Source organism: Pagrus major, chromosome 15 (assembly GCF_040436345.1).
Source record: "Pagrus major chromosome 15, Pma_NU_1.0".
NCBI lineage: Eukaryota > Metazoa > Chordata > Actinopteri > Spariformes > Sparidae > Pagrus > Pagrus major.
In genome coordinates, this window is record NC_133229.1 from 13,854,585 (window position 1) to 13,918,336 (window position 63,752).

Sequence of the window (63,752 nt, forward strand, 5' to 3'; positions counted from 1 at the left end):
TCAAAATCAAGATGTCTCCTCCCACACAACTAACTTGACGTTTCCTAAAAGCCAGCCGCACAAAGCAAAATGTAACGAGTGCAATGCAATGAGATCTGTGTGCAAATTTACATAATTTGCAAAACTGCATGTGATGGATGGTGACATCTTTGGGTGAGTACAGATGAGCTTTGAGAGCACTTAAAGACAAACTGAGGAAAGACGAGATAAACAAATAAAGTAAGAAGCATCTGCTTAGTCAGTCCTTACCTGGACTGTTTTAAATGCATTTATCTTAATATGACATTAGTTAAAAAGGCAACCTGAAAGCAAATAAATAAGAGGACTTGGCATATAAAATATGAGTGCAGTATCGTTAATACTGCAGGTCAATATGTATGTAACTACAGGTAAATATAGGGGTTGAAGGTGGTGGGCGTTTTTCTCTCTACAGCCTCTTGTCTTCAAACAGACAACACGTGAGGAGTCAAGATAAAAATGTTTCAAAAGGAAACAATCTTCTGTAACTGAAAGGTGTGATACCACACTAAGGCAATGACGTTTACAAATGGGCGACAATGGGACAGGAAATAAATACACAAACATCTTTTCTCCTTGATAGGATAATTACAGGGCTATCATCTTTTGGCTGGTGAGGAAGAAGACGGTGGGAAGGGGGGGTGAAAAGAGTCCAGTGACCATCTCTCTGCACCTCAACCTCTATCCTTCCCTCCTCTCATTCCTCTGCTGGCTGGGCAGTGTCTGTGCTCTGACCTGCTCAAGAACAAGACCAAAGACTTTTTTTTTTAAATGGTGGAGCCCGAGAGGCGATGAAACCCGTCCGTGTTGGGCTTTAACAGTCTTGCAGGGATGAGCAGCTAGTGGTAAAGTTTTGCCGACCCTGTGCCACCGGTACCGCCACACCCCAAAAGGCCCTGTTTAATCTTGACCTGTCTGCGTGGCAGATGGTTGAACAGCAGGAAGATTACGGCGAGGAGGAGGAAGCTGCGTGGTATTTGACGAAGGCGATGGCTGCCAGCTCTTTGCAGAACTCCTCCAGCACGATTACGCCCTCCAGTAGAGTCATGTGGTCGATCCTACAGAAAGAAACCAACAGGGAGGTGAGAAGTACGTTCCGTAAATCAACTTAAAAGATTAGAGCACAGAAATCTGTGGAAGTACGTACGTGATGCCCTCCGGCTCCAGACCCAATAACCTCTTCCTCACGAGCAGCAGTTTGGGTGTGAAATCTGGGATGCGCTGGATCCTCAACATGAGATCTCCCACCACCTATCACACACACAAGAACACAGTACAATTACCAAAACACAGCAGCACTGCTTCCATCCCTGGGCAAAGGTGCAACACTAGTTAATCATTACTGTAATTATCATAAACAAACAAGACCATCAACAAGAAAATAAGCTGCTTCCTCCAGCCTCTAAACTGCCTATTACACTGTGTGCTACTGGGACAGATTTCAAAGAAAAGAAGTAGGACTGAATCACAGAACATAATAGATGCAGACGCCCAGTTCTTCTAGAAAGAAATGGGTCGAGTAGGAGCATGCTCTAAAGATTCCAAAGCAAGCGAGATTCTCGGAAACACTTGCACAATCAATACCCACTGGCACGAGATAAAGGCCAACAATTGTCTCAAAAATTATTATTTGTTGCACCGAACATTTGGAAACACAATCTCAAACACTGTCTGTCGAGACACGCAAGACATCTTGCGTGTCTCGCACAAAGTGCCCAGATAACAGTGACTGTAGGGTTTGGGCATAGCAGTGAACGCTATAGGTTTTCTCATACAGATATTTATTAATAATTATAATATCAACAGTGGTCTCCAAATATTGATTTTTCTATTTTGGGATCTGCACTTTCTCTCTCTCTCGTATTCATGACACTGTGTTTCCCACTTGACTTTACTTGGGCATACTTCCCAGGTGTATTAACAGTGGTCAAAGTACATTTGGCAACACATTTTAGCATTTTTCTGTTAGAGAACAACGCCAGCCTTGATCAATTAACTAGCTGTGGACAATCTCCCCTCACTGTATGCTTCTATACTTGTCCCTGCGCTGCAGAGAAGCACACAGACAAAAAGAGAGACGATCATCAGTAGCAGCCCTGATATTAAACCCCTCCTGTTAATGCACACTGATTATGATGCAACCTCTCCTGTTGAATGTTAGCCTACTTGTGTCATTGTTTTGTATCGTTTCGATAGGCTGCGTCATTAACAACAATCCTCCCCCGCACACGGCTCACCTGCTGTTGTGAATGTGTATTTTTTGTACGACACTGCTGACAAACAAAGTCCACAAAGAAGACACATACTTGGAAACAGAAATATAAAGACTCATAGTGGGAGGATAGGCCGGTGTGTATGCAATATAGAGACCAGAGGTCGAGAGATATGTGACGGGAAAAGCAAAACAGCAGATTAAAGTAGTTTGTGAGTAAACACTTTCAATTTGTGGGAAACACTGATGCTATCTGTATGAACGTGAGCCTTACCCTGACAATGACAGAGAACAGAGACCTGCAGCCAGGGGCCAGGTTGATATAAGGGTCCAGCAGGTACTCGTGCAGGTGGGGGTGTGGTAACAAAGACAGCTTGGACAGCACAGCGGTCACCTGCAGGTTGACATCGTACGGCTGGAGGACAAAGAGGGCATCAGATATGAAACTAGCCAGGAAATTAAATGGAGATTAGAGTGAACCAAGTGTGTGTGTGTGTGTGTGTATGTGGAATAAGTAAAACAGAGGGTCACAATAGTCAGAAGCTTTTAATGACAGGCTCATTAATACATAGAGTGCTCTCCTTTTGGATTTGATTTCTAAATGCTACAACAGACCTGTGAGCTGCCAAAAGAGTGCATTTTGCTTCTGATCTCTATTAGTCATCATTTGTTAAGTGAGTTTACGTCCAGAGCTCATTATTTTTGTTCTTTATTTTCAAAGGCGTCTGCATAATCAGCAGCTTATTTGCATTTTCTCCCCATTTTTCGTTCCACTTTCCATTAGCGGACCTAGTTTATGCTAAACTGTAGTAAACAATGTTCTCTTCAACTTCGAACAATCTGATCCTTTAAAATAATCAATAAAAGCACAGAAATGATGGCTAATTTAATTTGACTTTAAATTAAAGTCTGTGCTGCTTTGCATGCAGAAAACCTGATTTATTTACTAAATTTTTGGCCTTTTAATGGCTTTAATTGAGGGACGGGCAAAGAATGGCAGGAAATGGGAAGAGAGACAGGGGATGACATGCAGCAGGGGGCCACAGGCTGGAACTGAACCCAGGCTGAGGCGACAGGCTCTGTATATGCTCTAACAAGTGAGCTACTGGAGCACCCCTTGAATCTAATTTTGAGATTATTTTGTCATTCATTAGCTGCTCTATTTGCTCCATGGATTTGATTACAACCAAAACTGAATTTATGATTTCCAAAGGGCATTTTATTGTCATGCTATTCAGACTTGTGGGCTAGTGGAGCTGTAACAATGCAACAGATGCCCGTATTTCTACAGATATTTACTGTATGGAGAATCAAACTGACCTGATCTAGGATGCGACCCATCCTATCGAAGAGAACCTTGAGGAAGTGGCCCTCGAAGAATGGGATGTCCAAGTTACACTTCTCAAAAGGCTTTGGATTTCCCCTCCAGTCCCACCGCTGGCAGACCCCGCAGTAGTCCCTGAACTGAGGAGAACAATTCACCGACTCTTAGTATCTGTTCTACTAGTGACACGTAACAAAACTGATGACCAACAGCCAGTTAACCAACAGCTCTCTGTCCAGTGTATCTCAAGCCTTAAACAAACTGTAGAACGAGCCTCACCTGTCTGTGTGCGTCTCTGAGGTAGGTGTCGTAGCCCGTGCCTTCAACTTGATATGATGACTTAGCCTCATCGGGCACCAAACACAGGAAACTGAAACAGAATTGAACTGTTAAACATTGTTTTAAAGAAGACTGAGGAACTCATTATACTGGATGTTGTATCCTGAGCAGACTGTGTACCTGTTGACAATCTTGTGGACCTCCGTCTTCCCGTCAGACTTTGAGTGGTCGGGACTCTGTGGTGGAGATGAGCTGAGCCAATCAGAACCAGACAGCCTAGTGTCTGGAGAGACGTCATCGCCAAACAGTGGATCCTCCTCAAGATCTCTGTAGAAAGAACAAATGTTCATCAAAAAAGTATATTGTGGGAACAAAAGATGTTCACTTTGCATTTAGTTGTTGCCTGAGGATTTATGCATCCTTCAAAAGAAAAAAGGAAACACACCAATTGGTATAGGCTATTTTGATTTCTATCGTCCAGTCTGATATTAAAATGACAAATCCACATGGTCAGTATTCCTGTATGTAGTTAAAGGGGGAAATATGTTGTTCTTCATAGGTTATTTGGGCTTGCATTGTACTTTAGAGTTTTGTTGTATGATGTGGGAAGTGAATGAATGTCTTTATAGGAATAACAGATTGTTTATCTTGGACCCTTCTATGTTGAAATATAAGAGTTTACTGTATCTGGAGGTTTGTTTAGTGTGTGTCTATGGAAACACAAATGTCACTGACATTAAGCAATATGATGATGTAATATCACGTATCCCCAGTGTTACAGTGCTGCCTTTAGGTAACTTAATTAATTTGCATGAAAACTAATGAGTCATGTAAAACAATAACACTTGGAAACAAGCAAGCTATTACACACAATCAGAAACATTTTAGCTGAATTTGTGGCACATCTGCACAAACACAGCTTGCATGCATTCACTTTATTTCCAGTGGTGTTTGTTTGTGCAGGTGATTTTCCAGGCAGGATTTAAAAGGCAGCTTGTTGAAGTCAAAAGCTAGAGGCAGGTCCTTACACGGCATCATGTGGCTGCCCATTCTCCAGGGGTTCCCGTTCCTCCTGCGGTTTGTTCTCCAGGTAGTTCCTCTCTTCCAGGCTGCGCAGCACCAAGCTGTGGAGGATGTGCTGGTTGGGCTTCTGGATCAACTGCTCAAACAGCCGCAGCGTCATGATGCTGATCTGGGGACACAGAACGAGGAGTGAGGCTGAGCTCCCTCTATAAACCCTGAACAACAAAGCCAAGTATCCGCTCACTGACGAAGAAAGTAGGCAGTGGCTGCTCTGAACATCAAAGAGATGATTCATTTCTCTTTGTGTGATGAAAATGTGTGCAATAGCTCTGTCAGATACTAATTAAAATTCATGTGCTTTTGGTTAATCATATGATTCACTAGAACTCAGAGTCCTTAGAGGGCAGATGGCCATTTGTACTTTTGAATATTGAACAAGGAGGAGAAGAAATTATGGATGATTTTCATTATTAAAGATGCATTAATATGATCACGAAATGATGCAACACAAAGGCCAGGTGAATCTGATCAACCAGACATAAATGATGTTAAAAGGTACATCGTGACATTGCGGTTCAACAGGCCCTGTAGCAGAGAGGACGAAAACTGGGCAGGTTTATTAAGGAAACAATTAACGGGACATCGAGACATAACATGAGGGCATTGAGCAGCAAAAAAAGTTTCATTTTCTCGCCACCATTCACCAATGACAAAAGCTCCTGCCTTACGACAACTCTGAGGGGACACATAACTTTTACGTGCTCCCTGATAGGCATCTTTTGAAATCACAATGTCACGGTTGTTCAGGGCTCAGTAGTCGATGACCATCCCTATCCTTAATATTAACAATTATGTGATAAGAACCTCGTCTGACAGGTGGTCGCAGTGCTCGATGAGCCTGTGTCTGAGTGGATTCTGAGCGATAGTAGCTGAAGTCTCAGGCTCTTTCTCCTCTCCCAGCAGGAAGTAAACCATCTCCTGCAGCAGAGCCTCTGAGGTCACCTGCCTGATGATCCTGTTCAGCAGGGCTGTGGAGGTCAGAATGCCCACCTCGGACCTGTGTGCGCCCACAAACACACAACATGTGTTAATGAGCAGTCACGACAAATAGCACACCAAGACAAGACAAACAATTTCAATCAAAGCATGATTGATTGATGATTCAACGCAAATCTTACGTCTGCATCAGCTGCGGCTCCATAACGGAAACAAAGAACCTTTCTCTCACTGCTTTTGCCATCACAGCAGCCGCTGACTGGAAGACAGTGAAGAAAAACAAAAATCTAGTTCAGCCTTCTGAAGCTTTTAAACACAAAAATGACTTCTTTTATTGTGAGGATTATGACTGCAACGTGACGCATCAAAACACAGTGAGTCAGCATGAAGTTATGGACCTTTTGAGCCTCTTTGATGAGCTGGTCACAGTAATCTAGCCAGGACAGGAACGAGATGAGAGCCCTCTTCCCTGTGAAGACAGCAGCATCCTCCTTCAGGTTATATACATCCAGGCTGAAAGAGAGAGAGAGGGGGGAAAAAGGGAAAAGGGAAAAGGATTGATGCAACTCTTCAAAAATAACATTTTACAGAGAATGCTATTTAAAGTTCCTGCTGGGTCCAATTAAATCAAAACCTCAGATGATGACACTATTCAAGTGTATTAAAGTGGTGTTTCAAGTCGTTACACTTCTGACTTCATTAAATATGTAGTTATTGAAAGAATTTTACCCCCAGTTGACTGACTCGACAGTTTCAATGTCCAAGGGGTCCATGGACTGTGGCAGGGCTTTATAGAAGGCGACCAGCCTGTCAGTCAGAAGCTCACAGAGCTCAGTGTTCTCAGTTAAACACTTGGCAGCTGCAGGCTCTGGTAAACTGACCAGCAGCATCAGGCCCTCACATGCCTTCACCACTATCCTGCCATCCTGACAAGAGGACAAATGGATACAACTCATGAATATTAACTTTTAATGAAGGAAAAAAGATTACAGGTTGCAGTACTTTCCCTAAAATTCATTCCACAGGGATTACTTACAGGGCTCTTTGTGAGGTTGAGCAGGGAGGTAACGAGATTGTAGTTGTTGCTGTTGTTGCTGTTGGTGGCCGGACTTGAGTTGGAGGCAGCCGCTGCAGCTTGGGGCTCCACTGGGCGGTCAGCCTGTCCCTCTGTTGGAGACTGACCAGTGTCTGGAGCAAACACATTCTCCTTCACCACCTCTGTCCCCGCAAAACTCTTTGTCTCAGGTTTCTTTGACTTGTTCTGCAAATAGCATCACAAACAGGAGATATTCTCAGAGCCGTGTGCTGTTTAAAAATCCGGTAAGGCGCTTATTTTTGCTAGTAATATATACAGATGAATATTTATGAATGAACTTCTTTTCCTCCCTAGCATTGCAGCAACTCACCTCGAGGAAGAAGTTGACAAGGTATGGGTCCTGCTTCAGTTTGGCACAGACGATACACAGGAACTGAATCTCTTCATTTTCTGTAGGAGCAGCCAGCACATCCCCGCACAGACGGACTAGTTTCTAACAGAGGAATGTCACAGCCACAGAAAAAAGGAGGTTAGAATAAGTTACATAACCTGTCATATAGGGAGCCATTTAGAGGAAAAGGACTATTGAAATCCCAACTGCATCACTGCTCACCTGTACAGGTCTGTGGACATTGATGTGTGGCAGGAGAGGCTGACGAATGTGTGCTAGCAGCTTTGTGTAGAACGTAAGCACCTGCTGCTTCATCCCTGGAGGACACTGAGGGGAAATAATAAACAAAATATGTGAGAATTGTTTTGGGGGGTCCGCAAAAATAGACATGTCACCAAAATGCAGCTAACAGTGCAGATCAATGTAGTCACCAAACTATGACTGTCTTACATCTGCTTTGCCTAAGGTGTAGAGAGTCTCCAGGATCTTATGGTGTAGGAGATACTCCATGCAGGGTCCTGTCTCTCCAGACTCCCTCTCCGCCTCCTCCTGGGTCAGGATGTCCAGCATCTGTTCCAGGTGGGATGGGATGTTGGTGTCTGTAACTGGAGCTTTGTCATCTAACAGGGGAAAATACAAGAACATGTAAGAACCTCTGTATGTCCACAACATCCGATCAGAAAGGAAAAGGTCTTGCTCATCATTTACGCATGCTGGAAGTTTGAGGTTTACTTAAAGTGTAAAAAGCTTCACAAGTGTTAAAGCTACATAGCGTTTGTGTAGTGTTTGTTCAAATACAGTTGCAAAAATATGTAATGTTTGAAAGGTGCAACACTGTCCACGTAGTTTTCTGCTCCACTAACCTTATAATATATTGCAAAAGAGTCATTATAATAATCTTTATCAATGAAAAACCTTGGTAGCGCTTACTAATCTTGCTGGCATACACACCTTCTGAGGTGGCTTCACAGTGAAATTAAATATTTCAACAAATCTCTTTTCCAATCAAATTATTATTCAAAGCAATTTCAAAACTAAAGCCCACATCAAAGAGTGAAATAATATAGTGTTAAACCAATTATGCACTAGCTAACAGGAGTGGGTCAATTAATTCAATAACAAGGAAGGATACACATGTATGTCATGCTGAGTTTAACAAAGCAAACAATGCCAAAAAATGGTCAGTAAGGACAGTCTGCGGAGTGAAGTTTCATTTGTAAGAAATGACAACAACCAATGTCATCAGCATGACCAAATAATTCCTTAAACTTGTAATCAGTGATTAATTGTCCCCGAAAACATGCTCAGCTACATAATACTCGCAGTACAGGTTATCTCCCATCAGCTGTTCAGAGTGAATTTTCTAAAACTGGCCTAACTGGGAGAACTGCTGCAAAGAATGCGAAGAATAAGAGACAGACACGCTCCTGGCCCAGAATATACACACCAGACAACAGTAGTTTGAGCAGAGGTTGTCAAAATATTACATGACTGGGTTACACCACCAGGTACATCTTAGATGAAACCTGATGCAGACGCAGAGCGTATTAGTTCCATTTGCACTGATCCTGCAGGCAAACACGAAGGAAGCACTCTCAACTCTGCTAATCTGGAGCTGCTTTTGTCCGAACAGACTTGCAGAAGTCTAATGCAAACTCTACCAGCATGACATTCCCAGCATACTTCACACTTTGGATTCTCCTCATGACCACCCCCTTTGCAATGCCTTTCAGTATAAAAAAAACTAAAATGTTTGCAGATTAGAGCTTCACAATGTTGTAATTTGCTGGGTTTTAAATATTGCAATTTTTTGTTGTGTGTGCACACTTCTATTTAAAAATACTGAATATTGATACTGAACATATAAACATGCCTAGTTTCCTGCCATTCTACGCAAACTTCCATCAACAACTTTGGCCAGTGACCTACACAACATTCAGTCCATCTCTGTGGATATTGTGACCAGTGCTGTTCACTTATTCTTTCAGACTTTTCTTACCAGAAGTCTCGATGTAATAATGTGTAATGGCCTTCCAGTGATAGACAAAGTCCTCCTGCAAGGGCAGCGATGGGGCAAGCTGAAAAAAGAGAAATTGTCAACATAAATACATTGTATGTTTACATTGGCCTAACAGAGAGACACCAGTAATTATGAAGGCTACATGTTTCGGTCACTTTCAAACAGAGATTGATGAGATTGGTTTGTTCTAGTCTTCTTATCAACACTATCTTTTCAGTGTTAAATATCTCACTACAAGATGATCAATGTGTTGTTGCGATCAAAGACGATCTCAGCTGCTTTCTAAATGTTTAGTAATAGGGTGAAACTTTCACTTTCGAGTGGCATGAAAGGTTTCCACTAATCCTCATACATAACAAGAAGCTGCATGACAGAATAAGAAGTCAACAAGCTAATAATAGACGTTTCCTTATTATATAACATTTACACTTGAACTCAGAAGTATACTATAGGTCACCTGCCAAGCACTTATTGTTTGAAACCTTTGACATAAAGCAGCTTGAGAAAGGGATTCAGACAGGTAACTACTGCTTTCTAGCTAGTGAACGCTAGCTAGCTGGCTAACATTAAGCTTTTCCGAAAAAGCCGCATGAGATAACCCACAGACTATACCTTTAATTGTAACGGTAAAGCGTTTGCGCAACATCAAACAAGGCTGTCCTAACATGTCGACATCACTCCTAATGATAGGACTCTGCTGTTTGAAACAAGATCTCCAGCCAGCTACGGCATTAGCTTCTTGACGCTATTATCGGCTAGCATTAGCGGCTAACTAGCCCAGCATCACAAACTACCCTTGACACAGACGTCTCGCTGTAATAAATAAAATGGCAGTGATTAAATATGTTAGTTAGCAACATAAACGAACAGAAAAACAAGCACACCCATTGGTATGACTTACTATCGCGAACAAAAACAAACAAACTGACACCGCAAACACAAAACGCTAACATTAGCTTAGGCTAATGAGTTAGCGCGCTAGCTAGCAACCTATCTCTAACGCTGACGTTATGATATGTGATGTCTTAGCGACCCAAGGGCCGCTTTCGACCAAAATAGACGACACACAAAGACAAGAAAATGGGCAAAAACAACAATGTAGGTTTGGTATTAAAGAAACTCACCGCTTCCACAGCGTGCTGGAGTATGGACGTAAATTTGGAGAACATTTTGTTCTTCGACTGGACTAGTTTCTCCCGAGAAGACCTAGAGAATTCCTCTATCTTCTTCTTCCTGTTGTTGCCGCCGCGATCCAGATTGGAGGTTTCATATAATGACCCTTGTAACGAAAGAAAAAAAAATGTAAGCAATAAAAAAACGTAACACGTTGCTGTCCACAGGACCTCACAGGCCCTGGCACAAGCACTGTAAACAAGACGTCTACAGACTCAAGTATCGTGCCGCTGCTGCTCACTTTGGACACGGTGGCACTTCCCTCGCCAAACACTAGCTGCTCCTGTCGTCCAGCAGGGGGCGCAGGAACACAAGACTTACAAGGACTGAGGACGATCGATGCATACAAATGAAGAAGACAGTAACCAATATTGAAAGAGGGGGCGAGGATCGATATCTACAGCTTGGAAACAACATTCAATAAAGCCCACTTGGAATACATAAGGAAAGTATTGGATCCCGATAAGCAAGCGATTGAGGTTATATGGAAAAAGCTGTAACAATCGATTGATTATGCTGCCACATGATGCACCGGTGTGGGCTGTTTCTGTCAAGTAGCGCATGAAACCCTGAGGTTTAGCTTGCCTAGCACTGTCACATCTTTGAGGATGAAGTCGGGGGAGTCCACGTGATGAAGCGATCGCCAAATATTCCCCTCAAAGTGGCGGGATTCATGGAAAAATACAAAAAAAGAGAGAGCACTCATTGCTCCAGAGTGCCTGTCAACTTTATGATTTAGCCTCCAGAACAGCACAGTCATCCCAGACTAGGGGAAGAAAAAAAAAAAAAAAGTAGGCACGCCGGTGTAACGTTGAGGTGATCCGACAGAGGAATCTCAAGCATGATTTTTTTTAATTCATAAGTGAATAATCCTGCGGTGTCATGATCAAATATGGACATGAAACTTGTGGAAGGATGCTGTGTGATCCAGGACACGCCCTGTCGCTGAGAAAGTGCTCTCTCCATCGCGCAGTCTGCTCTAGTCTACCAAATCTGCAGGCTGTAATGTTCCCCTGCGTTTAATCCCGTTAAATGACAGCACAAAACTTCACGTGCAGATCACATCAGGCTGTCTTTTTTTCACACACCGCACACACACACCACCTCACTCACTCCTGCTCCACAGCCGCACCGGGGCAGCTCCTCCGGCTAATCTCGTCAAGAAAAAGAAAAAGAGAGGCTCTACCTACCGGGCATGTCTGCTAGAGGTGAGTGTCTTTTGCCGCAGAAGCCTTCATAACAGTACACACAGGGGGGAAAAGTCGCTTAATGTTGTGAGGAGGAGGGTTGAAGGACGGATGCATGAGAGAAGAGAGTCCATTTGCGTCGTCTGTCGGGAGGATCGGGCTGTGATAATGACACTGTTGTTGTAAGTAGGTTACACCGGTGATGGCTGGAGCTACAGCCTCCTCTGCTGCAGCCCTGCACACACTGACAGCCTACAACTTATTTTGTTCACACGAACTCTGATCACCATCAGAACCAGCTGTGATAATGAGACTCCTCTGATTGCTTTTTTTTTTCTTTGGGCATCTTTAATCAGGAGTGGTGCATGTCAATTGTTGCCTAAATGAGAGCTGTGGATGGAGATCTGGTGGCATGTGGTGGTTATTGTTAAGTGACTGAAATCTGAGGATGAACCGTCATATCTCGCTGCAAGTTGAGAGGATGTTTTCATTTCAGGTGACACCTGCGAGCGGTGCAGGTGGAGCCAGTTCTGCTCCCGTCAGGTGGTCCCTTGTGAACGCCTGGGTCTGACTCCTGCAGCCTCCAGCTGTTCCTGGATCAGATGGTCTCACTTGCTGATTTTAGAGTTGGATAGAAAACAGAGAAGTTGCAACCTGAGTGCGACCTCAAGGTTATTGTATTAAATCTGCAGCTGGATTCACCCATCAGTTGGCTCTGATCCTATTATTAAGGTAAATCAAGCTGCAGTATGTCACTATAGCATGATGGCTTTGAACCCCCCCTCCCCGTCGCTGGTGATGTGGCCCACTGTTACCCGTCCTGCTGATCGATGGGAGCTCAGAGCCCACCGCTTGACAGCCCCCCTGAGGTACATAGATCTGATTAGCACACTTAAGCCCCTGCAAACAGCCAATCATTATTCATGAGGAGTAACTACTCTCTGCACCCTACAGTGGCATGATAGGGAAGGGCCAATTACCTCTGTGTTGGTTACACGGATGTGAGGTTATTAATTCATTATCGCCGATAAATCAGGCACAAACATCAGTCTCTGTGACAATATGTCAAACCAGACACAGATTTGTCAGGTTGAGTCGATGCTTTGTCAATTGCACAGACTGCGATACTCGATAACTTGATTTAAACCGTGTTTGGCATTTTTTAAGAGGAAGAGTGTTTTTAGGATTGTGTACTTGTGTTGTTTTTTCTATACTATGTTGTCTGATATGTGCGGATATGAGATTATAATGCAGAAAAAAGATGCTTTGGTTTATTTATAACTATTAAATTCCCGGTGAAGTTTATGGTTTCACTGCACTGATGTCACTTCAGGGCCCAGACACACCAAACTGACAACAAAGAACCGGCAGCAGTGAAGGCTGACTGTTGTGTGTCTCAGCCAAAACGCTGCACTTGAACACACCACAGAAGCTTCAGCCGATGGTCAGCTAGCTGCTGCGCTCTGCGCCTGCACGACAGGCAAAGACTCTCCATGCCACAGGATGGCGGTGGTCTGCATGCATATAGTTGCAGGGTCAGCCTACTTTGTGGACATCTGGTTGTATTATTCTAGATATAGTAGCATACAGAAATCTATAGGCAGGATGTCAGCCAACCATTTTCCTTTCCACAGAAACAGGAAGTTAGAAAATGACTCCACTTTTCCCTCCAGTGTGCATTTATGATTGCAGCCCCTCCCTCGGCTGTCCGGCGAGCATCAGCCATTACTGTGCTCTCAGTCTTGCAGTCGCCTGCCCCCCACCCCCCATCCCTGCGATCAGCACAAGGCCATCAGCTCTTTACCTTGGTAGTGATGCCCTTCCATTAGCCACCCCACCTTGTACTACACCCTTGCGGGCAGACCGCTCTACTTGGACCTTTCAGTGTCATCATATTTCCTGTGCTGCTGTCCTTTGTTTTTGTTTTTTTTTAAATAAAACCACTATCCTGGGGATGTTGACGGAGCACGTACTGTATATTATTTCAAGCAATGCTTTCACATCAGTCCTACCTGTGAGCTCGTCGTGGTTCAGCCAGAGCAACAGGGGGTTAAGTGCATTGTTCAAGGTCACCTCTGCAGTGGCATTTGAGGGAGGACGAGGCGTTTCTTATCAGATTCCTCCATCTGCAGCACATTCTCCCTCCTGGTCTGGGAAACCACCTGAAACCTGTCACAGTCATGCCATTTAGCCTAATCCCTCCATTTATTTTTAGAGTTTGCTGTTCTGCTACCATTGGTCCTTTACTGTGTAGGTTGGCTGCTCATGTGTGGGAGAATTTATTGTTCATCTTGGTCCATTTGAGCCTTTTATCTCAGCTCCACCGCAGAGTCTTAAAACAACGTGTTGGACGGCAGCGTTCTCACGTGTGTGGGCCGATGTTCATTCAGTTTTCAGTTTTCTGCTCCTCCTGGGCGGGCGTGAAGGTCATATTACTTTATCTGATTTGATGGACCATTTGAAGCCGTTGTAGTAAAGTAAAGTGGGCTGAATTGATGTATTTTAGGTTTTCATCTAAAACTCAGCAACACATCGTAAAAGGAAACAGCACATTAAGAGCAAATAGAAAAAGACACAACATCATCAGAGATTAAAGGGTCGTTGCAGAGTTTCAGGGGTCTTCCAACTTGTTTCTGCTTTACTTCACTGATCAGGTCATTTTAATCTCCAGTTATCCGTCTTTCCTCCCCCTCAGCAGGCCACTAAATCAAAGTGAGTTGTTGCAGTTTGACTGATCTTCTGAAATGAGAAAAACTGGTGAGAATGTAAATGGTTAGAAAAGTACTTAAATCTACAGACCTGCAGAAGCTCGGCCGAAAACCAGATGGAAATTAAAATGCACTGATCAGCAGATGTTCAGCAGAATCCAGCTGGAAGTTTCCTGGAAATGTATTGAAGAAATTACCAGTTATTTATTGACTGCATATAGGAAAATAGCAGATTATTATTATTAAAGCAACATTATGGAACTTTTTTACCTTAAAGTAACAGCTTGGTAAAGTGTCTTGTAATAAGGTGAATGGTGTCTCTGCCCCCCATCACTTGTTTCTGCACTATGTACAGTGTTTCCCACAGAATCAGACTTTAATTGTGGTGGTGGCTGTCCAGCTGGAGTGCCATAGAGCATGTGCACTTGAGACTTCTGCCGACCGAGTCAGCTAACGCGCCATGAGGATAAAATCGGCTCTTCTAGACTTTCCAAATTGTATTGGACCGACTTGCTCAAATTCTGACAGTAAAACGACTCATTTCGCGGGGGTTGTGAGGCGTTTATTACGATTTTACAGATGCAACTTTCACAATGTTAGCTTTTGGGAAAAAGTCCCCAGTGCATCACATGACGATGTAATTACACAGCTTGGCCAAGACAAAAACTGGCCTCAAGGCCTGGCGCTCTTTGTGGGGGCTTGATCTCGACGATGAGGCCAGCCGTCTTCTTTGCAGAGGAAGTTACGGTCAAGCCAACTGCGTTAAATAGTCCTCCTCCTCTTCTTCGTTGGTTTTACCGGCGGTCTAAAAACCACACCGCCACTGTATCGGAGTATATAACATCATGCTATTCACTGACGGGTGCGCTGTCTTGAGTGAGTGAGAACGGGCAACAGGCTTCAAAAATAGAAAATCAATATGTGGCGGCCAAGGTTGATTTTGTGGCGGACCGCCACAAATAAATTAATGTGCGGGAAACACTGATCAAGTCACTAAGAGTTATGTCAGCTAGGGCTGGGCGATAGGGCCTTAATATAATAATACAGTATTTATAAGCTATACTGCATTGCACAATATATATCTCTATATTTTGAAATCTCCCTAAAAGCACTTCATAAACCAATACCAATATATACCAAATGACTTGATGTCAATATTTTGCGATAATATTGTAGGGATGACTATTGGTACTTTCACAAAATATTAACACAATTAAATATTCATCAGTAATGTGGATATAATGACTAAGTGGGTTAAGACAAGTATAAGAACGTCTGGTAAGCTGATAAAATGAGATCACCTTACTGTAATGCAGCCTTTCCTACCAGGAAAACACGACACTTATCAGGATAATGATATAATATTGATATTCTGCCCGGCCTGGTCTGCCTGTTTTATTCACATCTTCAACAGACTAGACTTTTCCAGTAATCACATCTGAAAGTAATTCCACATGTCTGGATAACTTTACGTGACTGGTAGCAAAGGAAATTCCTCCCCGGATACCTGCTGCATCTTCCAGCTCTGTCCTGCTCTGAACTCCTTCCCCACCCCTCCCAATCCTAGAGGAGGGTAAGCACATCCTGCTCAGCGTACCTGTTACACTGCAGTGTAATCTGGATGATCAATGGCGGATGAAAAAAGGAGGCACGGCTCCATACTGCAGTAACCTAATCTGATGCCTCCTCCTTCTCCGACCACTGGAGAGGGCTGCTCATGCTCCGACAGCACGACCCTCTGCATCAGCACTTTCCTCCCTCCTCTGTGTGTGTGTGGCTATACTGTATGTGCGAATATGGGGGTTGGTGTGCGCGCGCATGCATGTGTCCTGGCAAAAGCCTGAATAATTGATGAGCAAGGGGAAGGAGTAAAGGCGCTGCCGGACGGGACGGTGTGTGTGGGAGTGTGTAGAGATGGGGGAGAGGGATGCAGCGTGGCAGAAGCCTGGCTACGATGGGCTCTGCAACTACGCCCAAAAAATCACCTCCTGCTTCGGACTGGATGGTAAGAAAGAGACGGAGAGGAGGAGGGAGGGGGGTGTGTGTGTGTTTCTGTTGCAGTAATGGAAGAAGCTGTGATCTGGAATGTATTCTGTGCGGCGGTGCTGATTTCTTGTCGCGCGGGGACGGCAGCCTCGCTGTCTGAGCATGTATGTGTTGCTTTGCGAGTGTGTGGGCAGTCGTGTCAAAGCCACCACACAGCGGATGACAATTGGAGGGCAGTGCCTTCGCTGCAGCAGAATAGCATGTCCTCAGTTTGTCTCAGGTCCATGTGTCTGCATGTGTAGGAGTAAAGAGTGCATGTCTCGGGCTTTTTTACCTCTTTACCCTGCGATGAAACTCCAGCTTTCCTAGCTGGAGAACGAAGGTGTGCTTGCGAGCGGAAGCTGAACGAAGTCAAATAAGTTTAAATCTGCATTGATTTAAATAGTAGTTAACTCAGCCAGACGTCCTGTTCCTGTGCACCCTCGCAGACAAAGAGGAAAATCATTAAATTTGAAGTGCAGGCCGAGCCCGATGTCTCCAGACTGAAAGGATATTTTGTGCTTTGTCATTGTCTGCTGTGCTTTTCTTCATTGCTACATATCTCAGTGATTAATTTCATCTGGTGGGAGAAAGTAGATAGCTGTGATTAGCCTTATCTGTGTGATGAATGGTGTCACGGAAGGTTACTCTGTTTCTCTGTGTGTATGCAGGAGACCGTCCTGTTTTGTTATGGTTTCCCGTTAAAACATGTCATCACTGTGTTGTTATTTTGTTTTTTTTTGTGGGGTTTGCTCACAGTCACACTCTTCATCATCACTCCCTCCCACCAGGACGTGTCAGTGACTCAAAATTACTCAACTCATATTCCCCAGGAAGGTGAACACATCTGCTTGTAAACACTCAATAGCTAGATGTTAATTTCTCAAGAAATCTTTTTTGGAACAAACTCGTCCCGTCATCAGATGGTTTGAAGATTATAAACTCAGAACATTCCTCCTTACCAAGTTAAATCTTCCAAAATCCTTTACCAGACGATGTCACCGGATAAAGAGGAGGCACTGCTGGCGTTTGCGCTTCACCGCCGATTTAGTCGCAGTGTTGTGAAGGATCCTGCTGATGATTAACAGTGGGTTTGTGCATTGTTGGCTGCAGGAGCGACCTTGCTGGTCGTTGACCTTGTAAAAGACTGGCAGACTCCCAAGGCAATCTACCCTGAAAGTATGTGTTGGATCACTGGGATGCTGCTTACTCATATGCATCCATTTGGTCTTACTGTACATCAACTCAGTGAAAAGTACAGTCAGACAACAACACTTTCTAAGCATAATGGAGTCGCGATGCATCTGAAATGCTTGATGATTAATAACTCACCAAATCAAAACATGTTTCAACCCAAACAACATGTTTACCAGAATCTCAGCTCTTCATCGGACAGATGTGAATAAGCAGAGGAATCATTTGGATGCATATGGGTCCCATCAGGTATAGAGAGACTCCCACCATACACTGGGCCAACCTGATGTAGAGCTACCTAACCCCACCCATAAGATAATCATAGGCTCGACGTCAGCCCTAAGCTGCTTAAGGCACCAGGCTGGTTTGGGCTGAAGACACTCATAGTGTAAGCTTCTTTCACTGTTTCTCACTCGGCTCTACCTGCAGCAGACTGCTTTGTCATACCTGCCGCCTCTTGTCTGGCATCTCCACCACAAGGCGGGTGCCAGCACTCCATCCAGCGCAGGTCTGAAGTGACAGGTGGAGGGAACCTAACAAGAGGAGTTTCCTCACTGGATGATTTTATGATGAGCTGCCGTGCGGTCGCCCATCAAGCTCTCCCGGCTCCCTGGTTTCCGTTTCGTGCCTCTACGAACACCCCGAGCTCTTGATGTCCAGAGGCGACTGGATTTTAGAGCGGGTCTGAGCCCGACCCTGGCCGACGTCTACCTGCAGTGTTTCACCCTTCTCTGTGGGAGAATCGAAGGGGACCAGGGCGCCATCATGCCCACCCTGCCCAATCTCAACAGCCTGGGGAAGCTGTGCAGCTCCAGCCGCAGCCAGAGCGTCGACCGCGTCCGGGTGAAGCGCAAGAGCTCAGTGAAGCGCATGTCCATCATCGAGGATGGGCATGTGGCTGAGGTGCTGTACCTCATTCCTAAACAATATATGGAGCAGGTGCCCAACCTCAACCCCAATGACTATTATCTAAGTGAGAGGCTGAATGATGTGGCGACAGGTAAGACAGGAGGAAAGATTTGAAACATTCATTCACCCATCTCTCATTACAGCCATCCATCCAAGCTGCACCTGACTTTACCACCAGTCAGCTTTAATGATAAAAAAACAAAAAAAAACAACCATTTGTGTTGATTTAATGCAAGTTGTTCTACTTTTAGACACTTTAAAGTGAAGTTGCATTGAATTGTATTATTTCCTTCCCTGCTCTCACTCTTCAACAGTTGTTCGTCAGTGCCACAAGTCGCTGATGTTTATTGTTATTCGGTACTTCTTTCTATTTTGTTTGCGGGTAGGTGTCTGACAATAAATTGATTAGTTGCCGCTCAGAGATTACTCCATTTAAATTGGATGGCAGCGAGTGATTACACCTCTCTCGAGCCGTTTTCACATCTGACCTGTGCCTATGTGCAAGAGCTCCCGTGCACGAGTTATGCAACCATAACTCCCCGACGCCAGAAAGTGTCAAATGTTGAAAAAGTCAGGAAATTAATCACCGTCCACTCCGTAGTTATATAATGCAAAACCCATATGCAAGGGCAGACCTGCTGCATTTTTGCCAAGCAACAGTACATGGGGAAGAGACATGGTGGCTTACATCAGGATTACCACATGGGCATGAGGACAAAATCGAGATTTCCAGACCTTATGTATCCTCTGACTGCACGCCAGGCACAGTAGTAAAATCATCATCGCTTGGTACTTTGGTTGTTTGCCGCAGACAGCAGATTCTATATTTGGGTTGAAGTGAAGAAGGTTTGTCTCTGCAAAATGACCCCAGATCAAAGATCACAGAGGTCAGCGCTTATGTTAGCCGTTTCATTTCTTCAGAGAGAGCTAAAATCAATCAGACAGTGACAGTCAATAGCTGATTTTTCCATTCTCTTTTTGGGACAACTTTTCTGAGACCCAATATCTGTAAAAAACTTTGTTGTAAGACTTGCAGCAGTCATCATTTTATTCCCCTTTAACCTTTTCTGAAACCTCTGTAGTGTCGAGCGTCTACCCAACAAAGCTGAAACACTGTCGATGCTGCATTATTTCACCCACTGAGTGCTTTTGAATATGAGTGGCACTGATTCTTCTCCCCGCGTGATGTTATCCAGAGGTCACGCAGTGATTGATCGTACCTCAAAGAAAAATGAGAAATAAATCCGCAACCCAAAATTCCTGGATTGTAGATGAAGAAATGTGGTTTTTATGTTTGGAAAATGTCGAAATGTTGAATGAATGTTGGAGTGAAAACATGTTTCTGTGTATTCAGCGGTGCTACATCACAGGAATGTTAATGTGACCGAGGTGAAAACACACTTTGAAGAAGTTAACCTGGTTGCACAGGATTGCTGTTCAAAAGGTTCTCGTGTGTTTTGTAACACATTTTAAAATAGAAACAAGCAGGTGAAGAGCTTCATCATCCAGAAAGACATAAATGCAGGTCTGTCTGTGCTCCAATAGAAATGGTGGTTATTAGTATTTTATCATGTTAATGATGTCATAATAAGCTAACATGTTAACAACTAGATAAAAAGCTAAATTGTCGGCAACTTGTTAACAAGCTAACAAGTTAACAACTAGATAACGAGCTAACATGTTAACAACTTGTTAAAAAGCTAACATGGTAAATACTAGATAACAAGTTATCTAGTAACAAGCTAACATGTTAACAAGTTAAAATGTTAGCTTTTTAACAACTTGTTAAAAAGCTAACATGTTAACAGCTAGATAACAATTTAACATGTTAACAACTTGTTAAAATCTAACATGTTAACAACCAGTAAACACGTTAACAACTCGTTAACAAGCTGTTAACAACTCGTTAACAAGCTGTTAACAACTCGTTAACAAGCTGTTAACAACTTTATAACAAGCTATTAACAAGCTGTTAACAACTCGTTAACAAGCTAACATGTTAACTTGTTAACACGCCAAAATGCCAACAACTTTATAACAAGCTGTTAACATTCCACATGATTCCAGCTTCTAGAAACTATCATGCTGTGTGTCTGCTGGATTTATAGCCTGAGAGTTTACAAATCCTGAGAGTGTTGACACGTTTGCTCTGTGTGTGTGTGTGTGTGTGTGTGTGCATGTCTATGTGTGAGTGTGCGTGTGTGTGTGTAGTTCATCCTACAATCCTTAATCCCAGGGATAACTGTGCAGTATATCCACACAAACCACTGTTGTTTACCATAAATGTGACCTCTTGCATTACAGCATCATGTCGGTCTAGCTTCAGAACTTAAAGAAATGGCTCTTATTGCTGTCAGGGACATGCTGTGTAGTAACTGTGCTTAATCTGCACGGATATGAGGGGCCGTGCGGGGTGTAGTTACCCAGCCAGGTTATTAATGGCCAGTCAGACATGGATCATCCATAGGTGAGCGGTCGAAACCTCTCATCCATGGATAATAGGCTTTGGTACTCAGGAGTTGCTCTTGGCGAGCCTTGTGTAGCATGAATGTCCAGCAGCTCTAACTGAGATTATTAAAAGAGGGAAGATGAGGTCCATTACAGTATTATGAGAAGACACAATAACAGGAATAATAGGACCTCCGCATGTGTAAAGCATCCTCTGTTCCCTTGAAAGGCGCTATAAAAGCTCAAGTTATTACTGTTATTATCTTTGTGTTGCATTAAGCACTGGGAGGCCACGCTGTAAACCTCTCATTTCCTGAACGAGATGACCAACATTTGGAAATCAGGTCTTATTAAAAAAAACCCACTCCAATCTTCGGTCATCACAGACTCGTTACGCGTGTCTCTCCCTTCATAATAAAAAAGGGTGGAGTGCTGGAGAAACTATTTTTGCCTCACTGGCATGCCTCCATTGCCCGATGAGAAGAAAACGCCCCTGTGCGGAGTGATGCACGTCGCTGGGCATCCAGCAGGTGGCACAGTTGACGCTGCAGTGTATGAATGCACTCTGAATGCATAATGGGCTGCCTGCATCAGCAATTACAGAGGTGGTGCTGATGCAAAAGTACTCCTTCCCTTCAGCCACGGAGATCAGGGACGGTGTGGTCCTCACCGGGTGCTGGTGTGAAGTGGCCGAGTTACTCCTGCAATCATGTAGTGTCTACAAACATTGGCTCGGTCATCTGCTATGTCTGGCTGAATCTAAGTGGATTTTATTTGTTGGATTAGGTCAGGCCATTAAGTAGTAACAAGAGTCCAGTCGTGGTGAACAAAGGTCGTCGATCACTTTATAGCACACTCATTTAAAGACGTAAACCGTTGTTATTTTGCGAGGTTTTTACGTCACGAGTACGAGCATTTCTCTAAAGTAAAGATGTCACTGGTCATTCCTGCAGCAGATGATATAAGAGCTGGTGTGTGAGCACCAGTCCCAGCCAGGACTGTGCTCCCGTGCTCTCTGTAATTGGATTCCAGGGGATCCACTAAAGATATTAATACAAAGCTCATGCTAGAGATCACGGTAAGTCTGACCTACGACCTCAGATGGCCCGTCCTGGCCTCACATGCGGGCCTCAAACAGAACACGGCCTGCTGCAAGGGGTGCGATTATTAACAACTTAGGCTGTCACTAACATGTGAGCCTGGCTTTGCTGCGTATGATCAGGTCGACAGTGTTAATTGGATCTGATTAGATAACCCCTATTATCCTCCCGTCATCCTTAATAAAAATTTAAAAAAAGTGCTTTTCATCGAGGCATCATTTTGTGAACTGTGTGTGTTTTAATACATCTTTTATTAAGTTTGAATTATTCACTCTGGTGCTCGGTGCTGTAACCACCTCCAGTGACTGTCATGAACTTTCCAAAACAATTCGGCCTTTGACTCCGTTGCTTTATTTTTCGTGATTTTAAGGCTCTTAAGTCCATGTTTGTGTTGTACGTCTATCACGTACACTCATTTTTGTGAAACTGAATCGGTTTTTCAGCTAATTGCTGCACTGAAAAGAGTAATCTGTCTCCGCCCGCCGCCCCGCTGTATTGACACAAAGCCTTTGTTGAGGTGTGTGTTATGCAGCGCAGCGATCTGCTAAAGGGTTATTCCCGTCAAAAATCAGCTTGTCGAGCTTTTTATTCATGGCCTTCACAGTTCTCACACCATAGCACACAGTTCACAGTGGAAAGTCAGAGCGATGTGCTGTGAGGACAAGATGTTACAACTGAAAAGCACAGAGAAGAAGAGTCTGATGTAACAGATGTATTTATATATACAGTATATAGGGTGCTGTTTATGCCTGACCAGTTTACATCAGTAGCCTGTGACATATGTGTCCCTCCATCACGACTTCACTGCCTGTTTTGGGGGATCTGTAAGTGTTTCTGACAGTCACACAGAAGCAGCAGTGGCAGCCACCTGGTTGCTGCAATGAGGAGGCGGCTGACACAACAGAGGGGCTGAATGAGGGAGCAGGAGGGGACGGGAGAGGGAGGAGGAGGAGGAGGAGTGGGCAGAGGAGGAGGAGGAGGAGGAGAGGGATGGGAGGAAAACAGGCAGTCGGGGAGGCAAACCCCACGCCGTAGCGGTGTTTTCGGGAGGAGAGCTGAGCAGCGCCTACACCTCTCTCTCTCTCTCCCTCTCTCTCTCTGTGGTGTCTCAGCTCTGGGTTTTTTTCTGCTCCTCAGTCTTGACTAAAAAAAAGGAAGTAGCAGCTGCTGCTGTGTTACTGCTGATCGATAGCCGGAGCCTTTTCTGGTGCTGATTTACCTGGATTCCAATGGTCATGGTCAAAGAAAAAGGTATTCCAGCGGTCATGGTCCGAGAAGGGTGTGTGTGTGTGTGTCTATGTGTGTGTGATGAGTGTGTTTTTAGGGGGGGGGGATTTGTTTGGCTTGTCGTGCTGTGACTGTCTGCAGTGTGTGTGTGTAGATGTGCAGCATGTCCAGTTGTATTTGCACTGCTGTGTATGGCTGAATTAGACGTAGTTTGACTGGATTGTGTTTTTGATCATTTTCAGAGGGTGTGGATGTGCGATACAGTCACGATGATATGGACGTGATTTTCTTCATGTGGGTGTGCGTTGCTTGCAAGAAGCATGACTAATGACAGTGTGTGAATGTGCATCTTCAACATATCGACACGCTCTCTCTGGTTTGAACGCGCTACGCCCTTCTCGACACTCTCCAGCAGCTGATGCTTGGCTCTGAGTCGGCTTTAATTTGGCAGCGTCAGTCTTTGTGTAGATGTATGTTGGAGCAAAGCGTCTGGCTTTGCTGCAGCTGGACACCGAATCCAGAAGGTTCAGGGCGATCGTGTGCAGATAGATGTGGGTTGAAACGATCCGTCTTTTGATGCAGGCTGATGGGGAAAGGTAACATGTAGAGAGGGAAAGTGGAGCACCAGTGTAGGGATCCACACTGCGCAGAGCTGTGGACCTGCACTCCCTCTCTCCCTCTCCCTCTCCCTCTCTCCCTCTCTCCCTCGCTCTGTCTGCAGCCGTTGCCATGGCGACCATCTGAAAGGTACACTCCATTGTTGTCAGCTGTGGCCTCATTCATAGCGTCCTGCTAAAAAGGAGAGAAAGATGATTGTTTCCACCTATAGACGAGGTCGCCCCGTTGTGTGGGCTGAATTAGGTGAAGTCATGGGGGGGGGGGGGGGGGGGGGGGGGGAAGAGATATTAACATTCCCGGCAATTTACAGCGGCATGCGGTCGTGAGGTTGACCATTGTTTGTCATTATGACTCATAGCAAGCAGCTACATAGGCGCAATTTTCTATATTAAAAAAGGCCTCGTTTAAATTCAATTCTCAAGAGAAGCAATGGCAGCAAATCTCTGCCTTTTGACTCTTTTGACCACGTTGAAAAATGAAGGACAAATATTTGAATAATAGGCGTGTAACTGAATCTATAAATGTAACTGAAAGCAAACTATTACATCACCTTTTTCCACACTGGAGCTGAATGTGAAAGCAATTAATCACAGTAATAGGTCATTATACGTCATCATTTCACTCCAACTCCCTTAATAGAGTCTCGGCTTGATGTATTACTCCTGTGTTTCAGTGGAGAGTTTGTGTTCTGCGTGTGGGCACTGTGATATTTTTATGCTTTGTCTGAAAATATCTCTATCACCGAAATAAAAAAAACATGTTTACAGATTTTCTTTGACAGATAGGAGTGTGTAGGTTTGTTTGTGTATCCGACAGCACACTGGTGGCCGGAGGCGGCGTCCGACTCTGGAGCTGTTCTCTTCATGTGGATTCCACTCGCCGCAAAGAAAAAAGCCCTTTGCCATCAAGTCCCCGTGCTGGCAGCACACCCGTAACCTCTGGCTGCCACATGTTCCTTCTCCCACAAAATCCCTCTGAAAGTTTTCTGTCGACTTAACCGGCTACCTCGCCTCTTGACTCGCTGACTCTTGGGATTCGTCCACATTTAGAGTTTTTCGTTTCGTGGGAATGCTTTCTGCGACCTGAGATTTCATCGCGCATCCTCCAGGGATCTCATCATGCAACCTGTCAGCAGCCAGGTGGGCTCTGTAACAGAAGGTTGCACAGCTGACCAAATACTGAATCACACTGTACGCTCAGAGTGATGAATCATAATAAAGGGATTGCAGTGTTAGCGTTTTGTCTGCTTGCAGGCGGCCGTCCTATTTTCAAAGCCAAGAATACCCTTGAAATAGTTTGTAATTTATTGGGGCCATGTGTACCCACACGGCAGTCTCATCTTTTCTACCTTGATCTACACGTGCTTCTGAGACTTGTGCACATTTGTCCAACTTCATTTATGCTCTCTCTCTGCGTTAAACTGCGTAAGAAGAAGCCCTGCTGACTCTGTGAGATGAGACGATCGTCGTCACGTATACGTCACCTGCCTCGTGCAAACTCCCACAACTCTCTGCATTCACAATCTGAACACATTTCTCTTGACATGGAAGTCGAATGTCATGTGCCTCTCCCTGTGGCTGCCTGCTGTGATTTCGCAGAGTGCTGCTGCAGACAACTGCAGTGGTGCCTCATCTTTGAAGCTTGCCAGTGTCTATCCCCTGAAAGAGGAGCTAAACCCTTTCGCAGACATCAATGCAACACACACTCTCATAGACGCGCACTGTTTGTACAGCTGGCACACAGGACCAGAATATACAGATGAGATAAGTGTTCGGCCGGGGGGGAGAGACAGCCACCGAACTAAAATATACAGGCTAAAACAACAAGAGTGACATGAGAATCACATGAGAGAAACGCAGACTGTGGCCATACATTGTGCCCGTCAACAAACATCCTCCCTGTCTGCCATTAATCGGTTTGATTATCACAGGAAACGCGACGCAGGAGGAGTTTGGGGTTCCTAACGGGCCGTCATTCCGAGGCAAAAAGCCAGGGCCTTCATCAGCTCTACAAACACAATGGCTTCTGCAGTTCATAAAGCCACCATTGTCTCCTCTCAGATAAGTGGCTGGACTGGAAGTCTCTCTCTGTTTATCAGCGTGCCGTTATTATGATGTACCCACCCAACAACAAACGCTGCACACTGTGGCGTTCAACCATTCAGACGAGATCATTATTCCAAACCCAGGTCCCTGAGGGTTAGTGTTTCAAGGTTGGGGGGCCTGTTGGAGGCCGATAGGGTTCCCCCCTGCAATTTGTGCCCGCGTTTGAAGTGCTTTGTCTGGGACGCTGGTGGCGGGGCAGAGGGGTGGGGAGGTGGTGAATACATCCATACATATTCATGGAGGGGAGGGTTAAGGGCTTCTTGTTATGTCTGGGTGATAAAGAGCTCCACACACCCTCCCCCAAACAAGCACACACACACACACACACACGTCCGATCACGCTTTGGGATTTCATGGTGGGCATATCTGGTGCCGTTTGATATCCATTATGGGTCGGACCCCATTGGAATATTTCATCCCAAACTGGTTGGATTGGTTGGATGTTGGAGTAGAAAGTGTGTTCTTGTGTGTGTGTGTGTGTTTTGTTGTCTATGAAGCAGACACACTGGAGGCCAAAAAGTGTTGGCATGGATGCCAAGAGTGGAGATGGCTGTTTGTGCCACTCTCTTCATTTGTCCCTTTGCCTCTCCATGTAACACAAACACACTCAAACGCACTAAGGCACATGCACACACACTATACACACACTCTCACACACTTCGGGGCTGCTATCTGTCTGTGCTGGAAACTCTTCTGTCTGTGACTCTTACAGTAACAAAGGCGGTAAGCGTCTGAATATTTTATTGGTTCTTTTCATCTCTCATCTATTGTTTAATTGAATTCCCCTCTTCCCTGTGCGTCTCCAACCTTCAACTTTGGTTGTGCTCTCCTCGGGGCTCATGGTAGGAAATGAAGGCAACAAAGTCTGAAGCTTCCTCAGCAAATCCTGCACCCTCTGTCAATAACCCCACTCTATTGTTATTTACCAGCAAGGCTGGGCCACGTGTTACGGTAAAATCTGTCCTCAGGGGATTCAAGATGGCCTTCTTCACTTCCCTCCAGAGTATCATCTGCAGCCTTTATTATTGCCAACGCAGCTAGGCTCTGCTTAAATGGGTGGGGGGTTGGGGTGGGACGTAGGGGTGGAGAGAGCAGCCCCCTTCCTATGCGCCTGGCTTTGGGATGCTCTGCTGGTTATTGTTCCCTCAGCACCGCGTGTGTGTGTGTGTGTGTGTGTGTGTGTGTGTGTGTGTGTGTGTGTGTTCATTGTGTGTTTAGGCTCATATCAGTCACTTTATCCCCTGGTGATGAGGCAGGACAGATCACTCTGTCAGCACAGCCAACACATCCAGCCCAGAATGAGGAATGTGAGCAGCAGTCGGAAAAATTGTACTACTGTATATTTCACAGTAAGTTGCTCTGTGCTGAGGTTGCCTCATGTACTGCGTGCTTACTTATTTATAGCATTATATAATATACAGTCTAGCAAATCAAGCGTCATTCTGCTGCCATCACAAGAACCCCTAAAGACTCGCTAATGGATTCATTTCAAATCCACGTTATTGAAGTGAAATTGCTTCAAGTCATGCTTTTGTGGACATAAAGTCATAAGTGTGGTGCCCTGCTTAAAAGAGGTCTCACTAATGGATTTAATGGCCAAACAAATCTTATAAATGGTTTTAATCTGATCCTTTCAGCAAACCCGTTATATGTTGGCTTCTTTAATTTATATGAAACACCATGTAGCGTGCCCATCTCGGCTTGATTTCTCCACAGTCTCACTCCCTCTGTGCAGCCGCTGCTGAGGCCAACACACAGTGCTTCACAGTGGAAGAGGCGGGGTTGAGCTGGAAAAACACACAGCGCACATAGAGTCCCATCCAAAACTCATTTTTTTAGAGCCTCCGTGCACGGGAGTCAAACATCTGTCTTGGATTTTTGTCAGCCAGTTATGACGTGAGCAGTGTTGACTTTTCCATGATGTGCCGTCCCTGCTGACAGCACAACACTTTAACAAATGTTAAATATAGCAATACAAGCACACTCAAAGGGAGATTGTTGGAATCAACGATGAAAAAATATATATAATTTGAAAATATATATACTTTTAAGCGGCCATGTCTTATCAAGAGTGTGAGGGAGGGTTGTTATCAGCTCGGTGTCTCTGTGTTCAGGGGTCAGACTGGTGCAGTTGAGTTGATGGGAGGTGGAATCTTTAAAAGAGGAGGAATGGGAGGTAATTCCAAAGTTGTTACTCATATGTTATGTTTTCTTATCCATGCTGACATTCAGGAATATGCAGAGTCAGAGGACATGTGAAGCACTGAGCTGAGGTTGGAAAAACTTGTGGAAATCTGTCTACACTCACTGAGGCTAAGCTAGCTGCTGGGTGGTCAGTAAATCTCTTCAAATTGTGCGGCCGCCTGCTCGTTAAACAACAATTTCTGATTTACTATTCCTACACTTGCTCAGTGCAAAATATGCAAAGTGTTGCGAAGGAGGATTTGAAGGCACTCTTTGGTGAGCGAGGCCAAGTAACGACAGAAAACCAACAAATGATGTACAGTGCACTGTAAAGTCTGAATTTACTCAAAAACTATCGAGGAAACTAATTACTTCAAATTTAGTAGTAAATTAGACTAATTGTTAAAACGTATTAGCTTGTACAACTTTTTTTTTGAATGAGTAACATGTAATGAGTAATCGAGTCAACTTTTCAGTCAACTTTTCCCAAACGGTTCAGATGAGTGCTAATGTTGCTAAGCGATTATTTGTGACATGTTTACTATATAATAACCCTACTACGTGTGTTAGTAGTAGTGTTACGTGTATAGCTTGTTCCGCTTCTCCCAAAAAATCAATTACTGCAGGTTTAAAAATTTGTGAAAGCATTCTATTTTATATTCCTGATCCTGTTTTGTCTTATTTAAACCTTTTTGTTTATTGAAAAGTGTGAAACTATACTTGCAACAAGTCCCTCCTCATTTTTGATATACTTAGGATATGCTTGCTATCACTGATCTGTTTAGTCTGGGCCATGATTCTCATCAGTAATAATAATATTGTACTCACCAGATTAGTTACAGAGATCTGGGAATGTAGAGACATGCCGAACAGACGGAGCAAGAAACACAAGCAGTCAGACATTCAGGCAGGTTATTATAAACTCCGGTTTGCCACATTTATTTGAAAGAGAAAACTAAGAGGAATAGTAAAATTACACCCCAAACTGTCCAGCATAAACATCCATTACAATTTATAGGCCAAGGTCCTGGTTCACCTTTGACCTTCCATTCTTAGTTGTAGTTGTGGCAACTGGCAACAAACGGTAAAACAAAACAACTTGTAATAAACTGCAGCTTTCCTTAAGGCCATTCCAGGCTGAAAACAAGTCTCAAAATGACTTTGTTAGATTGTATATACAGTATTTGCAGAGTGCAATTACCCAGATGGCCTGTGTTTTTCTATGGAGGTGTGATGTCACACACAGAGCTGCTGAGAGCCACTGTCACAGTAGTCTGGCTTACCCAGAGATGACTCATTGTCCTGCTGACTGTAATCACATCAGAGACACCGGGCAGACAGATCCTCCTCCCTCCAACCCCTCGCACCCACATTCCTTCCACCCTCCCTCTAATTATCCCATCTTCTTCCTCTTCCACTGTTTTTCACAAATCAACTCAGTTCACTTTTCGATCCAAATTATGAATAGACTGATGTTCTGTGAATGGCTCCCATAAGAATAATCATAGGACAGTTCAGACTGCCCCAAGAGGATGAATCAAAGTGTCTCATTAAGAAAATATTGTTCTGAACACTGGACTCTCTCTCTGAGATTTGATTTCACCGCAGTTAAACTGTCTTCCAATATCAGACGGCCACACCAACTGTAAAAGTGGGATGCAAGGTAGACCAAGTCATCAATAATCCAGAGTAATGTCTCTCTTTGGTCGACCATCGATTGGTCATGACGCTATTTCTGTGCCTTTGGTGGTGTCTTATTTTAGCCTCGCAGACTAATGATTCATTGCAGAGCAGAAAGAGCAAAGATCCTTTCATGTGTATTCTTAGTGTGTGTGTGTGTGCGTGCATGTTTGTGTGTGTGTGTGTGTGTGTGCGTGCATCTTTGTTTGAAAAAGAGAGAGAAATGAGAGGATGAAAGAAAGAGGCTGCCCTGCTAGTTAAGGCTCCTGAATGTGAAATAATCTGCCGGTTTCAGAATAGCTGATAAGCTGTGTGCAATGCGGCACTGCAGCAGTATTTACGTCCCGTACAGAAGTGCTGGATTAATGTCCGTCTATGTCAGCGACGCCAAAACTTTTTACTGAGGAGGGCCACAGGCTGACGTGTCGTGGATTTAAAGATAATACTATATACGGCTTGTAGGGATGAAGCAAGTTGATAATAGCTTCTCTGTCTTATATGATTATGATGGCTGTCACAATTCATCACATTAAGAGAGTGATGTCTAAATCTTTACCCAGATTAAGATCTAGTGCATCCAGAACATTTTGCCATCAAAAGTAGCATACTTCAATACCGTTTGTAGTCATGTTTGTGGCACCATAGTGGCTTTACGGACAGCAATGTTAGTCTGCTGACCACTACTTTGGTTCGGACTGAAATATCTCAAACAGATGACCGTGAAATTGTGGACACACGCCTACTGACTTTTATCCTCTGACTTCTCCTCGAGTGCCTCCAACAAGGCAAAGTTTTTATGTGTTCAGTGAAACATGTCAGCATCTGGCTTATGGATTGGCACAAGACTTAGCACCGATGTTCATGGTTCCCACATGATAGATCCTCAAGACTTTGGTGGTCCCCTTCACTTGTTTTCCAGCGTCACCACGAGGTTGATATTCGTGGCTTTGTCTCGACAACTAATGGATGGATTGCCCCTGAAATTTGGCTCCGATACTCCCCTCAGGAACTTTGATTTCTTTTCATACACTCATTCATTGGGTCAAAATCTACCAATCAAAAAGTGCTCAAGTTACATTACTTCAATATTGTGATACTTGGATTCACATAACTGACTGCACCTGCTAAACATCCACATGCTAGCAGTGTCATAGTGAGCGTGTTAGCATGCTGATTAAGCCCAAAGCACAGCTGTGCCTACGTACAGCCTCACAAAGCTGCTGGCGTGGCTGTGACGTAGTCTCTGTCACAGGTGCTCTTCTACTTTCTTCTGCCTACCTTAGTTTTGTTTTCCTTGCATCTGCACACTGGCAGTGCAGCTGGAAATATTTTTGTGTGTGCGTGTGTGTGTGTGTGTGTGTGTGTGTGTGTGTCCTTACGGGAAGATATTCGACAACTGCTATTTTTTCACACACTCTGAGACAATCAATCAAAGCAAACATTAAGGCTGCTCTGTTTTATTGTTGCCCCTTAGCTTGCCAAAAAATCTGTAGCTTTAAAACACATTTGTCACTTTCTTGTTGGTTCAGGAGTTCACCTCAAACTTTTAAACGCGGCAAAAAGAAGCCAAATATGTTAGGGTTGCACAATTCATCGAAATATGATTGAAATGAAGTGATGCACTGATCCTGTCTACTAATCTTGTTCTCCAGATGTTGGCACAGACCACAACAAATGACTTTTCTACCTTATCATGCAGCCCTAATAACGATTACTTGGAACATAAGCCAGACATAGACAGAAATCGCTCACAATATTTCCTTTTTGAGGATGAAACTTAATAGTGAAACAGATTTTATCAATACCCTTTTAGCCTGCTTTTTCCCAAGCCCTGCTCCTCTCAGCATTTTGACTGTCCAGTCTCCACTGATCAAGGCAGACTATATTTAGCTTGTCGCTCTCTAGAGAGACTATCTGGGCCGTGAACCCCAAGTTGTGCTGTCCTGCTCAATGTTGTTCCGTTTTTACCCTGACAGGCGCTCAGCAGTTGGTCTTTATCTCTGGTGTTTGTGTGATGCTGCAGAGTCAGATCCTTGTGTGGAGCGTGTCCTCGGATGAACGCAGCTGAAAGAAAAAACCTCTCAAAGCAGTGTTCAAAACCCGCGCTGACTGCCACATACAGTGACCGTGATGACTCATCAACATTAAAGTTCAATTGTAACATTGATGTCTTCTCTCTTGCAGTGGCTCATGCGCAGGACACACACCACCACTCCACAGAGAAGCCCCTGATTCAGTGCTACAAGTGTGGGGAGCCATGTAAGGGCGAGGTGCTGCGGGTGCAGAACAAGCACTTCCACCTCAAGTGCTTCACCTGTAAAGGTAAACTTTTCAAGAATGTTAGTGCAGACAGTGATGTTCATTTTCAGGTTCATGATTTGAAGCAGGAGCAGTGTTTTCAGTGGGAGAGAGAAGCTTCTGTTGGTGCAGACTTTGACCTCTTTAACTTTCAAAACCTTTTCATGCACAATTGCATATACAAAACACTGAAGGAGGAAAAAACAAAAACACATAATAGGTCTCCTTTAATTGCAATTTGGTGATTGGGAGGTTTATTCAATTAAATATCAGGTGTTGAATTGGTTTCACTAGTATTTGATGCTTGTGTTTTGGCCCAGCCTTACTCCAGACAACACTAATATTATCATCAAATAGACCAGTCTTTGGTAAATAAGTGATTTATTTACAATTTAAAAATGAGCCCTCAGACAGCTCAGACGAGTATTTTGTTTTCAGAATAGGAGAAGAAGAATGTGGGGGTTGTGTGAAAACTGGCAGCCAAGGTGTGAAGTTTTAAATTTCTGAGCTAATTTGATGCTGTCACAATAGTAAGACATTTGCTTTCTCTCATTCGGTGCACGCTGCTTAATGTTGCCTGTGCTGACTACAGTTAGGTTTTGTAAAATATGATGATAGCTCACAGGTATTAGAGGACTCAGATGCCTGATGGCACTTTAGGTAAAACAAACTGTCCTTTTCCTGATTGTCCTCAAAAGTATCCCAATCACGCAAAGTTGGAAAAGAGCGGAACAAGTCCCTAAAGGCCACAACGTCCTTTCCATCCTCCACTAACAAGGGGGATACATGGTGGCATGACTCATCTTCATTTCTCAGACCTACAAACTTCAATTAATGTTCCATCCAGGCTGCTATGACAAGTGACGGTGCAAATCCTCCCTTGTTTAGCCTTAATACTGATGGATATCTGGCATGATTGTGATATAGACGCCTACGAACGATTGAGCAGTCTCGCCCTTTCAGGTTGACCCTTGGCCGCTGAAGCCCTTGTAGTTAATCTGTGACTGAAGCACTGTTATAGAGTTAGCTTAGTTCACCAAAGGCCCAGAATAACACAAGCAAACACTGAGATTAGTACCTAATTCTGTCCTTTACAAGTGGATATACATGCCTTTAGAGAGTCAGTAGTACTAAAAGTGTTTGGTTGTGTGTGTGTGTGCACACGAGTTAGCGGTTGTCAAAGACTACATGAGGATAGCTTGGATAGCCAAAAGACACACTGTCCCAGTCCTTGCTCTAAATTTACGTGTGCTGTTGCCAGTCTCCAACCCGTAGGAGGACTAATAATAAAATAAAAAACAGTCATGCCAGGCTGGGCTGAGCTTATTGACACACAAAGATTATTAACAGATACTACTCTTTTGGCAGACAAACCCCAAACATCTCATCAAATGCACAAAAGCAAAAACCTTTCAGTGTCCCTGAATTCATTTTCATTTCAATTTCATAAATTGACCCTAAGTCTCCAAAAAGGCATTTTAGGTAATGGCATGCATCTGTTGCAGATCGGAGGTGGGTGGGCATCAGAGCCAAAGGCCACCAGATCTCCACTGCTGGGTTTTCTCTCTCGACTCAGTTAGCTTACAAGCTAATCTCATCACCCCTGAGCCCTAATGCAATTAAATCTGATTCTCTCCCTCACTCGCTCCCATTCATCCCCTGGATTTAGCATGGCTCATTGCATAAGAATGATTAGGTGCAGTCATCTCAAACATCAAAATATTTTCCCTCTTTAGCTGTGGCATTTCAAAAAGGCTATTGGATTCCCAGGCTCACTTTGGAGTGGTGGACTGCATAGCTAGTGTGATCGTTATCTGGCTGAATTACTGTACATACAGTCATGCCTGAGATCTGAATCATGAGCAAACCATGCGCGGAGTTTACACAACCTACACCAGACACTTGAGACATTGGATTAGATGGATCTAGATGGATTGCTGTGGGATCCTATACAGATATTCATGTTCCCCAGATGATGATTACTGGTCTTTAATGATCCCCCAAGACTTTTCTTGCAGTGCTGCCATGACATTGTGGTTTTGGGGTTTTAGAGAAATATTTAAAAAACTATGGATACTAAAAACGTCGACATCAGAATGTTGTTTGTTGATTTCAGCTCAACATTCCATGTAATATCTGTATACTCATGACTACAACACCCGACAAGGAGAAAACTCTGCTGAAGTGTGAAGGCCGGATTACAAACAATGATGAGAGTTCATATTGTTAGGAAATTAACAATCTTAGAGTGATGCACACAGAACAATCCACTGATTAACGTCAGGAGAACCAAGGACAATTGACCTTAATAAAAGAAGGAAAAGACACACCCCTCACTTGAGCACGTGAACAGTTTTAGGTTCCTGCCATCACCGAGAACCTGTCACATCTCCACCATGGTTAACATAGCTACTTGTTACTCATGGTGCCTCAAACAGGGCTGCCCAAAGTGGGGCCCGTGGGCCAAAGTTGGCCCGTCATAAGGTTTAAATCGGTACATCAGATGTTTCTAGAGAAAAATATTTTTTTAAGATGAATCTCAATGACTTTGATGATCCCCTGACTTTTCCTCTGAGGTTGATATTTGTGTTTTTGAGTGAAATGGCTTGACGCTCTTCAAGGGAGTGTGATGAAACTTAAAGTCAGAAGTCTTGAAATTTGGCACACTGACATTCATGTCCCTCTCAATATGAATTGTGATAAATCTGGTTATTTTTTTTTGCCCAATACTTCATTTAATGACCAAATACCTGCAAAAATAATTGTATTTTTCTTCTCACATCAGCTGTACTTTGTGTTTAACGCTAATTAATAGCATCAGCATTTAGCTCAAACAAAGCACTGCTGTACCGCCACACAGAGCTACCAGCATGGCTCTGGTGGGTTTCACGATGGACCAGCCAAAAACTGAAAAACCAAAACCTTAAATTCACCCTGAATGTACATGTTTGATATTGCAGAGATGAAAGCCATTGTAGCATTCTGCTTAGCACTTCTTCCTTTGCCAGTCTTTCATGTTTGTGGAGATGACAAGGTTATACTTGAATGGAAGGAAGCTTGTTGGAGGCTGATGTCTGTAGAGTGAAGTATTTAGAGCCACTTATCTTCAGAAACACATCAAGGTCATTTCCTGGGCTAAACAATTGCAGAATTGTTGTTGCATTGAAGTCTACCTCCACGCTGACAATGAAAAAACCTTGCAGTGCTGATTAATCCACATGAGCCCTCCATATTCTTCCAAAGAGAGAAGGTTCAGGGTTTTTTTCTTGTGATTGTGAACACCACTGATGAAATGATTTTACGTTATGCTTCACATTGTACCGCTCAGAGCTCTTAAATTGTATTTTTCACTGATTTTGTAGTCAGCATCCATTTCATGCAGTCAGTGAGTCTGTCAGGATTACACAGACTAGCAAGTCTTAACAAAGCCATTGATGCGTGGAGGAGTTGGGCAGCGTGATGGCTGGATGCTTTATGTGTTATACGGGCAGAGCACTAAATGACCTGACTTTCAGAGTGCCAATGTGTGTGTGTCCCATATAGTTTGCGGCTGTGACCTCGCCCAGGGGGGCTTCTTCATGAAGAATGGAGAGTATCTGTGCACGCTGGACTACCAACGCATGCACGGCACCCGCTGCAATGGCTGTGGGGACTTTGTGGAGGGGGAAGTGGTCACTGCTCTGGGCAAGACTTACCACCCTGCCTGCTTCGTCTGCACCATCTGCAAGTAAGACACGCAGACTCTTCTTACATCAGCTAATAAACCACAGATGAACTCGGGGAAAAATGTAGAAATGCTACAGTTACATTGCAAAATACAGATGAGTTCATCATCTTGAAAGAGAGAAAACAGCGACATATGCTTTTAAAGAGGTCTGGAAAGTGCCAGAGGTCTACAGTAATTCAATAGTAAACAGGACATGAAAGTATCTCAGTCTTCCTGATTGAATTTATGCTTAAAACAGCAACAGCAACAATCTTCTCATTGGTTTTCATTTTAACTATAGATTCTGATCAAAGTCTCCACAAATGCTGTCTGTGGAGACACATAGATCTTACTTTCCTGCATTTGTGTGCAGCCTGTCAATGCAGTAATAATTCAATTCTGCTCAGAATCACTCGAATAATAATATTACTAATCATGATGGACAAACAAAGTCACCAAGATGGCAGATATTCCAGTTGACAGTGTACAGTACCATGCTGTGTGTCACATCAGCGTCATCTGACTAAACGGCCTCCTCAGGGCCACAGTGTTGACACACATCCACATCATCAGGTCCTGTCATCTTCAGCCCCATCAGACAGCCTGGAAGCCACAGCTAATAAACTCTTGCACTTACCACGGGGCCACAGCTCATGCCTTATTGACCGATTGTTGATGTCACCCCCCTTCCAGACGACCGTTCCCTGCCGGGGACAGGGTGACTTTTAACGGGAAGGACTGTCTCTGTCAGTACTGTGTCGAGCCTATGTCTCCGGGACCAAAGGACATCCTGGGCTCCAGCAGTAAGTAGCTATTGTCGATTAAACACATGAAAACAGAAAGGCATATCACATGATGCTATTTTGGCTTCCACACAGTATTGTGTATTTTAGAAAAAAACACTTGGCTCTCAGCTCTCAGGCATGATTCATGCATGACATTTAATGTAGCTGCTGTCATTGTAGCTGCGATATTTGTGCTGTGAAAAATATTTTTCAGTCATCTTGCCCACACATTATTAGCATAAATTTAATTGAACACCATACAAAATGTTCTAATCAATTCAAGACATTTATAAATGTGGAATCGTTAACATTAACCCCTCCACAAGCAGCAACTGATTGGTGGTTTAGCTTACAAAGTTGTGCTGTACAGCCAGACATTGTTCAAAATAAGAGTAGATACGTTTCCAAACCAGAATGTCCGGCTAAATTGTGGGGAAATTTGTGTGAAATGAAGCATGATACATCTAGAATATTTCAGAATCAGAATCGGCTTTATTATCCACAGATGTACAAATACACACATGACTCCAGTTTGAAATTTCTCTCAGTGTACTTACACAGAAAAAAATATACGGCTAGGAAACAAAACTGAACAAAAAAGGAAAACTTTGGTCAAAAATAAAGAGTGGGAATTGTCAGGACTGTACTGTACCATATGCATGTGAAAAGAAAGTAGGTCTATATAAGATCACCAATGGCCAACACCATAAAAAGTAGTCAAATAAAAAGTTGCCCCTTCAGATTTTTACTATGCATTGTATGTTCAGTTGGTGATCAATCGGAAAAAGTGAAATTAAAACAATTTGTTAAATTCCTGACATTTATATGACTTTCAACCCAGAACACAGCGGTACAACATTTGAGCTTCCCACCTCGAGCATGATGTCAGAGGAAAATGGCCTCCATGTGAATATGGTCTATAGTTTGACATTTTGGGAAATATGCTTTACTTTCTTTCCGACTTAGCTTAGAAGATCGATACCACTCTCATGTCTTTATTGTAAATATAAAGCTCAAGCCAGATGCGATTAGCTCGGCTAGCGTACCTACATGATGTAGTATGTACACTTAGTTTTTTTACGGATTAAACAAATGAGGTTTACTTTTGAACTGTGAGATGTAGTGGGTGCTGGTAGGCAGAATTTGGTAACCTTAAGCAAAACCAGACTAGCTGTTTCCTCCTGTTTCCATAGGCTACGCCAAGTGACTTCTGGCTGTAGCTTCATACTGAACGGACAGATGTGAAATCATGTGGTATCTTTCTTCTCCTCGAACTCTGAGCAAGAAAGAGCAATTTACCATATTTCTGAAAATGTCAACTAGTCCTTTAAGGGCACATAAGAGAGGAAAATGTTAAGGGGATTTATATGTAAAACAGTTTGTAGGTAGTGCTACTCAACAGTTCCAAATAACACTGAAGTACAGCAGAGGATACTCTGCAAGGAGCTCCCAGCAACCCAGTTATGCTTGAAGACTGAATGATGCAGAAGTATCATTCAGGGAGTTCCTCCAGCTCTCTCTCATCTTCTCTGTAAATGCAGCAGTGTTCGACCGGCCATGTTCCTTTATGAATAACACCAAGACAGGCCTTGCTAAATAATGCATGGCCATGCATTTCCTTTGCTCTGGAACAGGGGATGTGCAGCCCTCAAAACCCCTCCTCTCCCAACTCCTCTTATCCTCCCTCTCTCTCTCCTTCCTCTCTTCTTCTTCTTCTCTCTCTCGCTCTTTCTCTTCTACTCCCTCACCCCCACTGGTCTTTCTGTTGGCGTTTGAAGAGCTTTTAGACAAGGTCACCCATAAATAAGGCATGCTGATTCCCCTCACGTCATCATCGCAACCTCGTTATGCCTTACGTAGTTATCGTCCCCCGTGGTTGCAGTGGGCTCTGTGTTGCTTTCATCCTCCATTCATTAAAGACGAGATGACAAGATGATTGTTCTTTTAGAATCCAACCTCTTACACTTTTAGCGCCTCAGGATCCTACTTGGATATGGATGGGGCTCTTAGAGCCATGGCAAGAGGGATGCGGTTGATAGAAAGAGGCAGCTGTCAGAACATTGTTGGTTACCCTCTATCACCATCTAGTGTCTTGGGTCATAACTGACAAGATGTCTCACTCTGCATGCAGTAATCCCCCCTTGGTTTGAAGGTTATGTTTTTACATAAAACAAACCTTAAAGCAAGCATTAATTTAAACTGTACGTATTTACTTGCTGTCTTTAAACTTTATGTACCACTTTTGCTTTTTGCAGATTGTGCAGGATGTGGTCGAGACATTAAGAACGGACAGGCTCTCCTAGCGTTGGACAGACAGTGGCATCTGGGCTGCTTTAAGTGTAAGGCCTGCAGCAAAGTGCTGACTGGGGAATACATCAGCAAGTAAGCAGCTCATAACCACCGTAATTACAGGCTACTTGGGCAAATTTGGGCTTGCATAAGGCTCACACGCAATATGATATTTCATCACTTGGCTTTCCAATTTGTCTGTCTCCTCTCAGGGATGGCGCCCCCTACTGTGAGAAGGACTACCAGATCCATTTCGGAGTTCAGTGTGAGGCGTGTCATCAGTTCATCACAGGGAAGGTACTAGAGGTAAGACACACGCACACACATCCCCTTTCTTTAACTTCAACATCCCTCTGATTGGCTCTTTAGTACAGGCAGGTGTCTGTCTGTGCAGCCAGTTATCTGATGCAGAATTTATAATACGCTTCTGTAAACAGACGATTAATACTGCACCTGGATTGCATATGAATCCTGCCTGAGGTGAGTTTGAAAGAATTCTAAGGAAACACATATTTTCATGAGAGATTGAGTCCTTAATGTTTATTGAAGGACTATAATTACAGCAGATACAGTCGGGAAGCATATCTGAAGTTTCAAATTAAAGCTTGCATTATGTGGATTTGCATACTGGACATAGAAATAACTTCAGAGTTGGTTCGAACATCTAAATTCTGCTTCCCACACAGCTTGGAGATGTCGCATCGGAGTGGAATTGTGAAATGTAGTTTGATAATCTGCTGTGTAATCTCTTCGTCACTGAGCCAGATAGACTCTTGACATGACTGTAGTCAACTAAAAGATTAATTCTTGGCAGACTTTCAGGTCTTTCCATCTCTGCCTAAATACACATGCTTGCTACACCCTCATACAAGCTCGCTTTGCCACAAATTATATAAATATTACATAAAACACCTAATGTGATTCGACATTTAGGAACTGATCATTATTCATTAATGCTGTGTGTTGTGAAGCTGTTACGAAACTCTCGTTAAAGGGTATTAACGTAGTCGGAGCTGAGTTTGTGTAAAACATTACCAACACCTCCGTCCTTGATGCTCTGTCTGTTCAATGGTCTCTTGATCGAGTGCTGGCCTGTCTGTTCTGCAGACGGTGATCCAATCAGACATTGAGTTATGTGTCATTTGATGGTATGAAAATGTCACTGCTCGCCAGCCAGCCGGGCTTACAGTAATCCAGCGCTAAGGCAGGCCTTTATGACAATAGGAAAAGGCCTCGGCATCTCACCCCCTGAGCTGCTGCCAATGGATCAGTGGGGCCAAAGCCATAGCAGCCAGTCTGATAGTCTAATCACTGACCCAAGACCCAGGTCAAATACCGTGTGGCCATTGGTGGGTTTGCATATTGTCTGCTCCCCTGGGAGTGCGATGCGAATGGCTTATTAATGCAGGTGTAATTAATGCAGCTATTAAAGGAAGAGAGGAATAGGGAGAGTATTTAATGGCGTACTACACATATAGCATAAGTGCCTTTATTATCCCTGAGAGTGATTTTACAGTGTAGGTGAGGAGAGAATTGGGTAGGAGGTGCTATAAAGTATCTACTGTAGTCTGTTCTGTAGACTTTTTGGATACAGTAAAATGTAAAATGCAAATATTAGTCAGTGGCTTCATATCTCTGAGTGGCCACTTGCCAGCTGAAATGTTACTGAGGGCTGCTGCACAGCTGAATTTCATTTGGGTATTTATCACCCCCGGTCAAAGTCGCACAGGCTTTATAGTGCTGCACTCTGCATACAAAGTGCCACATCAGTGTAGATGGAAATTCAGGTGCTCCAGACGTCAGATCATTTTATTGGATTGCATTGTGTGGGTTATCACAAAGAGGAACACTCAGATATATGATGGCAGGTTGACTGTGTCAAACAGGCAGATGTCATGGTGGTCATATTCAATATGAACAAAAACATTTTTTCACCATTTTCTCTTATTGAAAGAGAATATGGCTGGAGTACATAAAGTGATTTCAGACCAGTTCCAGGAGCTGATACACAACCACAGCTTCCTGGTGTCACAGTTTCATCAACAGTCCTCCCTGAAGGGAGGGAGAGCAGTTACACAGGATCTGATGAAACCTGCACTAACAGGGTTTGGGTGTGAGAGGAAGGAAATGTAGCTGAGAGCAGGTAGAGCACTGGGTTTATTTCCTGGAAGTTACAGCTCCGCTTCACTCGCCTTACTGCAGGCTTCATTGATCTTCGTTTTCCTGTGATGTCAAGTCTGTTTTGTGCGCTCTGTGTTTTCCAGGCAGGGGATAAGCACTACCACCCCAGCTGTGCGAGATGCAGCAGGTGCAATCAGATGTTCACAGAAGGAGAAGAGATGTATCTGCAAGGTGAGCACACCTGCCTCTGTTGTCACTGTCACAGGAAACTTGTTTGCTTAACTTTTGGTTCCGTTTGAACTGTAACTGAAAAGTTGCAGTGTGCATTGGGTAAGGTTTAAGGGTATGAAACCCTTTAACAGTAATTCCTTTAGAAACCCATCAGCGTGGGGATTTAATGACATAATTTATTATTAGTAGCATTAATATACTTTTGAATATTTTATTTTGGTAACACTTGATCTATAGTGCATTCATAGTGTATAATACTTTCCTAATGCTTTATGACGGCACTCATCGACATGATAAAATGTGTGTAATATAAATGTATTTTGTCTTTTTCTTACTTTGAATATATTATGGTTTTATTACTTAAGGTTCCATCCTAAAGAAGAACGATTTTACTTCTTACTCTTTGCATTTTGGCTTCTTACATAATGATCACTTATGATGCTGCATAGATCATTTTAAATGCATACACTGTAAAATCTGACTAGTCGAGGATACCAACTACCTCGACATTACCAAGTAAAGTAGAATAATAATTTTAAGTTGCTAAAACTGTTTAGCTCGTACAACTTCAATTTAATAGTCTACTTGGTAATTCTGAGGTTGTTGGACTTTTTAAAGTAAAGTCAACTTAAAACTTAAAATTTACAGTGTGGAAATGCATTTAACTTTACTTACAAGGTTACGAGGTAAATTTAGTGTCATTTTTTAAATCACAGGAGTTTTAAAAAAACACTAACAATCAAATGTTATGATGAAACATTCTTCATTATAGATGCATCAATATGTATGTCACTTTACTTAACACAATGATAACTTGTGATACTGCATGGACTATTAAAGCATACTATGAGTGCTTACTACAGTTGATTGTTGAGGGGTGTATAGTTAAGTATCGGTAGTCATAATGTATTATATGCCCCATTGGTCAACTTCTAGCTTATAACTAGCCAAAAGTGTCCATAAGACACTTAAACTTAGAATGTACTAAAGGTCACATCCATAATGTTTATGACTGTTTATAGAGCGGATCAAAAACATTGTGTGTTTATGAGTGCAATCATAAAGCATTATGAATACATTATAATACACTATAAATGCCCCCATAATGCACTATAGCAGCGGTTACCAAATGGTGCTATGGGATTTTGTTACTACCATAGATTATTATTGCAGTATACATACATACATACACACGAACAGACATAAAGACACAGACACACACTTTTATTTTATGTCTCTCCCTTTTTTTTTCAGCTTATCTCGTTCATATTTTTATGACCTGTCTGGTTTAAATGCCTGTGTTGCTGCTTTTAGTTTCAAATGAATTCCTGAATCATTTTGTTAATGAATATTTCATGATTAAAACAACATTATGTAGAAATTGACATTTTTATGCTGTGCAACACCACTAAATACAAATCCCAGGTCTGTAACAATTTGTCAGACGTAATGTAGGTGCTGACTACAAACAAAACTCATTACGTCATAACAATGTTACGTGTTGAAAACTTGTTACATAGTGCAATAACAAGTGATGGGGGGCGGAGTGGCTGAGACAGAGACACCATTCACCCTATTACAAGACACTTTACCATCAAAATGATTTTGAAGCTGATATCTTAAGGTTAAAAAGTAACATAATGTTGCTTTAACATAGCTTTTTGTAATTAGTAGATAAAACCATACAGAGTGATTAGATAACACATCTGAAAGAGGCTATTCGCACGGATTTGAATACAGGTGTGCCTTGAAATTTTGGCTTCCTCTTCAGTCAAAAAGTTTGAATACTGCTCTATTGATGTGTTCTTCATACAAAGTGTTACCTTCATTTTTCCTGTGTGCTGTTTACCAGGTGTGTGGTAGAGTACCTTAATTTGTCACCTATCTGTGTATATATCCAGGACATAAAGTAATATTAATTAATAAAAGGAATGTGTCTCAGAAGGTTTCAGACACACTTTGGAAGACATTTTGTCATAAATACATATAATCCAAAATGTTTCCTTAATGAGAATAAACTTGATTTCTTTATGTTGTTCTGAATGTATCTTCTCTCTGTCGTCCGCCTCAGGATCAACAGTCTGGCATCCTGGCTGCAAGAACACCACTAGAACAGAGGAGAGACACAGGGAGCGGGTAGGAATTTGGGTGTCACTGACTCCATAGTCCATGACTGAAAGCACCTCTCTGTTCATGTCTCATGACAATGTTTAACTAGAAAAGATAGAAATTCGGAATATGTAACAAGCGATTCTGCACAGTGTGTTACCGCTCCCTGGCTGAACTGTTAAACCTTAACCTCCTGTGGTTGAAATCATTTGCCTATCGAGGCGATGTTGCTCGTGTGTGTGCCTTTGCATGTGTGTGTGTGTGTGTAAAGATATTTGTTCACGTGCATATTTACATGTTGACATGTTGGCCTTGATGTATGTGTGTGTGTGTACTGTGAGTCGGGCTGAAGAGGCACAACCCCTGTGTGATGTCCTGTGAACCCCCCTCTCCCTTCCTCCACAGCTATTGCCTCCGTCCCTCTTATTCCTCCAAAAAACACAAAGGCAGGTACTGTATTCGCTATTGGCTATGAGATGGCATCATCCTGTGTTCCACCATATACATAGGACACAATGCACTGTATGCTGCCACCTGCTGGAGACAGCCTGCAGTGCCCTCTTTGTGTGTCATATGGAGCCATCCAGTCTTGTCTTGTAACACTTAGACTTACGCTCATACCAAAGGTGCATGAGACAAAGATGCGCACACATTTGGAGGAGCAGACTATCACAGACTAATTTGTCTTCTCTAAATCCCCATTTACCCATTAGGTAAAAAGCTCATTTAATTACGCCACATTCAGACCTGCTGCTGTCATCCAGACTCTTCATTTCCCATAAACAGGCATGAGGTTCTTAAGAACATAAAATCACAGCTCTGCAGCTCTCATTCACTTTGCACATTTGCAAATGAATGACCCAATCATGAGATGACATGTTAGTGTTTCAAAGTACTCCATGTAATTAATGAAATGTAAATGCAGGGTTTGCAGTTCCCGCTCATCGCTCATACAGTCTAAAAAGTGAGAAAGAGTGTTTGGGGTGAAAATTACAGTGCTGTGCAGATGGCAGGGGGCTGTGGATCTTGGGAGGATCATGACTGCCTGACAGACGTTGTTGGGACTAACGGCCGCTTTTGTGTTTTTTCTTCCCACAGCCTACGCGGTCATCATCCGAGAGTATTTGTTCCAGACCTGGTTCAAGCATACCTGGCTCACCGGGTCACACGATCTATGTAAGAAATGTTATGGAGTCTAAATGGATTGTTCTGATACAGACTCTGTAGTCATTAATTCCCTTTCTTCATACAGTAGTAATCTCCATTTACCCTTGTGTTTGCTTGCATGTTTGTCTTTATTTGTCTCCCTAGGCAAAAGTAGACAATGAGATCCTTGATTACAGAGACCTAGCTGCCATTCCAAAAGTCAAAGCCATTTATGACATTGAGCGCCCCGATCTTATTACCTATGAACCTTTGTACACCACCTCCCTGGAAGAGAGAGAGGAGAGACGAGAGAGTGTGGGCGAGGTAAACACACAGACCGCATGCGTCTTTTCCTGCATGTATGCCATCTTTATGCACATACAGTACTGTGCATCAAGAGAAATATTCCTCAAATGAGCCTCTGTTTGCTGAGTTTTCCTCCAGTAGGATTTTCCACATGAAAAAAGAAAGAAAAAGAAGTATTAATGCACACAAAGGAGTCTTTACTGTTGGTGATAAAAGGCTTTTATGCTGTACTGAATCTCTGTGTCCCTCACAGCTCCACACTGCCAGGAGGGAGCGTTCCCCCTTGCCCGATGACAAGGTGAGATACGTCACCATCTCCTGATGATGATAAATGATCCTAAATGGCGAAGAAAAGAGAGCATGTGCATTGGAGGTGCACAGCTTGCAAAAATGTGGCAGATCAGCAGATAGTTTGTTCTCAGTCTTGGTATGGGGGGGGGGGGTTATTTAAAGCCTGTTAACACTCTTATATTTATGTCTAGCCGTCTGGGCTATGTCTTTTTTTTTTAAAAGAAATTCTTAAAAATATAATTCAGGCTTGTTTGATTCTCCCTAGTCCTCAAGAAACATGTCGCCAACGCCACCTGGTGAGGTGAGCATTATCATTTTGCCATATTCACTGTAAATGCAATGTATTCTATAATATTTTCATTCTTTACAGAAATTTGTGTAATAATCCATGTGTGTGCCTGTGTGTGTGTGTGTCAGGGCTCGTATGACAGGAGGGAACGCATCCTCCAAAGGTCCACCAGTCAGGGCTCCATAGGATCACCAGTTTATAATCGCCATGGTTACACCCCCACCTTGTCACGGTCACCACAGCATTTTCACAGGCCAGGTATGAACTTAAAAAGACTATTTTGTGCGTATGGGTCAGCACATGTGTATTTTTAAATGTATGTGATAAACAACAGTGATTTCAGGGTTTATATTAGGCTGATCGATGAGATCTTTACTGGTCTGTTATGGATGAGTTCTCTTACCCTCCACTCTCGGGGTTCTCACTTCCCTCCTGCTGATGTATTAATCACTTTAAAGAAGAACTTCACCAAAATTGACTTTGGGTTGTTATGTTATTGATTTTTTTTCTTGTAGCACTTTGGTTTGACATGATGGACAATCCCTCCTATTGCAGAATAACAATCTTAAAGTCAATTTTGCGAGTTTGCTTTTATTTCCCTTTAAAATAGTTTCATTTTAAAGTGTGATACCTTGCCTTGTTTCTTACTGTTCATCTTGAATACCTCTCACTTTGGGTGTCTTTTATTTTCTCTTTTCAATTTGATTCCTGCATATCTTCCTTTTCTTTTGTTCCTCACCTTCTCACCTTATATCTCCTCCCCAAATCGTCCACCTCTGCTGCCTGGTCCTGGGGGTTTTTGTCCCCTGTCTCACACCCTCCCTCCCTCCAGAGGCTCTGACAGGCATGCAGAAGCTCTGCTCCTCCCTGTGCAGTAACAGTGTGGGCTCCAGAAATAGTGACTCACGCCCCACCTCCCCTTTCAGACACCACTTCCTTCCCCATAGCCAAGGTAAGGGCCCCAATCCACTCCACTGCCCCCCCACCAAGTCAACACTTCATCTCCATCATCACCTAGGACGCCACCCTCACCTGTCCTTCTGGATCCCTTGCCATTTCTCATTAGACTATCCTGAATAGTCTGCCATCCTGAATGATCTAACCCATGTCTCGGTCACACCCATGCAGCCACGGCAGTGATTCTTCACTAACCAGCATGCACTGGTTCATCTTTGTCTAACACTGCCCCTGCCAAAGTAGCTGACAGGCTCTTTGTGTTTTGCAGCTTTGCATGCACTTAAAAGATACTAGTAATCCAAATCCAATATCCAAACTGACACTTCCCCGAATGTTGGATGACAGATGACTTTTTTGCCATGTCAAAATGAGTCTCCACATTCTAGTTAACTGTAAGACTGAAGATTAAAAGAAAGGTTATTTTAATATAAGTTTTTTGTTGCATGCTGGGAGGTATTAACTTCTTAACTCTGAACTCTCACTGAACCGTGAATTCATATTATACAACAAACTGACAGACATTAGACTTCATGGCTCATAACACATCTCTCAAGCATTTAATCTCTCTGTTTTAAACCCTGCTAGTTTGATGTGATTTTGTACCTTCATCTTGCACATGCAGCTCCATTAACTGCATCTATCAGAACCAACCAGAATGTCTCCCATTTGCTCCAAATGACTTCAACTAGTCCCTTTGGTCCCTGTGTGTTGCACCGTTCAGACTGTGGTTCCCCTTTAGTGTCACTGCTTACGTTGTGTTCTCGGTTCTTCTCACTGGAGGCACTGACCCGCCAAGTGGCCGGAGCTCCCCCCTACCGCTCAGGCCCGACAGCCGGCCGGTCACCCCGCCTCTCTCTCAGACCCCTAAACATTTCCACCTCCCAGGTAGGAGCTGGAGCGCACCCTGTCACTGCTCGTCCCTTCTTTCTTTCTTTCTTTCTTTCTTTCTTTCTTTCTTTCTTTCTTTCTTTCTTTCTTTCTTTCTTTCTTTCTTTCTCTCTTTCTGTCTGTCAATCTATTTATCTTTCTTTCTTTTTGTCTCTAAATATGTCTATCTGTCTCTGTCATTTACTCCATTTGGGATCAGCTTTTGCTTTTTCCTGTCTTCTTTTGTTATTAAACAGATGTATGACAGGAAGAAGGGTGAAATTCAATATAATTTCTCTTCGTCATTGCTTGGTGTTAAAATGTCTACAATAAATGTCATGCTACAGACATGACACGTCTTTAAACGTCATTTTTGTACGTATGTGAATGTTTTCAGATCAGGGGAGCAACATCTACAGAAAACCACCCATCTACAAACAACACGGTACTTTTTCTCTTATTGTATAGTCTGTTTTACTATAAGAGGAGAAGTGCAAAATGTAAAAGAGTAATACTCTAGGTCAGTGATTCCCAACCAGGGGCAGCTGTTAGCTACTTGGATAGATTATGGAGTAGCTCAACAAATTTGAAAAAGTAGAATATATCTATATATTGAGCTGCAACACCGGAGCAAGCAAGTACAGAAGTCCAGTCTAGAAGAAATATTTAGCTAAAAGTCATGGATAAACAGGTCAATTGTTGACCAAACCCACCTAAATATTCATAGTTCAATTACATGAAAAAACACTTTTACGATATGCATTTTTATATAATAAGTGGTGTTATGTATTGGCTGTAGGGGTACCTCAGACCCAAAAGGCTGGAAACCACTGTTTGTTATTATATTATTGAGTTGGCTCTTTACTGAAAATGCTTTTGTTAATCAACTGAAACTGTGTATTCATCTAACCATGTAGTCACCCCCAGTGTCAGTGTACGAGCACTGTTTGAAGTCTGTCTCCAATCCTCTGCTGACTGTCCTGTAGCCTGTTGTACACTGCACTGTCCATCTTAACAAGTCACAGTAATAATGGTACAATCTGCCTTTTCTTGAAAGCGAGACTATGTAACTTTAGCCAAGTCACAATTATGGGATAATGACACTTTAAAGGCAGCCGGACTACACCACATGTCTTCTATCTAGCAAGTATCCTTCTTATTTTACTTTTGAGAAAGAACCACTGAAATGTTTATTTGTGACTAGGATGTAATGTAACAACAGCACAAGTAGAGAAGACTGAAAAAGTCAGAGAACTGACTCACTAATGTCACTAACACTGTAATATCTATCTGAAGTTTGCTATCATTAGCAACATAAGCCGCTATAGTGGTCATGCAAGACCAAGTAAGGCTGTAACAGCAAAACCAATGAGCACATTTTATTGAGTAAGGTATTTTTTTTGTTGCTTATGAGCCCAAATTTTCATTTGTAAGACAAATAATTCTTTCTTTTTTTTAAAGTTGCATAGTCTCGCTTTAAAATGGATCTGAAAACATACGCCAATGGTGTGAGCAGTCACTTAAATCATCCTTGAAACATCCTTACAACAACACTGACTCTCACCCACTGGCAGTTCTTCACCACTTGTTTCATAAGATAAGACGTGAGGCTCTGTCCAGTATTCAGTGACTTGTTAGGAAAATAAATTAAAAGGTTTAAATATATTTTAAACCTGAATGACCCAGGATTAAATTATCCTTGAGCCGGACGATCAGATGCTGCTAAGATGTTTACCTGTGGTTGAGACTGTGACCAGACGCTGATAGATCAGTTCCCATGGTTACCAACCTAGATACAGCTGCCATAGCACGCCAAAGCAAGTCTGCTGATGAGATCATCAGATCCGCCACCTTCCCCGCTGCCCATGCTCCCTCTCCGGATGACAGCTCGTGGAGTGAGGGCGACCGTTGGCCCTACTCTCTCGCTGTATTAGGTACAGTAGGCTCCTGACGGGCATGCTTGCACTGCTACCTCCTAGCGGTACAGTAGACACCTCACTACCACACAAGCTAACCGTTCTTATTTCTCCCTTCAAGCTGCCCCAAAAGCTTAACTGCATCCCTGCTTCACTCCGAGCTCACGCTGTTATTCAGGCGTCACAGTATTTGCCTTTGAGTTTTGCTTGCACAAAGAGAGAAGCGTTCTTTGGTTTCTGTTGCTGCCATATTATTTTCTGCTTGAGGTAGCATCAGTTTCACCATTTTACGTTCACTTTACTGCACATGATGGGTGCGCCGGCCGTACACAATCGTGCCACAAATGACATGGACAGAGATAACTGAGACTGACTTCAAACTGACTTTTGTCTTGTCCGTCTTACATTGTGCCGTTCTGTGTATTTAACATCCAGGAAAAATCTTGACATGATGACGTGTAAACATCCATCATGTGTAGCCAAATACTCAAATACGTCCCTCTGTTTGTCTGTCTCGTCAACTCTGTCTCACATTTGTGTTCTTCCTCATTTACTGTGTGTGTTCTTCACTGCTCTACAGCCAAATGAAGCAGCCATGTCTGTCTGTCTGTCTCAAAAACTGAACTGTGGATGAAGCATTTCATGTGGTTGTACTATACAAGTACACGTGAAGCATGGTTTCCTCCAGAAAGATGTGTGTGTGTCTGATGTTATGACTGCGTATATTTGTCCTTTATTTAACTTTTTGGGCCTGTGTGCGACGCCCGTAGGGTCAGAAGGGAGGAGACGATCCAGAGAAGAGGAGGAGGAAGAGGCCTTGAAAAGAAAGCAGCTCCAGGAGGAACATCTCAGCAAGGTATGTTAGATAACCATGAATTGTCAGTTCACCAGCAACTCATACTGACATAATCACACACTGGTTATTGCACTTGCAATGTACCCTCCATCAATTTTTATTCAATTTTTAATTTAAATATTTAAATATGGCACTGACAGCCACGCCATTGTGAGAATATCAAGTCTTGATTTGTAAAGATCAACAGGTCATTGGCTTCAAATTCTTCTTTAAAAAGATACATGGCATCAAGTGTAATGCAACCACTATATATTTTTGGGGGAATGTACCACCCTCTTTTAAATAAATTATTTAATTATGACCATGGGGCCTTAGCTATGGTCATATTTAAATCGTTTATTTAAAAAATAATAACAATATACCATCAGGCAACTGGGAAGAAACTGTTCAGAAACACAAAATCATCAATCAATTTTCGAATTAGAAATGAAATCGACACACCTCCTAGTGGATATACTGTAAATTATTTAAAAGTGTGTGTTTGTGTGTCCGTGTACAGATTCAGTCTGGTTTGGGAAAACTCATTCTGAAGGAGGAGATGGAAAAAGAGCAGATCAGGGAGCGTCACGCACGTAGCCTCTCTGCTCAGCGCTACGACCCGAAACAGACCAACTGTGACGCAGGTACGGAGCAGCTTCATCAGCTCTTTGCTCTTGAGTCAGCAATGTACTCTAACACAAGGCCTGTGCTATATATACAGTTTATATCACATGTGTATGTTTGCTTAAAGGTGCAATGTGTAAGAATTGGCCACCTGCCGAATCCATACTCGAAACAAACACAGGGCAGTCCTCAGAGTTACCGCTAACTACTGCTAACTGTAGCTGCTGTTAGCTTGTTAGCTCAGTTAGCCGTGCAGCTAGTGGTAAGGACTGGGAGACTGGGGAGCAGGGAAATATTGGTGTTTACACAGCTAGCACGGGAGCTTTGGGCTGCTGGGAGAAGCTAAACTATCATATCATGCTTCTTGAGGTAGAAAGTGGTATTATGAGACAGGGCAGGGCTAGCTGGTTACATATATGTGTTTGACATAATGTCCAAACTGTTATTTCTTCACATTCTCTTGATAATGTGAGTAACTTTTTGAATGTTCTCAACTAATATTCTTACACATTGCACCTTAAATTTTGTGACTTGAAAAAATCTTTGTTAATGTAAATGTTCCTGATTTCTGATTACTTGTATAACTTTTTCAAAAAATGTAACACCAAATATAATTTTGAACAAAATGTATGTTTCAGATTTAACTTCTCCGACCAAAACTAACTCTCTGCCTGGCTATGGAAGAAATGGGCTGCATCGGGTGAGAGCTCACTCAAATGAACATGCAGATAGATCACACATTTGACAGAATTTTAATCACCAAGAAGCAGAAATTGAATGTTAAAAACATTGTATTATGGCACCAATGACAGAGACACTAATTATGTACATGTTTTATACATAGTAATTCTAATTTAATACAATCCTGGTCCTTTAACAGCAATAAAATGTTAATGCTGTGACAGAGACACCAACAGGGGGGTTACAAGACACTGTACCATCAAAATGATTTTGAAGCTGTTATTTTAAGGCAAAAAAGCTACATAATGTGGCTTTAATGTTGATGTACTGTCATCTGTGTCCCCGCAGCCCCAGTCTACAGATTTCACCCAGTACAACAGCTATGGTGACATGTGTGGAGGAGGCAGAGGTGAGAGCTGCAACCAACATGTGGCCACCAAAACAAATCTCTTGCCAATATCACCAGAGCTATTCAGCATCAGTATTCAAAAAATGGCCCGCTACGTGTACATAAATGGACGTGCATTTTGAAATATGTGCATAATGATTCACACAGTGTGTCGTCAGGGACAGCAGTGTTGTAGACAGTAGCCTGGCAGGGGGATTTGACAGCAGCACCATTAACTGTGAGTCTCATTTTCTGTCCCATGTTGTCCTGCAGAGTTTCAGGTATGTCTCTCATCTGCTTTTTCACATGGCATGCTTCCTCACCTTTGCACCATATATTTGCTTGCTCATGGGTTGCAAGAGACACCCTTGCCCTGAATGCACACCGCCCACTCCTGCTACATGCTTGCATCACTGTTGGAATAATGTCAACTACGGGGCATGCAGTGCAGTGATTTAAAAAGCCCAGACATGCACTGCTACTGCCCGGTAGCTGAACCAGTGTACTGTAAATGCAATGTACAACCATCGCCTCATGTCTTGTTCTGTGTGTTGTTTACCAATGTTATGACTCAAGCTAAATGTCACATTAAAATATAACCACCATAGAAAAAAACAGAGACATTCAAAGAACATGTCAAAGACTGCCCATCTTGACTACTAATTCAGATACTTAACAGTATCCAAGCTACTTGCTCCATCCAGTAAAAACTGTGCCCACTGCCATTAGTGGACATATTCATTGCCATTAACCCTGCAGTCCCCTTCCACTATATTACATTTGTGTATGTTCTATTCTTTAGCACATTAAGGATGGCCGTGCAGCACTTGCAAGGATGGACAGGGGAGTATCTATGCCTAATATGTTGGAACCAAAAGCAAGTATCTTCTTCTTTTTGTACTGATGACTAATCCACACTGAAATGTGTTACAAAATTTATACACTGTTCACTTATTTAGGTGCATTTTAAACTGCAAACAAGGATACATGTAGCAATCAACTAGCCCAAAAAAAGAGGAGGTTGAAAAGAAATAATTAGCATGTTGTGTTTACCCTCTTAGCATGGGGACATTGGTGGAAGAAATAGGGAACTAAAAGAGGGTTTTTTTTACTGGAGGTGAAAGACTCACATTAGCCGGCTTCCTGATTTAGCATGCCGCTTCAGGAGCTGCCGAGTCACTGTAGCGCTTAGCATGCTGGCTTCTCCATGCTCATCTGCACATAGCTTCGACTTAAAGTGGCTGGATACTGTATGCGGCATACAGTGGAGAATCCAACGCCCAGACCTGTCATCCAAACAACTCATATCACTATATACTGTGTAGTATATAAGAGATTGTACGTTACTGTGTGGATATGAGTTGGTCAGAGGCCTCAAAGAACTTCTAGTTGCTTATTATTGAGCATTTCAGCCAATCATTTTCCAGTTTGTTCCTGTACAGATGGGATTAGTTATTTAGAAGAGTAGGAGCACCTCAGTTTTTTCCAGGACAATCATTCCCACGTGGATTTTCTTGGCCTACATTTCTGGTGTTAGATCTTTTTTTAGTTTGCATTAAATGACTCTAAAAATACAGGCCGTTACGTAACTCTGTTTTCATGTTTTTGCCCTTACCTAATCTATTGCACGTTTCTACACCCAAAAAAATAAAATCTGAACACATCATCGCACCCTGCATTTCCCCGACGACCTAAGAAAATAAAATGCTCTCACTCCCAGTGGGCCCCCCGTCACATACCTGTTCTCCCACCCAGTGTTCCCTCTGTCACAGTCAGAACTACAAAAATATCCAAATTTTTATAGTTTTGTTTGATGAAAAGTCTGTCTGTAAATTTCATGCAGCTTGACTCCAGCTTGTAGGTTTGACCTGTTCACTGACGAGTGTCTCCTTCTGAAGGTGTATCCCTATGAAATGCTCATGATAACCAGTAGAGGGAGAGCTAAACTGCCCAGGGATGTGGACAGAACCAGACTGGAGGTATCAGTTTTCCACCTGACTGTCCGCAATTGATACTGGATTTCTCTACTTTGTGTAAATGACATGTTACACAAGTACAACTGTAGCGAGGAATGTGCAGTATCCATTGCTTCTTGTCATTTTTGCAGTGACCCGTTTTATGGCTTTGGTGTTAACCACGCTCCCCTCCCACCCTCCCCTCCTTTGTTTTCTCCACCTTTGTTCTCAATTCTAGCGCCACTTAGCACCTGAAACGTTCTTTGACATCTTTGGAATGGAGATCCAGGAGTTTGACAGGCTTCCCCTGTGGAAACGCAACGACATGAAAAAGAAGGCCAAGCTCTTCTAGCACTCAGAGCAGCATGCACATACTGTACATTCATCCAGATAGCACACGACAACTGTAATCTAGATGTAGGTTTTTTGGTTTATTTCCTTTTCTTCTGTTTTTTTTTTTTTGTTTTGTTTGATCCTGGCATAATTGAGGAAGCAGTGAAATGGACTCTTTTTGCTCTGAAGCTTCCTGTGACGGTGTGCTGAATGATTTGTCCAGTTAGATTTGCACAGGAAACAAGGAATGGGATTCTCTTCCATGTTCAAAAATGACAAAGAATGAATGATAAGTAGGGTCATGTTATTTGGTTTGACTGCGCTTGTTTTACTTCTTGCTTTGCTTCGAGTGGAACTGCTTTCCTTTCTTTCTTGCTCGTTTCTTCCTACTATTTGTTGCTGTTGATTCCTGTGGAACTTTGTAAGTACAGTAGAACCTCATGCCGCCATTACAAAATGTCCATGCTCGTAGCTTGAACATGTGTCAGCTTTCCTCCGCTTGGGCTGAAACAGTTTTAGTCCAAAGTTTGCAAGAATCGGCTCAGTGAGTCTTTGAATTAAAAAAGAAAAAAAAAAGCCACTGGGAAAGCAGTCAGCTGACCCATCAAATGTTTTACTGGATCTTCATGGAAATGAATCATCCACGCACCTACACATCATCAGTCTCCCTCCCCTGCCTACTGTACACGCCAAACATTCATCTGACCCTGACAAAAAGAAAATGTCTCTCTTCTCAGGCTCTCATAAACATGGCCAGACACTTTCCCTTTACATGTATTGGAAGTACAAATCTTAATATATTTTAATGCCGTATCCAACATACAGTAAACCAACAAATAGATAAAACACCTAATGTAGGAAGCAACTGTATTTGAAAGTACTGTTTTATAAATGAAAACCCACACTGCCATTTGTTGTATTGAAATCTAAGCCAATAAAGCTTTAAATCACCATGAACCATATGATCCTCGGCTATACCAAAGGAACCCACCGCCTCTTTTCTGCTCTCTGTTTTCTTCTCTGCATTTCACCAATAAACACACGGGTTCAGTGATGTCACACAGGGTGAGAGGTAGTCTGAGGATTGGTTGCCTTTAATGGACGCTGGAGTCCATTGACCTTCTTCACAAACACAGTAGTTGGGGTTAGGTTCACCCAAAAATTTGGTCATTATCTATCCACCCACATGCTGATGGAAAGATGGGTAAAGTTTCATAGGCCACAAAACATTCTGTTTGCTGTTTTACAGCAAAAAAAGTGTTGCAATATTCAACCAAACAACTGGAGTAGATAGGGACTGTATTAAAACATGAAAATAAATGAATAAGTAAAATGGCTCCATAATCCAAGTCTTCAGAATCCCTGAGATCTTAAATGGATTCATGAAGATGTTATCTACACCCTTTTTTAAGATAAAATCTTCACTGTAGCTGCTAAGCTGAAATATTAACGCACCACGTCTGAAGTGGGTGAAATTGAAAATTGATTTGCATCAGATCAGGTACTGCATATGTTGTATAACTGACCATTTTCCAAAGCATACCACTGTTTTTTTGGATTATCTTTTAAGGTTCTCCTTTATTCCAAGCAGCTACTTTACCAGTTCACATCGTTATGATTTTAAAACCACTTTGCAAATATTTGGGTCTTGCTTGACAGAGATAATGCACCACTTTAAATATTAAACAACATTCTGATTGGTTAGTCTGAACATCTCCTCCAGACTGATGCATTCAAGGTCAATTGGGAAGGCAAGACATCTGAGAGTTGGCAGCTGCAGCGACCTTCTCAATGCAAGAAACTACTAAAATAATTTATCCTGTGGGTTAAATTTTCCTATTGTTTATCTTCTGGGTCTTCATTTCCAACAGTATGGCCACTCAGTATATTCATGAAACAGTGCTGTGAGGCTGCTAACTCTTATGAAATACCAGATTTTAGAGCCTCTCGCCTGAAGAACATTCCTGTAAAGCATTACCCTAACTATTCAGGACAATGCTTGATATCTTTAATAACCCCACAGCGATAATGTAACTGACAAAAGAAGGAAGGGAACTTATTCTCAGTTGAATGGATAACTTACCCGGGGCATGTTTAAACTCTCCACAATTTTAATTGGACAGTGGCTCCATGGAGGGCAGGAGAAACACAGTTCAGGATGCCCTCCAGACTTGTTATAAGACATATCAAATATTCTAATTTGTGTCTCATCGGGTTTTCCAAGGAAAAGTTCAACAAACCAATTAAAAGTTCTTAGTGAAGAGTCCAAGCTCTATTGCAATGATGATGTCTGCTACTTCGCTGAAAATTCTCTTCAAAGTGTATCAGCTCTGGAGGTTTTGAGTTTTCACATCAATAGTGTGTAAGTTGCATACAGGACTGTGATTGGCTCATGGCTGGTTGTGATGTCTCAGAATCCTGAAATCCTGAGATTTAAGGTAAACACAAAGAAACTGTCCTCCATCACCAGACGAGTGTCAAAACAAAAAGCCCTCGACTGAACTCTGTACGTTCATCATTCTGCACAGTGAAACATCTAAGTGAGGTAACGATAAGCAAAAGATATTTTTTGTGTGGCAAGGGACTTTAAAAAGGGAGAAAACCATGTTTTGCTTTGGAAAATGTCAGCAGTTAGAGGGTAACTGCCAATCTTACACATGTAAGTGTTTTTACAGGTCTTTGGGAGTACTACTGCAGATGTGATAAAGTAGTATGAAGTCTTTTGTGGCTCCAGAAGAAGCTGCATGTAATCTAATAAATTACCTCCAGTGTTGTCACTCAGTGACTGAGTTGCATTGTGGGTAATGTAGGTTTTGAATAGCAGTAGCTCCTGTAACACTATTGGACTCATTATGGACAGTTTAAAAAATAGAGATCAAAATCAATACAGCAGAAGGAGACATACCACCTGTTTTATTCCATGCATTCTTCTTTGAAACCTGGTGCCTACATTTCCCACAATTCAACTTAGCCATTGAGAGCAATGAGACAATTCATCAGATTATTTGTAGCTTCCTCTAGAGCCACAAAAGGCTTTATACTACTTTTTCTACATATGCAGTAGTACTCCCACAAGACCTGTAAACACACTTTAATGTGTGAAATATTTAGAGTTACCCTTCAAATAACACATGAAGCAATTTGTAGTGAAAACTAACACAAACATCACAGTGTAGTCCTTCTAAATGTCATGACAAAAATATTCTCATTTGACCGTGTTGCATCTGTGCTATAAAAAATCAAATAAGTGTCAGCTAATGCACCACTTGTACGGCGTGTGCTTCTGAGAGCTGCACTGCGGCCTCATTCAGTCACAGGGGGAATTACTGAGGGACAAAAATGATCGTGGATACAACAATCATGATTTTTCCTCCTTGAGACGGCAGCAATGACAAACATTCATACTAAGAATGTGGGAGACAGATGCTTGCTTCTGGGGCACAACACTGCAGTGTGTCAGTCATTAAACAGAATTGAGATGAACAGGGATCATTTTGTGCCCAATTAAGTGGCGGAAAACTCAGTGAAACCTTCAGTGAGTCAACAAGAAAATACAGGTTCAAAGAACATAATATATAAGAGAAAGACTGAAGACAAAATGGTTGTTACAGTGAACACACTCCTGTCAATCGATTGCACTCAAGTCTCATAATAGACTGCTTCTGCAGCTGCACTTCGCCACTAAGAATTTGGCTGAGTGTGTTTGTTTGAGCTGTGCTGAATGTGTGCGTGTGTGTTCCACCCTTTCTCCAGGAGACATTAGAAAAGCATCAAGAGAGTCTGAAGAAGCAAAGAGAAGCAGTGAAATACAGACTGAAGAAACTGGCAGCACGGCAATCAGAAATTGCGGTAAGTTGTGCTCAGACCAGTCAGTGCTCACCTTTAGCCAAAATATGAAATATTTCTGTCTTTATTGTGGCATTAATATTGAAAATTAAAGGTACAATATGTAAGAATTTTTGTTAAAAACATTCAGAATTAACTCAAATTATCAACAAAATATGAAGAAATGACCGTTATTTCAAAGACATCTATGTACTGTGTTGCAGAGATATCTCGGCCTACTGAAATTAGCATGCTAACCAGCTAGCCCCAACACAATGTAGTGATACGTATATCCGCTGGACAAACTGCACGTCCTTTTTCTTCTGGTACCTTTTATATATTGTTAATAGTTTACTGTTTCGCTTTTGTATATTGTGTTTTTAACATTTTTAGATGGATAGCGACGTTAGCTAGCCACACTCTAATGTTAGGTTGCAATGGCTTGTTTATAACACTCAGTGCTTGGACGAGCTGCCAGAAATGATAGTGAACATGGGCAATAAAGCTCCGACCTCATTGCTACATAAGTGAAGTATTTAAGTTACGGATGAAAAAGAACGGAGAGAACTATAGACGTATACTGTAGATAGACAGATAACTTTAACACTGTTAGCCAGCCACATGCTATCATTAGGTCGCTATGGCTCAATTTTACTCTCTGCGTTTGGAAGGGCTGACAAAAATAGGAGTGAAAGCGAGCAGTAAAGCTCCGACCTCACTGGAAAAGGGATTTAAATCACGAATCAGAGAAAAGGGTGAACGGTTTTACTATTGCTTATATGGTGACTAGCTGCATGGCTAACTGAGCTTATAAGCTAATAGCAGCTAGAGTAAGCAGCAGTTAGCGGTACTCTGGTGATTTGCTGCCCCTTATTTGTTTGGAGTATTAATGCAACAGGTGGCCAATTGTTACATATTACACCTTTAAACAGTTATTATTTATTTATTATTTATTTATTTATGCTAAACACTACCTGTGATCACAGTATAATAAACTGATGAATGCTTATGCCTGACTTAGAAAAAGTCTTCAGTGATAAGGGAGAGCATCATAAGGAAATACCAGGAGATCCAGGCCATCCTGGATGAGGACCTGAGGATTACCCTGTCCCACCTGGAGATGGAGGAGCGGGCTGCTGTCGCTGCCCTGGATGGGCTGATGGAAAGAAACTGTTCTCTAATCCAAAAGATAGAGCAGGACCTGGCCAGACTCTCTGTGGCAATGGACCAGAATGACACAGAGCCTGACACAATGGTGATTAAACTTGTCAGTGGCAGTCCAGTGGGCCAAATAGATTTAAAATGTAATATTTAGGCTACTTTGTCATTTGTGTATTGGAACTATGTGATATAAACCATCCATTAAAAATCATTTAATTTAGATTTTTCTCCTTTTGTCCAGTCTTTCTTTTCATTTCCTGAGCAGCAAGACATTGAGTCTGTGGACAGGTATGGAATTAAATCATAACTAATGATTTAAAAATAAAAAAAAAGGCTTATTAAGTGGAGCAGCAGCTGATGTTTCTCACTATGGTCTGCCTCCTGTAGAGTGGTGGATGTGTTAAACAGGACAGACCCAATCAGCGTGAGCCTGGATGAAGTTAAAGCTGACCAGATCCTCAGCCTCACCAACAACATGCTTCTGCTTATCTGCTCCCAGACCCCGATAATCAAGAAACTCTACAAGAGCTGTCAGTTCACACATTTTTTATAACCAAGATTTTGCCTCTTCCAAATGTAGAATTTTCTGTATAAAACGTGTTAAATATGTGTCTCCAGATTCCAGTGAGGTGTGTCTGGATCCAGAGACGGCCCATCCAAAGCTGATCATCTCCTCCGACGGTGACAGTGCCACCTACACAGACACCTGGCAACAACTTCCTGATCTCCCTGGACGCTTTGACACCACTCTCAATGTCATCAGTTCGCAAGGCTACAGCTTTGGTCGCCATTACTGGGAGATTGATGTGACTGAGAAGACTTACTGGGAGCTGGGTGTCACCTATCCCACCATTTCCCGCAAGGGCACCACTGAGGACTGCTGGCTGGGTCGGGGGGACGAGTCGTGGTGCGTGGAGTTCTTTGATGGGGAGTATACGGCCTGGCATGGAGGGGTGCCCCATCAGCTGCCTTTAACAAAACGCTTTTGTCGGATTGGTGTGTTCTGTAATTTCCCTGCAGGATTGGTGACGTTTCTCGAGGCAGACAATATGACGCCGCTGTTCTCCTTCTGTGCAGGGACCTTCACAGACTGCCTACACCTGGCCCTGTGTCCTGGTCATGACCACAATGGCACCAATTCAAAGCCTATTGTAATCTGTAACACTGCATCTCCTACTAGTGATCTTGGACCAGCTCCACAGAAAAGCTTTTAGTAATTCCTTGCTTAAGCACCACTTTCTAACAACGCACCACTTATATGTAAGAGTTTATAAGATGTAACTAATGGCTTTATTAATAATTAAATAAGACTAATGGGACGTTCCTTTTACCTCGGAAGTCGGAGGTCAGAGCTGGGAATGACATCATATCTGAGTTGACCATGTTCCAGTAAACTAGTCAGGATACCAGTTCTAGCCAGGTTAACCAATGTTAGTCAATGTTAGCATTACCAGTTGATAACAATGCATTACATGGTGTTATGGACATACAAACACTGAAAATCTGGATCCAGCTTTGGAGGACTAGCCCCATTCATTCCTATGAAAGCTGCTCTGTGGCGCATGAAGCCAAATAAGGTTGACTTCACGGGTATAAAATTACCTGCATCGTTCCCATTGTGGGGCCCATAGAGCATACACACTAGAGACGTCTGCCGACCAAGCCGGATAACTTCCAGTTTAACACCCAGCAAACTTGAATGGGTATCAAATGATTCAATTGTGGACTCTTCTAGACTTTCCAAATGTTATCGGACCGAATGGCTCAAATTCTGATAGTGAAATGGGTCATTATGTGGGGGTTGTGACACTGAGAAAGTGTATCCACTGCTTCGCCCACTTTTTTCACAATGTAGGCTTATGGGAAAGAAAGTCTTGTGGAGCCCCAGCGCGTCACGTGATGTTGTAGCTACATGGTTTGGCCGACTTCCCAGTCTAAATGGAACACACCATAAGAGTTTACAGCCATGCTAGTGCTCTGTGAGACAAACATTAGCATGCTAACAAGCTCACACTGACAACTAGGGGCGTAGCACAAAATTCTCTATAGGCCCCTCACTGGACTCACTGCTATTCATTGTAGTATTTCTGTGGGCGTTCCCCACATGAGGGCCAAGTATACTCAGTCCACTTTCCACCTCTTTGCCCCTGCAATGCTAACAATGCCAACGGGATGTTAAGCAAGTCTAATGTTGACCATGTCCTTGAGTGTCTTCCTAATGAATGACAGTTTTCTAAAGACACAAAGTGTCATGCTACAGAAGGATAAACATCATCTATGAAGGATTACTATTATTTAAGCATAAATAAAACTATTAAACACAACTAAAGGGTGCCTTATTAGAAAGTGGTACCCTCGCTAATACTTTACTAGCTCTTCTTTGAAATAATGGAATGTATTTCCGATAGCATAGAGGCACAATGTGATAAAAACTTTGTCGGTTTAGTTCCTTACAAAGAATCATGTTAAAAGGGGTATAGTACATATTTCTTTCAGTGCCTGCAGATGTGTGTTAAACTTTCAGATGAATGTGCAGAAATATTAGAATCAGTGTGACCCATCTCTAAGCTCATCATAAGAAAAAGTACAGTAAAATGTTTTGAGTTTACATATTCTCTCTTTATAACAAAGTCTTGTTCAAAAAAGGTGTCTTACTTGGAAGTCCTCAACGTTACTCATACTGGTATACAAGTGATGTTATTTGTACAGTATACTGGATTGAGCACACAATCATGCTTTAAGTATTACACTTTACTGATGTTTTAAATAGATAAAAAAAATAGCACACTGTAGTGTATCCTGCACCGAGTTTATGTGGCTCCAAAGTCTAGATTCAAACAAACAATTGACTCTGCAAATATGCTCTCTGAGCCTTTGTGCTGCATCCAACTGTTACCGTATTTGATAAAAAATCATTTGAATGAATTTCAATATGAATAATCTTTCAAGGGTGGCAAAGATAGTGATGTTTGCTATACGTGGTTGTAACATGAGCTGTGTTCTACATATTATTCCTAAAATAATAACTATCCAAGAGCACAGTTAAAATCAATAAAACTGACTCAGCACCAAGGATGGATGCCAAACACCCCCGGTGAATCAAAGGTTAGTGGACTTACACAAATGATTAGAAAAGTGTGAGTGACCAGCCAGACAGCGCATTCTCGTTTTACTCTTCTGGATGTCTTCTGATCCACTGCCATCATGAACTTAAAGCTCCTCTTCGTTTGCCTCTTCTTAGCAGCGCTCGTCATACCTGCTGAAGTATGTATTCACTGTGTGTTATACAGCAATTGTGTAGCAATAAGCATATGTATTTGCTGGTATTTACGATGTTTCAATGTTTGATAATTCATTTAGCTGGGAATAAAATGCAGTAGATATAATGCATTTTTATGTCATGGTGGCTTTGAACTGAATTATTGACAAAATTCTGGCAACTGCACATTATTTTAATTATAATGTCTGATGTGGTGCTGTCAAATTATTATTCAGCTGAAACCTAGGCACAAGAAACTTCATCATCGTGACCGTCACGATCATGTGCAACAGGGAATGGGACATGGACCGGGACATCATAGACGCGGCAAGGCAAAATATGACGACATAATTAAAGGTAAGTGTGTCTTTGTATCAGTGTTATAACATAATATATTGAACAATGTTTCACATTTAGTATCCTATAAATACCTCCCTACTTAATCTGAAATATGTGCAAGATTTGTAGGGTAACAAAGAGATGAAGACAACAATGATTAATATCTAATAAAGGAAAAATGTTGTTTTAGATGTTTTTTTTGAGATCATAGATGTGGTTACCGGTGGTGATGATGATGATGAAGATGAAGAAAGTCATGCAGACTGGCTCTCTGAACTTCAAGAGCCAGAAGGTAAGAGACCTAACACACACATATTCTGTCAAACTACTGATAGCTGTGTAATGTAACAGGCTTTCAGATGGCTACATTACATTGGAAAGCTCAAATGTAACCTGTTAAGCTGCACTAGTTCAAGTTTAAGTGTTTAATCATGCCAATGTTAGAAAGCTTAGACCATTTCAATTTAAAACCATGTCAGCAAGGTGCAATCAACAAACAAACAAGCTTACAAACTAGCATGTACGAAGTTTTGCCAACTCACCAATAAAGTGTCTAGGTGTTTCAGTAGTGCATCACTCACTCTCTCGTCTTTCTCCCCTATTCTGAGCCACTTCCACACCAGTCTCTGGATGATTGATGCATCATGTAGCCAATGAGAGTTCAAATCCAGCAACATATATAGTTTATATTGTTTTTTAAAGCCCTAAACCTGGAATGTATGCTGCATATAAAACTACTTACATGTGTAACACTCGTGTATTCCTGCTAATAGGGGCAGTTACTGGTCATCTGCAGGCTTATTTTTGCATTGAAAACTTTAGACAAGAATAATAAATAAATAATTTAGTACATGCATTTTCAGGATTGGTAACAGGTTAAACATTCCCCTATTAACTTTTGTTATTTTTCAGGCAGATGCAACCCAAACCCTTGCCTCAACAATGGTGTGTGTGAGGAGAAAAAGGGCAAAAAAGGCAAAATCAAATGTGATTGTCCCAGACCTTTCAAGGGAAAGAGATGCGAGAAAGGTTTGAAAAAGTATTTCCTTTTCCCATGCTGTTGTTGGACTGCAGACTGGTCATATATGTAAATATATAATTAGCAAAAATGTATTCAAACTGTTGTGTTATCACCTCAGGTCCAAAACATTGTTCGAGAGGTAGATGTGGGCGTGGTGAATGTG

The 63,752-nt window shown here is 42.5% G+C and overlaps 4 protein-coding genes across 5 annotated transcripts in view; 3 read left to right on the top strand and 1 right to left on the bottom strand.

Moving 5' to 3' along the window:
* Positions 1–11,752, bottom strand: part of fhip2a (FHF complex subunit HOOK interacting protein 2) — a 13,838-nt gene extending 2,086 nt beyond the window's left edge. The window contains exons 1-18 of one of the 2 annotated variants that reach the window (XM_073481935.1): positions 11,663–11,752; positions 10,424–10,578; positions 9,279–9,357; positions 7,730–7,899; positions 7,502–7,606; positions 7,259–7,381; positions 6,889–7,113; positions 6,582–6,778; positions 6,251–6,365; positions 6,035–6,111; positions 5,721–5,913; positions 4,862–5,025; positions 4,014–4,160; positions 3,834–3,924; positions 3,551–3,694; positions 2,505–2,645; positions 1,166–1,269; positions 1–1,076 (exon numbers count right to left, since the gene is read on the bottom strand). The exon at positions 1–1,076 is cut by the window's left edge and continues 2,086 nt beyond it. In XM_073481935.1, the coding sequence (XP_073338036.1) occupies positions 965–1,076; positions 1,166–1,269; positions 2,505–2,645; positions 3,551–3,694; positions 3,834–3,924; positions 4,014–4,160; positions 4,862–5,025; positions 5,721–5,913; positions 6,035–6,111; positions 6,251–6,365; positions 6,582–6,778; positions 6,889–7,113; positions 7,259–7,381; positions 7,502–7,606; positions 7,730–7,899; positions 9,279–9,357; positions 10,424–10,578; positions 11,663–11,669 (2,349 nt within the window). In that variant the 5' untranslated portion in view covers positions 11,670–11,752 and the 3' untranslated portion in view covers positions 1–964. Of the gene's footprint in view, positions 1,077–1,165; positions 1,270–2,504; positions 2,646–3,550; positions 3,695–3,833; positions 3,925–4,013; positions 4,161–4,861; positions 5,026–5,720; positions 5,914–6,034; positions 6,112–6,250; positions 6,366–6,581; positions 6,779–6,888; positions 7,114–7,258; positions 7,382–7,501; positions 7,607–7,729; positions 7,900–9,278; positions 9,358–10,423; positions 10,579–10,713; positions 10,779–11,662 lie in introns of those variants that run through there. The other variant, XM_073481936.1, reaches the window with a different exon arrangement.
* An 11,443-nt stretch (positions 11,753–23,195) lies between these two features.
* On the top strand, positions 23,196–54,941 carry LOC141009361 (actin-binding LIM protein 1-like). The gene is made up of 25 exons (XM_073481937.1): positions 23,196–23,294; positions 32,042–32,179; positions 35,699–35,882; positions 36,555–36,664; positions 38,902–39,028; positions 39,148–39,241; positions 41,200–41,287; positions 43,359–43,423; positions 44,495–44,572; positions 44,708–44,866; positions 45,102–45,146; positions 45,405–45,440; positions 45,557–45,686; positions 46,261–46,380; positions 47,166–47,270; positions 47,650–47,697; positions 49,046–49,186; positions 49,939–50,024; positions 50,524–50,647; positions 51,266–51,327; positions 51,657–51,717; positions 51,970–51,977; positions 52,499–52,573; positions 53,595–53,675; positions 53,890–54,941. Exons 1-25 carry the CDS (start codon positions 23,273–23,275, stop codon positions 54,001–54,003), a joined length of 2,301 nt encoding a protein of 766 aa, XP_073338038.1. The 5' UTR covers positions 23,196–23,272; the 3' UTR covers positions 54,004–54,941.
* Positions 54,942–56,389: 1,448 nt separating this feature from the next.
* LOC141009722 (probable E3 ubiquitin-protein ligase TRIML1) lies at positions 56,390–60,184 on the top strand. Its single transcript, XM_073482413.1, has 6 exons — positions 56,390–56,422; positions 57,738–57,833; positions 58,831–59,064; positions 59,212–59,258; positions 59,358–59,500; positions 59,589–60,184. The coding sequence occupies exons 1-6, from the start codon at positions 56,390–56,392 to the stop codon at positions 60,182–60,184; spliced, it is 1,149 nt and encodes a 382-aa protein (XP_073338514.1).
* A 1,914-nt stretch (positions 60,185–62,098) lies between these two features.
* Positions 62,099–63,752, top strand: part of LOC141009285 (hyaluronan-binding protein 2-like) — a 5,040-nt gene continuing 3,386 nt past the window's right edge. The window contains exons 1-5 of the mRNA XM_073481811.1: positions 62,099–62,234; positions 62,466–62,586; positions 62,759–62,860; positions 63,481–63,597; positions 63,708–63,752. The exon at positions 63,708–63,752 is cut by the window's right edge and continues 72 nt beyond it. Of these exons, the coding sequence (XP_073337912.1) occupies positions 62,175–62,234; positions 62,466–62,586; positions 62,759–62,860; positions 63,481–63,597; positions 63,708–63,752 (445 nt within the window). The 5' untranslated portion in view covers positions 62,099–62,174. The remainder of the gene's footprint in view (positions 62,235–62,465; positions 62,587–62,758; positions 62,861–63,480; positions 63,598–63,707) is intronic.

Bases quoted from the DNA above. Each gene is read 5' to 3' on its own strand.
- LOC141009722 (XM_073482413.1), top strand. From the start codon at position 56,390: ATGTCTCAGAATCCTGAAATCCTGAGATTTAAG. The intron at 56,423-57,737 runs GTAAACACAAAG...CCCTTTCTCCAG, and splicing joins CTGAAATCCTGAGATTTAAG to GAGACATTAGAAAAGCATCA. The intron at 59,065-59,211 runs GTGATTAAACTT...CCTTTTGTCCAG, and splicing joins ACACAGAGCCTGACACAATG to TCTTTCTTTTCATTTCCTGA.
- LOC141009361 (XM_073481937.1), top strand. From the start codon at position 23,273: ATGGTCATGGTCAAAGAAAAAG. The intron at 32,180-35,698 runs GTAAACTTTTCA...TGTCCCATATAG, and splicing joins CAAGTGCTTCACCTGTAAAG to TTTGCGGCTGTGACCTCGCC. The intron at 35,883-36,554 runs GTAAGACACGCA...CCCCCCTTCCAG, and splicing joins TTCGTCTGCACCATCTGCAA to ACGACCGTTCCCTGCCGGGG.